This window comes from Nicotiana tabacum, chromosome 4 (assembly GCF_000715075.1).
Source record: "Nicotiana tabacum cultivar K326 chromosome 4, ASM71507v2, whole genome shotgun sequence".
Classification (NCBI taxonomy): domain Eukaryota; kingdom Viridiplantae; phylum Streptophyta; class Magnoliopsida; order Solanales; family Solanaceae; genus Nicotiana; species Nicotiana tabacum.
This window is the reverse complement of record NC_134083.1, coordinates 53,319,658-53,391,746: the sequence shown is the minus strand read 5'-3', so window position 1 is coordinate 53,391,746 and position 72,089 is coordinate 53,319,658. Positions and strand designations below refer to the sequence as shown.

Below are 72,089 nucleotides of genomic sequence, written 5' to 3'. Positions count from 1 at the left end.
AGGGAATTTGATAACTTGATGCAACATGGACAGGACAACATCCATATCATGAATCCACGGTATTCCCAAGATTATATTATAGGCCATGTCCGCGTCTATCACCTGGAACTTTGTATATTTGATGATCCCTTCTGCAAATATGGCAAGTGCAACTTCCTTTTTTGTAACAACGCTTGAATTATGAAAACCCAGACAAAGTACATGCTTTTAGTATGACCTTATCATTAGATTGCATTTCATTTACCGCCCTCAGTAAAATGATGTTCACTGAGCTACCTGGATCAATCAAAACTCATTTTACATTAGTATCATATACAAGTGGAGATATTACCAGTGCATCGTTGTGAGGAATCATTAAGTCGTCCACGTCTTCATCGTCAAACGTTATATTGTCGCAATCCAAGACTTGGGAGACTCGCTTCCTGTGAGTGATAGTAACTTTTGATGTGTCACGACCCCAATTTTTCTCCATAGGATATCGTGACGGCACCTAGTCTCTAAGACTAGGTAAGCCTAACAAACATGCGGAATTAACTGGAACAATAATTTAAAAATCTCAAAACCCAACAACTAATATAAGGAAAAGTCTACACAGCTCAGTATATATACAATAGCCCAAAACCCGGCGAAATACAAGTCACAAGCTCTATGACAGTGTCAAAGTCATCCCTATACAACTGTATCTAGTAAAGAAGGAAAATTATAGAAATGGATAGAAGGTGTACCTTGAAGTCTCCAAATGCAGTATCAGCTCACTAGTGCCAGGACTGATAGGAGGTACTTAGATCTTCACATAAAGATGTGCAGAAGCGTAGCATGAGTACACCACAACGGTACCCAATAAGTGCCAAGCCTAACCTCGGTAGAATAGTGACGAGATCAGCTCAAGGCCCTACTGGAAATAATAATAAACAGGACGAAAGATTTAACAATATAATAATAATGACAATGGAAATGAAACAAGTAAGGAATATGTGAAAATGTAACTACACAGAATAAAGACAAATAATACATCACGGAAGAAACAAGGATTTACATGTTAAGGAAACAAACAACCAAAGACAAGTATAACAATAGAGAAATATCAACAAGGGTCACTATCGATGTACTGCCTCGTAGTCCCAAATCACAAGAATAACTCACAATCTTTCCTTATATCACTGCAAGAGCCTTTACATTTAGTTTTAAAAATCATTTTCCCGAAATAGAATCCCGCGTTTTAGCCCACCTTATCACACCGTATGACTTCTAGTAGTTCCCTTACTAGGCACGCGTATCAAGCTCACCTTATCTCAGTGCATGCGTTTCAACCCAAAATTCATATACCACCGCATGCGTATCAATATCATAACGTATCCAAAATCCCACCTTAAGTGCCCAATATCACAACTTGCTAGAAAAACCAAACAAATACAGTATTTTCACAATAAAGAGCCCATGGAACAACCACAATGTACACAAGAGTCTTAACAATAAAAACCAGAATGAACAACTAAATAGAATGGTATTTCACAACTTAACACTTTGCCTCAATGTGAATCACAGCCTTTATATCTCAATACCAATTTCAACAACAAGATATTCCACGATTTAACAACTTCAAGAAAAGTGTTCAACGGTCAAATAGTGAATACAGAATAAAGGAAACAAGAACTTCAATTACATGTAAGTAAATTAGCATGTAAGAGAATAAGACAAGTAGACATGTGAAAAATAAATTAAAGATGGTGACTATAACATATTAAAGTAACTCAATTACGTCATGAAAGGAACCTACATAGCTAAAACTGAAATTTTTCACATTTAGCCCGTGTACATACTCGTCACCTTGCGTACACGGCTTTCACATATCACAATTATCACAACCAACGCCAATCCTAAGGGATAATTCCCCCACAAAAGGTTAAGCAAGTCACTTACCTCAATCACGCTAAATCAATCCACTAGTAGGCCTTTCTCTCAATTATCCAACTCCGAACAGCTCGAATCTAGCCAAAACAACTTCATACCACAAATATAAACTATAGGAAACTAATTCAAACAATGAAATAACGATTTTGGCAAAGAATTAAAAAGTCAACATGGGCCTAGGCCTCAGAACCCAACCAAAATTATAAAATCTGAACGCCCATTGGATAATGAGTCCAACCATACAAGAATTACTCGAATACGACCTCAAATCGCCTTTCAAAACTCAAAATTTTGTCTAGGAAGTTTCTACCATTTTCCACCAAATTTCCAACTCAAACCACTAATTAAATAATGAAATTATAAATAGATTCATGTAAATTAACCAAAACCGAGTTAGGATTCCTTACCCCAAAGTTTTCCTTGAATAACCCTAGAACTATCGTCTCCCACCGAGCTCTCTAAGTCCAAAAATGAATTATGAATCAAACCCTCAAAATTTCCCCTATTCTGCCCAGCGAATCCGCTTCTGCGAGCCTTCCATTGCATCTGCGATGCCACACCTGCGGAAAAAGCATCGCAGGTGCGGATTCCATTTAAGTCCAGGAGTTTCGCTTCTGTGGACCATGGCTCACACCTGCGAGCCTGCTTCTGCGGAGAAGGAGACCGCACTTGCGGTCCTGCCTAAGACCCCTCCTTTAATTCCGCTTCTGCGGAAGAAATGGTCGCGCCTTCGGAGGCGCACGGCGCCCAGGTGTCCGTACCTGTGAGCCTAGACCTGGGCTTTACTTTTCGCTTCTGCATATCACCTTCTGCACCCGCGATTCCACACCTGCGGTCACTCCCTCCGCAGGTGCGATGACACTAACAGGCCTGGGACTTCAGCAATGAAGTTAAGTCCAAAATTGGTCCGAATTCAATCTTAACCACACTCGGAGCCCCTGGGACACCGTCCGAATCTACCAACAAGTCCCAAAATCATAACGGACCTACTCGAGCCCAATAATCACATAAAACAACATCAATTCTATGAATCACAACCCAATTCATGCCTATGAAACTATGAACTTTCGAATTCTGAAACCAATGCTAATTCATACCAAAACAACTTCGATTGACTTCAAATATTGCACACAAGTCATAAATGACATGACACACCTATTCTAACTTCAAGAATTTGATTCCGACCCCGATATCAACAAAGTCAACTTTCTAACTTTTGCCAATTCACGTCGAAACGACCTACTGACCTCCAAATCGACATCCAGACACGCTCTTAAGTCCAAAATCACCATATGGAGCTATTGGAATCGTTAAAACCCTATTTTGGAGTCATCTTCAATAAAGTCAAACTGCGGTTAACTCTAACAACTTAAAGCTCCAACTTAGGGACTATGTATCCCATTTCACTCCGAAACTCACCCGACACCAAAACCAAACACCCCAGAAAGTCACGTAAGCAAAATGTAGCATAGAGGAGACAATAAATAGGGGATTATGGTTAAAACACTCAAAACGACTGGCCGGTCGTTACATGATATCTTTTTCGTTGCTGTGTTTGTTACTCCATTGACCTCACCTCCTCCGGTTATAACGTTGACTGTTCTCTTTGATGATAGATGTTTTGGGGGGTTCTTGTATGTTCTTCATGTATGATTGTCTCCTTTTCTTACTGAACAGATCAGTAAGATAGCCTTGCTTCAATAAATGGTCGACCTCTCCTTGCAAAAGCCTGCAATCTGCTGTTCTATAGCCATGATCATTATGAAACTCGCACCAAAATCTCGGTTTCTTTTGTTTGGATCTGATCTCTTTTCTTTCGTCCATCGCACCTTATCTCCCATACTTCTTAAAACAACCACCAGTTCGGAGGTGCTAATGTTAAAGCTATAATCCCATATACTTGCTTGTGTACTGGAATCATTGCTACGGGCGTCCTACTCCTTTTTGAACTTAGATGAAGAACTCGCATCTTTTTGTCTTGATCTTGAATCAAATCGTACATTCTCTTGTTTAGAACGAGAGTCTCGCCCTGCGGGTCCCATGTATGGCACTGATAAGTATGGATTTTGACCACTTATTAGCACCTTTCTGCTTCTATTTTGGTTCAAAAGTATTGATTTATGTTCCCAACACTAATGAAAGTGTGAAAATTGCAGGAATGTTGGAAATTTGGGCTCCCATGAAGAAATCCGACTCAAAAAGGAGTGTTCCAACTCATAAGGCGAGAAAGGGCGCAAGGCATAAGAAGTGCGGTCGGCAGAGGTATTTCTACGGCCGAAGAAGATAGTGCGGACCGCAGAACAAGTGAAGAAACCCAGCAGACTTTAAGTTGATATGCGGACCGCACATGAATTGTGCAACCGCAGAACAAGGTCTGCACTGACAAAGAATTCCAAGTTCAAAGAGTGTGCAAATGAGCAAGACTTGAAGCCTTGCCTAATGTGCGGACCACACAAGAATTGTGCAGACACAACAGATGCATTGCAATCGCAGACCAAATTGTGCGGCTGCAAAATTCAAGTCCTTGCAAGCTGAAGCAATCTACGGGCCGCACATGGAATTGTGCGGCCGCAGAACCTCCCGAGGGGCATTTTTGTCAGTGAATTTTGGGCCACTATAAATAGATGGGAATCACACTTTTAGGTCAAATTTTGAAGTTTGAGCAGCTGTAGCCGTTGTATTTTGCTATTTTAGGAAGTTTGTGACTATTTTGGGATTTAGACATCATATTTTGTCATTTTAATCTTAGATTATGAGTTTAATTAGTATTTCTTCTTTGTTTTCTTCATTTCCCACTATGAGTAGCTAGACTCTTACGGGGGTTGTGGCCCAACCCTTGTGTGTAAACCTTATGGGTATTTAATTTAATGCTTGTTTATGATTGGATGTTAATTATTTAGACTTTTTTATGCTTTAATTTTAGAATTAATGGTTGAAAATATTAATTAATGCCTATATGACTTGGTTCTTACTTGAGAAAGAAGTACCTAGTCTAGAAAAACTTGGCTAACAAGGAATTGGGCTAATTAAGGGTTTGATTAGCCTAATTAAAGGGTTTGAACTCGAGATATTGAGAACCCGACTTGAGCTCATATCAAATATTAAGCTTGATACCCATTTGGGCTTGAGAAATCCAAATTGGGCAAAATCACTCTATAACCGAGAGGTATTGAGTGGGTAACTTAGAGCTGAGAGCTATAATACACCCCGATCAATAAAATAAGTGTTAACATATTTAACCCCTAACACCCATATTAAAATCCCTGTGAAAATCGACCCCGACTCTTGTTGGGTACTATTCTTCCAATGACCGTTTTCACTCACTATTAATTGCGGATTGGACGGGAATCAATTTTTGGTGTCTTTACTGGGGAATTAAAACGGTGTTAGCTATATATTTTAGTGTTTTTGGAATATCTTCTTTCCCTTCCGTGTTACTAATTGTGTGAGAAATTATTGGTACAAATATGGTGAACAATGAGCTCGAAAATTTGCCTTTGGGAGAATTGGACGGCAAGGAAGAACAAATAAAGGAGGTACCTCTTGAGCCTCAAACCAATCTGAGAGTCCGGATACCTCATGACAATGTGCCCGTTCCACCTCCACTACGACCGGCTCCAAACCAGATATTGCCCAACGAAGGTTATACTAGTGCAATAATCCCTCCCCGTTTTAGGGTGGGGAACTTCTAAATCACCAATGTGATGCTCACTTTGCTTGAGCAACGGAGTTTTTTTACCGGTGCTCTAACTCAAAATGATTATAAACATTTGAAGGGATTTGTGGATACATGTTGGGGGAGCAATCAAACTAATGTTTTCGAGGATGCATTGAGGCTAAGGCTTTTTCCCTTCTCTCTACGGGGGAAAGCTTTATATTGGTTGGAATGATTTCCGAACCATTCAATTCACACTTGGGATGAGTTGATGGAAAAGTTCATTGCTAAGTTTTTCTCTCCCGGCATATGGCTATAGATCTTGGCATTCAAGCAAGAGCCGAATGAACCACTACACGAAATATAGGAGCAATATAGAACAATGATTAAGGAATGTCCCAACAGCGATATGAGAGAAAACATGATTCAACAAACCTTTTATCGTGGGATTAACACAACCAACCAATGTCTAGTGAATCAACTAGCCAGTGAAAACTTTATGACTATGCCTTATGCGGAGGCGTGTGAAATCTTGGATGAGATGGCGGAAACATCATCGGCTTGGCAATCACGGGCCAATGTTCCACAAGCTGATCCAAAAATGATCCACCTTCACAAAGAATTGCAGGACCATGGGCAAGCCATTGCCGAATTGACCACTACCATGACTCAACTAGCAAAGGCCCAACTAAATCAAGTGCAAGCTCCTAAGCAAGTTAATGTTATGGAGAGAGTGAATATGATGGTAAATGAGAGAAGGACCAAGGGTCCACAAGTGCAAATTCGAGTGGAGAACTATGTGCAAGAAGATGGTTGTTTTGAGTAAGATGATTCTTACAATGAACAAGAGAAGGAAGTGCAATATGTGAACAATTTTCAAGGGCAAAGACACAACTTTCAAGGCCCAAACCAACAACAATGGCTACCAGAAAACAATCATCGCAATTGGAATTCTAACAATCAAGGGAATTGGCATAACAACAACAATCAATGAAATTGGAGTGGAAACAACCAAGGAAATTGGGGAGGAAATAATCAAGGTGGATGGAGTAACAATCAAGGCAACCTGGGGTCGGGTTTTAAAAGGCCCCCGATATACCAACAACTGAGTAACCCACCTCCTTATTCTTCCCATGGTTCAAGTTCTTCAAACAATAAGATGTGACGTATTGAAAGTATGTTCAAGAAAATGATGGAAAAGAATGTTGATTCAGATGCCCAATTTGCCTCACACAACACATCAATCCGTAACCTAGAAGTTCAAATGGGGCAAATCTCTCAAGCTCTAAATTCTCGTTCTAAGGGGGCACTACCAAGTGACACGGTGGTAAATCCAAAGGGCGGTAACAATATGGGGCATGCCATGGTGGTTATCACAAGAAGTGGAAGAGGCGGGAATGCACAAACCTCGAGTGGAAGGCGACTTGTTTATGATGATCAAGTGATGCAAGAAGAAGAGATCCTGAATAATGTTGTTCAAATTAATGAGGAAGTTCCGATTGATATTGATGATAGTGTGGAAGAGACTCAAGAAGAGGTGAACCCATCTAAGGAATACATTATTGACATACCAGAGCCGGTAGTACAAGAGGCTAAGGCACCATTGCCTAAGCCTCCACATCCATACGCGCAATTACTTGCCAAGCAAAATGGTGAGAATCAATTTAAGAAGTTTATTCAAATTATGAAGAGACTTTCAATCAATGTGCCACTGGTCGAAGCTTTGGAACAAATGCTCGGTTATGCAAAGTTTATGAAAGATCTTATGATAAAGAAGCGGTCAATGAATTTTGAGACCATCAAAGTCACTCATAAAGTGAGTGCAATTGTCCATTCAATGGCTCCTAAGTTGGTGTATCCCGGTGCTTTTACAATTCCTTGTACAATTGGAAGTGCCGAGTTTTATAAAGCTTTTTGTGATCTTGGGGAAAGTATAAATTTGATGCCCTATTCGGTTTTCAAGACTTTGGGAATTGTGCAACCAAGACCCACCTCTATGAGATTGCAAATGGCCGATCGTACCATGAAAAGGTCGTTGGGTGTGATTGAAGATGTTTTGCTTTGGGATGATATATTCATTCTTCCAGCGGATTTTGTCATTCTAGATTGTGAAGTTGATTATGAAGTGCCAATTATTCTTGGGAGACCTTTACTTGCTACGGATAAGGCTCTTTGTGATGTTGAAGCCGGAGAACTCACTATCCGAGTTGGTGATGAAAAAGTGGTATTTCATGTGTGTAAATCCATGCGGCAACCAAATAGCAATGAGGTATTTTCTTTTGTGGATTTGGTGACCGATGTCATTGCTGATGATACAAGTGCTACAATCAATGTTGGTGTTATATTGGAGGCCGTCTTGCTCAAGTTTGCTGATGACGGGATGGATGATTTCATAGAATGTGTGAACTCTTTGCAAGGAATGGGATCGTACAACTATGCACCCCAGAAATTGTCCTTGGATTTTGAAAATAGGAAGACTCCTCCTACAAAGACTTCTATTGAAGAGCCACCTATCTTGGAGTTGAAGCCATTGCCTCCAAATCTTTAATATGAATTTATTGGCCTTTGTTCTACTTTACCGATTATTCTTTCCTCTTGTTTGACTAACGTACAGGTAGATTCCACATTGGTGGGTCTACAAAAGAGGAAGAAGGCTATTGGGTGGACCTTGGTAGATATTCTGGGGATAAGCCCTGCCTTTTGCATGCATAAGATCAAGTTGGAGGATGGTGATAAACCATATATTGAATATCAAAGGAGACTCAATGAGGCTATGTAAGAAGTTGTCAAGAAGGAGATTATTAAGTGGTTGGATGTCGGGGTTGTCTACCCCATCTCCAATAGTTCATAGACCTCCGGTTCAATGTGTCCCAAAGAAGGGGGAATGACGGTGGTCACCAATGACAAGAATGAATTGATTCCTACAAAACGGTGACCGGTTGGAGGGTGTGTATGGACTATCACAAGCTAAGTAAAGTAACGAGGAAGAATCACTTACCACTTCCTTTCTTAGATCAAATGCTCGATAGATTAGCCGGTCGTGCTTTCTATTGCATTCTTGATGGGTACTCGGGCTACAACCAAATTCTCATTGCTTTGGAAGATCAAGAGAAAACAACCTTTACATGTCCCTATGGTACCTTTGCTTTCAAGTGTATGCCGTTTGGTTTGTGCAATGCACCAGCGACTTTTCAAAGGTGTATGATGGCTATTTTCACGGACATGGTGGAGGACTACCTTGAAGTTTTCATGGATGAAATATGTGGTTGGAGATTCTTTTGATGATTATCTTGCAAATTTGGTCAAAGTGTTGGCTAGATGTGAAGAAACTAATTTGGTGCTCAATTGGGAGAAATGTCATTTGATGGTCGAGGAAGGTATTGTCCTTGGCCATAAAATTTCAAGGAATGGAATTAAAGTTGACAAGGCAAATATTGAGGTGATTTCTAAGCTTCCACCCATCTTCGGTGAAGGGTGTGCGAAGTTTCTTAGGCCATGCGAGTTTTTACAAGCGCTTCATCAAAGATTTCTCCAAGGTGGTGAACCCATTGTGCAAGATTCTTGAGAAGGATTCCAAGTTTAATTTCAATGATGATTGCATGAGAGATTTTGAATTGTTGAACCTCAAGTTGACAACTACTCCCATCATCACCGCTCCAAATTGGAGTATGCCTTTTGAACTCATGTGTGATGCAAGTGACGTAACGGTTGGGGTTGTTTTGAGGAAATGTATCAACAAGATTTTCATCTGGTCTACTATGCTAGAAAGACCATAAATAGTGCCCAAGTCAACTATAACATTACAGAAAAAGAGCTCCTTGCTATTGAGTTTGCAATTGAGAAGTTCCGCCCGTACTTGATGGATGCAAAAGTTATTGTCTAGACAGATCATGCAGCTCTTCGTTATCTTATGATAAAAAAGGACTCCAAATCTCGGTTGATGAGATGGGTGCTCTTGTTACAAGAATTTGATATTGACATCCAAGATATGAAAGGTAGTGAAAACCAAGTGGCGAACCACTTATCTCGTTTGGAAGAGAAGGGGATACTGCATGATGGCCTTGAAATCAATGACTCCTTCCCCGATGAGCAGCTTTTAGCAATCTCAATGAAAGAGGTGTCATGGTTCGCTGACTTAGAAAATTTTCTTGTGTGTGGAATCATCCCAGATGAGTTATCTTCAAGCCAAAGGAATAAGCTCAAAAGCGATTGTCAAGATTGTTATTGGGATGAACAATACCTTTGCTTGATTTGTAAGGATGGGGTGATTAGGAGATGCGTACTATAAGAATAGCAAGGTGATATTCTTGGGGCTTGTCATTCTTCGCTATATGGTGGTCATCATGGTGGTGCAAGAACGGCGGTCAAAGTGCTTAGTTGCGGTTTCTATTGTCCTACTCTTTACAAGGATGCTAGTGAGTTAGTGAAAAGATGTGATGAATGTCAATGGGCCGGTGGAATCTCAAAGAAAAATGAAATGCCTCTCACCACTATTTTGGAGATTGATATTTTTGATGTGTGGGACGTTGATTTCATAGGCCCTTTTGTGAGTTCTTGTGGAAACACCTACATCTTGGTTGTAGTGGATTATGTGTCCAAATGGGTTGAGGTCATCGCTTTACCCAACAATGAGGCGAGAAGTGCAGTGGCTTTCTTGAAGAAGAATATTTTCACAAGGTTTGGTATGTCACGTGCAATTATAAGTAATGAGGGTCACAGTTTTGCAACAAGGTTTTTGACACTTTACTTAGCAAGTATGGTGTTACTCACAAAGTTATGACTCCCTATCACCCACAAGCTAGTGGGAAAGTGGAAGTCTCCAACCGGGAGATAAAGAGTATCTTGTCTAAAATGGTGAATGATAATCGGACGGATTGGTCCAAGAAGCTTGATGATGCTTTATGGGCTTATCGTAAGACTTACATAACACCTATAGGAATGTCGCCATACCGGTTGGTGTTCGGAAAAGCTTGTCATTTTCCGGTGGAACTAGAACACAAGGCAATGTGGGCTCTAAAGAAGTTGAATCTTGATTGGGATGTAGCCGCTAACTTGAGGGTTACACATTTGAATGAATTGGATGAGTTCTAGTACCATGCTTATGCGAGTTCATCCTTGTACAAAGAAAAGAAGAAATATCTTCATGATAAATACATTTGGAACAAAGAGTTCAAGGTGGGCGATCTTGTATTGTTGTTTAACTCAAGGTTGAGGATGTTTCCCGGGAAGCTAAAATCCAAGTGGAGTGGTCCTTTTGAAATTATTGGTGTGACACCTTTTGGTGCATTAGACTTGAAGAACAAAAACAATAAAGTATTCCAAGTCAATAGTCACTGGGCGAAGTACTACTTGGTCAAGGTTGGAGATAGCCATATGGTGGCAGTCATTCACTTCACTTGAGGGTATTTTGCGTCGTGCCGTGACGTTAAATCAGGCGCTTCTTGGGAGGCAACCCATGTTCTTTCTCTTTTTATTTTTCTTTTGTAGTTAGGTGTTATTTGTGTTCTAACTTGATTTGAAGCTACAGGGATGAGTGTGACTTACAAAAAAAGTGGGCAAAAATATGGCTAAATGTTCAAGATTGTGCGGAGCGCACATTTCTACATGCCACGGCAGAAGAGCATTGCGGCCGCACATTTCTCTTGCGGACCGCACATTTGAAATATCCAAAAAGTGTCAAAATACCGACTCTCAAAAGTTTGAGCTTGTCAGTGCGGAGGTCGATCTGTGACCGCACTTGAAAATGTGCGGACCGCAAATTAGGTTCTGAGAATTTCATGTGCGGCCGCACTCGCCTCTTTTCCCTTCTCAAAACGGTTGATATAAATAGAAGAATAGGGCTCATTGTACACTTTTTCCTCTCTGAACAAAACATTGTTGCTTTGTTGATTTTCTTGGAGATTTCTAATTGTCCTGACACACCACCACCTTGATTATTCACTCATTACACTGACTCTATTTGGTATGCTTCAATCTGATTTTAAATTTTTGTTTTAGTTTAATTTTTAGATTTTTAGTTCTCTTTAGGCCATCTGTTATTATAGTTGAACTATGTATCCATGTGGGGTAGATCTGGACTGGGTATACTTAATACATGCTCTAATGGGTTTGGGGTTAGCGTAATTTCATGTTTTTACCATATTTCCATGACTAGTTGTGCAAGAAATTGAAATACCCTAAGTAGAGAAAAATGGTCTCTTCGTAACTTTTGAAATCTACGGCTTCATTGAATCTGTGCGGTCCGCAGATGTGGAATTGGGGCAACTCAGTGAAGAAGGAATCTATGGCCGCAAGTCAAAATGTGCGGACCGCAGATTTCCCTCTTCGGCCGCAGATCAACCCATTCTCTATCATCAGAGACTCATCATTTTTTAGAGTTAGAAGTGCAGCCGCAAGTTTAAATGTGCGGAATTCACTTCCCTTCTGCGGTCCACAACTGCCATCTGCGGCCGCACATAAAAATGTGCAGCCCACATATCCTTTTTCCTGCATGCACGTGTTATGTTCATAACCCCGTTGTGTCCAATTATTTCTCCCTTACCTACATAAGTCCTGAATGTGTTGAACAATGAATTGCAACTAAAAATCTTCTTTGCTTTGATACAGATAATGGTTCGATCAAGAGGCCGAGGCGACACTTCAAAGGGAAGAGGTGTATCTTCTCGGGGTCAAGGTAGAGGTACCTTGCCACTTGGACAGCACAAGACTATCAGAAAGAAAACCACAACCGGCAGAGGGAGAGGTGCAAACCTCTCCGAATATAGTTCCTATGTCCCATCTTAGGAGGTCTCAGAAGGCAACTCATCCTCTATTTATGAGGAGCAAAGAGCTACACAGTCAAGGCCACATGATAGGTACACGCTCATGGATTAGTCTTGTTCATCTCACATCATCTCCAAGGGATCGGAGAGTGCTCGCCAGGCTTCTGAGCCACCAGCTACATAAGTCCCAAATTCACAAATTATACATGACATCCTCGATGATGGTGGAGGGGGAGATGGCACAGCTATAGGTATGGAGTGATCAAAGAAGAAGGAGGTTTGGAGGATAGATTTGTTAGCTTGGCCGCCTTCACTAGTTTTCGTATGTGGTGGCCAGTGAGGTCGTTGACTCTTGACCGCTAGTTCTTATTGAAAGATTTGGAGACATAAAACCCGACAATATTGAGGCAGTTCAGAGCATGAAAGGGTTGGATGTGGTTCACCGATAGAGTGGAGGATGCCAGAGAGTTCTACGCCAATGTTTCTCATATAAAGAAAGGGACGAAGGTGACCAAAGTGCGCAACCTCAAGGTGAGGTTTGATCAGCATATGCTAAACGCGTACTTAGGCTTCGAGGATGTTGAGCCAAAAGAGTATTTGGAGAAGTGCGCAATGAAGGGGGAAGTCCGACCTTGGCTGGCTGAGATCTTAGGACCACCAGGGCCACCACCACCATGGATTACTGCTAGGGTTCCCATCCACCGGAGCACTTTGAGTTTTGAGGTAAAGGGGTGACAAACCTTTGTCTGCAGTAGATTGGACCCAAGCCATAATTATACTCATTTTCCTATTCTTTGGGCAGTGCTTATGGCTTCCATCATGGTCGGGTACCCAATCAATATGGGTGCCATGATGTCAGCTAATATTTCAGTGATTGCATGGCAGGACAACTCAGACTACCCTTATCCCAACACTATCACAGAGTACCTCATTGATGCAAAGGTAGAGCCGAGAGATTGTAACACAAAGGTGAAGCCAAAGAAGCCATTCACTGGTATTCACTGATGGATGCGAGTAACCCAAAGAAGAAAGTCCAGCCTTCTAACACCACAGGTCAGTCTGATGAGCCAGCAGTGGCAGTTTCTGAGACAGTTGATCTTCCATCCACCTCTGTCGAGCCTTCTCCCAGTGCTGCTGCTATGCCTCCGCCATTATCCTCAGCTCTGACCATATCCTCTAGGGTAGCTCTGAGGCCAGTGCCCATGCCCACAACTCCACTCTATGCTTTGTGAGTCTCAACAACTGGATACAGATAGCTACATCTAAGCTGTCTGACTTGTCTAGTACTGTTGCAGCGCAGTCCACTACTCAGGCACCACAGGCCCCCTCTGACATTGATGAGATGCTCAAGAAGATTCTGTAGAACCAGAAGATGATCATGGATACCTTGGTACAGAACGGGTCAGTTATTGAGGAGTTGGGAAAGGAAGTGAAGAAGATGATGAAGTCCGAGGCAAGCAAGAAATCAGTGGACAAGCTCCAAAAGGAGGTGACTAGACTTACCACAATCGGAGACCTGCCTTTTGATATGCTCCTTGACCCGCACCAGTCCTCCCCAGATCCTTTAGCAACATCTACACCGGTAGCACCAACTAGCCAGTCTGAGGAGCCAGACCTTGCTGCCGACACTGCTGAGATAGTGCGTACGATGTTCGACAACCCAGCCGTGCCTAGATTTGATTATGATGAGATACAGTTGGTTGATCCTGAGGGAGATGATATTGTTGGGGACACTGATATGTCCAAGGATCCTTAGGGAGTTTTCTTCACCCTCTCTTATCTCACTCTTATTTTGCTAAGCATTAGGGACAATGCTTACTTTTATTCGGGGGGGGGGGAGTTTATTTGATACATTGACACATTTTGGATACATTTGGGCTGTAATAATTTGATGATTCTCTTCTCTTTTCTTATTTGTATTTATCTATCTTTAGTAGTTATTGTTCATTAGCTTCTTTATTTTTTCTATGTTAGTTTTTGTTTTGTTAAGTAGCTTTTTTTTTTATTCTTTCGAAGATAATAAGCCTTTAGTTTTCTTAACGCCACGATTCTTTCCAAAGGTAGTTTTTGTTTAAACCGGATGACTCTTCCCAACGATGGATGGCGTGGCAACCTTCTTAAGGGAATGAGTCTGTTTTTGTGTTTAGGTAGTAGTGGTAGTAGTAGTGGTGGTAGTAGTGGTAGTAGTAGTGGTAGTAGTAGTAGTGGTAGTAGTAGTGGTAGTAGTAGTGGTAGTAGTAGTGGTAGTAGTAGTGGTAGTAGTAGTGGTAGTAGTAGTAGTAGTAGTAGTAGTAGTAGTAGTAGTAGTAGTAGTAGTAGTAGTAGTCGGTAGTAGTAGTAGTAGTCGGTAGTAGTAGTAGTAGTAGTAGTAGTAGTAGTAGTAGTAGTAGTAGTAGTAGTAGTAGTAGTAGTAGTAGTAGTAGTAGTAGTAGTAGTAGTAGTAGTAGTAGAGCAGTAATAATAGTAGTAGTAATGAATAAAAAAGCCTAATCAACTCATTCTCGAAGAGTTAATCATGCTTCATTTGATACCAACACACTTAACTACATGCTTATGGTTAGAGACAAGGTTTTTGAAAGAAATAGCTCTAGTTAGTGACTTTGGTTAGAGACGAGGTTTTTGAAAGAAATAGTTCTAGTTAGTGACTTTGTGACTCTTGAGTTGACTTTGGTGATCATCGCGTGGTTTATTGGACCATAGTGATCTTTAAACTTGAATGTGGTCATTGTAGGCTCTCGACGCTATCCTCTTTTATAATCTAGTTGCGTGAGGGTTGAGATGAATTGTTGCTAGTCCAAGTATCTATGTGAATGGTCTAGAACTTGTCCCGAATGTGTTTCAAGGCGAAATCCTAAGTTTTGCTTGGTTAGAGAAGTGATTGTAGGCTTTACTTGGCCCGTTTGGGCTTTCTATTGCCAACCAATGTCGTTACCCCTAGTCAACCCCCTTTGAGCGGCCTTTCTCATTTGATAACCATGTTATAAGCCTTTACCTGTTTTGTCGTGACCCTCTCTTGGCACCCGAACTTTCCTTAACACTCTTGTGAAATAAGTGGCTTAAAGCATAAGTTTGGGGGAGAGATGAGGAATTTGAAAAAGGTATCAAGGTACAAAAAGAGAAAAGAAATGATCTCTATGAAAAGAGAAGGCGAGAAAAGAAATGAACAAAAGGAAAAATGCAAAAAAGAGAATGTGGAGTGCTTAAGGAAATGTGTAACCACTTACCCATATGGTATCCTACCCTAATCCAAAAGCCTTCATTAAAACCCGAAAGAAGTCCTACTTGATTTCGAACCGAGTGAGCTTACATTAGTGGTGATTTACATGAGGGGCAAGCCTTTGGTACTTGAAGCTGTACTTGTGACATTCTCTTGTGAGAGAAGAGTGAACCTTTTATGAATCTTAAGATTGAATTCTAACTTTTAAAGTGAGCTTGGAAAATGGAAGGTAGAGTAGGAAGAGGTTGGAGTCCACCATGACATACATGATAGAACAAGAGTCCTTGGTGAGTAAAGTCAATTCTTGAAGCTCAAATGTCACATTAGAACTATATATGCATAAATATTTGACTTGTCACTTTGTTGATAATGCATGAGTAGTGTGGGCAATTGTTGGTCCCAACTGAGTATGAATGGCTCACCATTGACTCGATAAAATGACCTTTAACTTTGAGGAGGTCAGAACTAATTTGTTTGCTTGAGGACAAGCAAAGACTTAAGTTTGGGGGAGTTGATAAGTGTGGACCTTGACCACTTATTAGCACTTTTTTGCTTCTGTTGTAGTCCAAAAGTATTTATTTATATTCCCAACACTAATGAAAGTGTGCAAATTGCAGGAACGTTGGAAATTTAGGCTCTCATGAAGAAATCTGACTCAAAAGGAGTGTTCTGACTCACAGGGGAAGAAGGGGCACATAACATAAGAAGTGCGGCCCGCATAGGTATTTCTGCGGCCGCAGAACAAGTGAAGAAGCCCAGCAAACTTTAAGTTGATGTGTGGATTGCATATAAATTGTGCGGCCGCTGAACAAGGTCCGTACTGACAAAGAATTCAAAGTTCATAGAGTCGGCAAATGACCAAGACTTGAAGCCTTGCCTGAAGTGCGGACCACATAAGAATTGTGCGATAAACAGAAGATGCATTGCAGCCGCAGACCAAATTGTACGGCTGGAGAATCCAAGTCCTTGCAAGCTGAAGCAATATGCGGACCGCACATGGAATTGTACGGCTGCAGAACCTCCCAAGGGGTATTTTTGTCAGCGAATTTTAGGCCATTATAAATAGACGGGAATCACATTTTTAGTTCAAGTTTTGAAGTTTGAGCAGTTGTAGCCATTGTATTTTGCTATTTTAGGAAGTTTGTGCCTATTTTGGGATTTAGACATCATATTTTATTATTTTAATCTTAGATTATGAATTTAATTAGTATTTCTTCTTTGTTTTCTTCATTTTCCACTATGAGTAGCTAGACTCTTACTAGGGTTGTGACCCAACCCTAGTGTGTAAACCTTATGGGTATTTAATTTAATATTTGTTTATGATTGAGTGTTGATTATTTAGCTTTGTTTATACTTTAATTTTAGAATTAATAGTTGCAAACATTGATTTATCCATATTTGACTTGGTTCTTACTTGAGAAAGAGCTACCTGGTATAGGAAAATTTGGCTAATAAGGAAGTGGGCTAATTAAAGGTTTGATTAGCCTAATCAAAAGTGTTTGAATTAGAGATAGTGAGAACCCGACTTGAGCTCATATCAACTATTTAGCTTGATACCCATTTGAGCTTGAGAAAGCCAAATAGGAAAAAATCACTCTATAACCGAGAGGTATTGAGTGGGTAACTTAGAGTTGAGAACTATAACACACCCCGATCAATAAAATAAGTGTTAACTTATTTAACTCATTAGACGAACACCTAGGTTAAGGTCACATCCCTAGGCTTTTTAACTATTTGAAAAAACAACAAAAATAACCATTCGCTTTCTAGTTTATTCTCTTTAGCTTATAATTGTTAGAGTTAATTTAGAAGTAGAAAACAAACTTCTCTGTTTGTAAGCATAATTTAGTTATTTCATTTGCTCTCATAAGTGTATACCACTAACACCCATGTTAAACTCCATGTGAAAATGAACCCTAACTCTTATTGGGTACTATTCTTCCAACGACCGTTTTCACTCACTATTGAGTGCGGATTGGACTTGGATCAGGCTTGTACTTGTTTTTGCCGGCCCTTCTTTCTAATTTTGAGTGTCTCGAACCTGGGCTTTCTTGAGCCCTTGGCTGTGCGACCGTAACTTCTTCTATCCGCAACTTCATATTGTATCTACTGTACACATCGTTCTAAGTTGTTGCAGGAAATTCTCGCAAAATTTCTTTCAACTTCCTCGTGGCTTCTGATCTTTTCTCGTTCAAGTTGTTCGTGAATGCCATAGCCACCCAGTTTTCAGGTACTCGTGGCAACATCATCCTCTCTCGTTGGAATCTATCTACAAATTCCTTGAGCAATTCTATACTCCCTTGCTTAACCTTGAAGATGTCTTCCATCCGTTTTTCAACTTTTTGGGCCCCCAAATGTGCTTTTATAAATGAATCTGCAAGCTCAACAAAAGAATCAATGGAATTTTAAGGTAAGAGAGAATACCATGTTAACGTTCCTTTTGTGAGTGTTTCGCCAAACTTTTTAACCAAAACTGATTCGATCTCTTGCTTGGTTAAATTATTGCCTTTCATGCCGGTAGTGAATGCGATTACGTGATCCCGAGGGTCAGACGTTCCATCATATTTGGGAATATCAGACATTTTAAACTTTTTGGAAATTGGCAAAGGTGCTGCACTTGGCTTCCAGGGTTATTGTGAATATTTGTCAATATCCATACCTTTGATCACGGGAGGTGGGCCAGGTATTTTCTCTATACGCTCGTTTTGCTCCTTTAGCTATTTCTGCAAAGTTAGCACTAAACTTTGTGAACTAGAACTATTTGGTGTACCTGACCCTCCATCGCGAGATTCATTGGGAATTTATCCACTTCCAAAGTTATCAAGCTCCGAACGCGGGTTCTTCAAAGTTACTGTATTAATTGGTGGAGGAGTTTGCGCTGCGTTGGGTAATCCTCTGACAAAAGCCTGCAGTACACTGTTCACGTGTTCTACAATCAATTGCTTTAGAGCATCCTGCTCCATGGTTTGGTCGCCTCCATATTGGCCATCAGTACGCGAAGCAGACCTTTTAGGTGAACTTTTCCGGGATTGCTGAGGGGATCCCATAGGTGTGTGATGTGGTGGAGTTCCACCTTGTTGGTTCAGCTGATTTTTCTCGTTAGCGGTTGACATATTTGATCGTTAAAAATGAAGTTTGAAAAGTGAACAGATTATCAGATCCCCAGTAACGGAACCAATTTGTTTAACCCAAAAATAGATTTCTCGGTCAAAGTCAATATCAAGAAGAAATCGGATTACTGATAACAATAATTACTTCACTTTTCCAATAATTTGAAGAATAAAGCAAGTAATGAAAATAATTGGCAAAGAAAGAAAATATGAAATAGATTGATAATCACTCCCAAAATTGCGGTTAGAACTTTGTGAATAAAGTAAAGAATGATTGCATAAATTTCAATAATAAATTAGATGTCATTACAAATGAGGTCTAAGTTCTTATATAGGAGTACACAATTATAACGGCTTCCTTACTTAATTCGCGCTCGTTAATGGCATTAATTGCTTTGATTACCCGTTACCATATATAATTGTAACGGAAGTATTTATGACTGAGGATTTCCCGTAACCATAATTATATATCGATTTTTCTTCCTTATTTATGACAAGTTCGTGCATCTTCCCTTCTTAATGGTCTTTATCCATTCCGCTCTTGTTTCTCCTTTTACAGCTATCAGGTCCGGTTCTTTTCTCAGTGTAACCCCGAGGGTGTTCTTCCCATGCCTTCTTGTATTCTTTAACTCGTCTAATTAAGAATGCCGCTTGTCGCTATATTGATGGTCCACGTACCATGCCTCGCCACCTTGATGATAGTCCACATGTCATGCCTTTTTTCCACTTCTCACCTAAAAATTATAAACCATGGCAGGTAGGCTTGGTCATGATGTCATGATCTGAGACAAAAATATATTTATTCAGGAATTTGTCCACGATAAGGTGGGGGAAAAGAAATTTTATCTTTGATTCTTTTAAATAAACAACAGCTTTGTCAATTCGCGTCGCAAAAGATAGTTCGTCCTTATTTGAAGACACTGCGATAGTTTCGGTGAGATAATAAACAATATATCAAGTTATATTTCATGGCGATTATGTCAATCGAAAAGTAATTTAATGACAAATTATATTCTAATTGTTGTAATTTCGTTTTACACCATTTAATAAATCTCACAAACGATTCTCTTTTTATTACTTCTCTTTCCTGATATCTATTTACATGCCCATCCCTCTCGAACAAATTCTTTTGGAAGATAATTCAATTGCCGTTTAACAAAATTGTGGCATTTCTAACGAGGGATTTAACATCTCATGTGCATTAAGAAAATGAAATATCAGTAGATATTAATGTTTTAATGCATGAACAACTATTTCTTTACAAAGATAGATGAATTTACAATAAGAGGATTAAAAAAATTGTGCTCTTTATCGGTAGCTTTAAAGCATGGGGAAAAAAGGCAATGGGACAACCATTAACGTCACAAAGAGACTTCGCATAAGACTTTGAACGCATTATAGTTGCTCATGAACGACACTCATATATATTCAAATTGAATTTGGGATTCACTTTAGATATCTTTTAGTCCTACTTTTTCTTAATCTACACGACTTTAAAGCTAACTGATAAAATATTGAGAAACAGAGAAAAGCTGGGACGAGGAAGACTAATAGGGTATTTGGATTCGCTTATAAAAACTAGCTGTTAAGCCAAAAGTCAAAAGTCAGTTGGTAATACCCAATTTTTGACTTTTGGCTTATTTTTCTACTTTTTATGCCTAAAAGTACTTTTAAACACTCTTTATCATTGTCAAACACCACACAAACTAAAAAAATATTTAAAAGTCAAAAAACACTTAAAATAAGCCAATCCAAACACCCTTGGGCTAAGCCGACAGGAATTTCTATTTTTTTTAATAAAATAAGTGAACGATAATGCGGATACCACGAATTATTTACTTTACGTGTGAATTTATGAAATTTTTTGTAGCCTTAAGTACCTATTAGCAATTGTGCGACTCAGCAAATTTTAAGCTCATCATTTGCTCAACATTTATATTATAGAAATGCACAAAATTATTTTATCAGGCTTGTCGTAATGATTTTCCTATCATGTTAAGTGAACTTAACGGTCTTAACCTGATGATTTAAAAATCAATTCGCAGATAGTGCTAATGCGACCAAATATAGTAGTACTGCTTAGTTGTAATTTGATTTAATGTTATTGAAAAATTAATTCAAAGTTGTAGTAGAAAATTAATTCATGTCTAGTTAGAATTATTTGTAGTCATAATTATATAGGAATAGATTTCATGTTTCTAGTTAAGATAAATTTTGTACTATTATAAATAGGAGTATTACTTGCTCGTTTTAAGTGTAAAGAAGTGTGAAAATTTGAGGAGAACTGCCTAGAGCTTTAATGATTTATAATAAAACTATTTTCCTTCACATGCGCGTTACGTGCTTGCATTAAAGCCATAAACGAGAAATGTCTATTTCTGTGCACTGTCAAATTGTAATAGATGCAAATATTGTGTGTTTGTGGCACAAGGCGCATCTGAAAATAACTGCATGCATACGCGCGTGCCCAAATTTGATGTAACAACATTATCGATCATGTAAAACGTGATGAAATAGTACGTATAATTAAAAAAAAAGACTACTTTTTACTGCTGATAGTGCATAAAAACGATAGAAATCAATTTTAACGCAAAAGAACTTGAATAAAAATTTATTTTATTGCTACCACAATCAATGACGGACAGCTATGTTTTCTGCATTAAGACGACAATTTTCTAGCTAGAAAGCTAATTACTATAACAGGAAAATATGAGCTACGAATAAATGTGTACAAACACATATATAAGGAGTTAGGAAAGAGTAAATCAAAGTAATGAATTCCTAGGCTTCGGCAGTTTGCAGTTTGGGCATATTCTCAACTTTAGCTGCTTCAACTCCACATGTAGAATTATGCAAACACGAAGCCACGTGAATTTTTCCTGAGGAAATTAGGGAACCAAGCTTTACAATGTCAATAATCTGTTCCTCTGTGAGTTCTGGAAGCTTCTGACTATTGTTCTCATCAACGATAATAACGTGGTTTTGTATCTTCTCCGGAAGTTTCTGCTCCTTTAAATTGGCCTTCTCTTTTTTGTTGTATATTATATAGAGCACCATTTGGAAAATTCCTAGGATGAATCCCAATACGTTTGGAATCTACAAAGATAAAGATGGAAGTAAATACACTGAATAGATTCACGATATATTTACTGAACATAGATATAGATAATTAGGAGAGGATTAGATACCTGAAAATATATATATATATATATATATATATATATATATATATATATATATATATATATATATATATATATATATATATATATATATATATATATATATATATAGAACTTACAGCTATGTTAATGTCTTTTACGAGAAGACCATAGAAGAACCACATGACAGCACTTAATGTGAGGAAAACGGATAGGAGGAGTGGCATGTATTCCACACTCTTTGTTTTGATTACTAGTCTCTACATAAAATTAGAAAACAAATAAGCATTATTTTCATGCATGGAAAAACAGGGGAAATAAATGAATTAAGAAGACTATATAAGTTTTGAAATAGGTGAAATATTTGTACGTAAAAACTCACCACAATGCCCAACGGAGCTACAAATACACATAAGGAAAATACAAGGCAAATCCATCCAACCGCTTGACCACGAGCGGCACCTTTGAATAGAAATTGGGTAACAAGGACAATAACGCCAAAGCCACCCACTACTGATAATAAGAGCATCTTCACAGTTTGGACCTGCATTAATTAAATTGTGAAGACCAAAGTAAATTTACTTCCTTTAGGAAAGAAAAACGAATAAAATATAAATCTTTTGTACCAAAAAAAAAAAAGATTTCTTGTGAAAGCGTACCCTGGCTTTCTTTGGTGCGTAGAAAAGATAGAAACCGACGTAGATAGTTTCAATGAAACAACCAAAGGAGTTTATAGTGATGATAAGGGTCGTGTTTGTCTTGAGAAATGCATAATAAATCCAAACCATGGAACTAAAGAGAGCAACCACATATGGAATTGATTGATAGCCTTCAGTTGATTTCTTCTTGTAAATTTTATAAAACGTAGGCCTGCAAGTGTGAAGTTATATATAGTGTTAGATTATAATTAAGCCGATAAGGAAAACAAATTATAACATACTTAAAAAGTATAAGCAAATGGAGACTCACAGTGGAGAAAGGAACACAATGAATGAGACAATGTTACCTGCAAATTGCCAAAAGAAAACAAAGAAAGTAAAGACGAAGAGTTATTTACGCTAGAAAGTAAATAACAAAGAGTGGTGCATGCAAATGATTTAATAAATGTTATGTTAATTATGGAGGAAAAATAGACTTTATTTACCAAGAACACCAAAAGCAAAAGCCCAGTGACCAGAAATAGCAGCCATCTCTTTTTTTGTATGTTTGTAGCCAAAGAATTGCAAATCTCTAGCACTCGTCTCTCACCCACAATGCTAGAGTTGCACAAGTATTACTTGACACTGAAATAAGGAGAGCTTGGTCGACATATTTATATAGGCAGGGGGTGGGAAAGTTGGTGCAACAGAGGAAGAACTTTTGTACTGCAATAAAGTATATTTTATTTGGACAAATATTCAATTCTAAAATGCAAAGGAGCACTCTGAAGAAGGAAGGTGCAATAGCAATATCCCAGGATGCTCTTTTATTATGTCATCCACCAATCCTTAGGGGCACTACGGTTTACAACACATGCTTTGTTTTTGGAGGGGTTTGATTTTAATGAAATTATATACAAAATGAACTCGTATTCAGCTAAAAAACAATTCAGAAATGATGGAAGGACCAATTATTGCCTGCCATTTGGCCTCAATAGCAAAAGGTACTGCTATTGTCTATAGAGGAGATCAATTTGCTACAATGACCGAAGAAATTCAGGTTATGCTTCCCTTTGCTTTAGTAGGTTTATCTTTTCCTAGTGTGTTGTCATTTATTTCTCGATCTCTATAGTTACAAAGAAATAAATGCATTCAATTATTTTGTTTCTTATATATTTGGTCGAACCAAAATAAGTTGAGCCAATAAATAGATAGGGCTATATTTTTTGAATGTTTTGCTTGGGTCACAATGGTCTGGACATGTCAATTTGGACTAAGCAATGCATCAAAATTTAACCCGTCCAATTCAAAAGCTTTTTTCATTTGTTTGTTCTTTTAAACTTTGTTTAATTATCAAATAAAATAATGGAGTAATAATCTTTTCTTTATTTATTATGATTATTTCAAGCAAATCAAGCTCCAACACAATTATTTTCTATGTTTTGATAAGTTTTCTTATGGATCAATTTAGGCTACATATGCAACTGAATTGGCCCAAGCTTTAAATGAGCTGAAGTGAACTATGCCCAAAATGATTCGCCAATCATATGCTTAGCCAACTTGTCCAAGTCCGGACGGATTAGGCAGGGGCGGCGTCAGAAGGTGAACAGTGAGTTCGGTCGAATTCAATAGTTTTGTTCAAATAATATATTTATTTTAAGATTTTCAATAAATATACAGTGGCGGAGCTAGAATTTTCGTTAAAGAGTGTCAAAATATATAAAAGTAAATATATCAGAAAATTAAGGGAAGTCAATACATAATATATATACATATAATTTATTTTTTTACCTAGCTACATAGTGTATTTTTTCCGTGAACCCCTTCCTATAAAATGGCTCCGCCACTGTAAATATGTATAAATATCAAATTTAATACTCAGTCTTTAGCACTTGGAATCATTGTTCGAAAATTTAAAATTCATAAAGTTAAAAAACTTGTCTTCGCCGCTTATTAGGCTGGTTATAATTTCACGAGCAATATTTGACACGGGTACATATACATTACTATGTTTTTCTATGCATGGAAAGGGTCAAATTGTTGAACCAAAAAAGAAAAGCAAAAGGAATGGTTCAAATTGACAGAAATACAGAAATAGAGTTTATTTATTTTGTTACGCTCGATAACTTTTGTTAGTAGGTACTTTATGCTGTTATACAAAAGTTATTATAATAGAGTATAACTTATGCTCATTGATACTGTTTCAATGATTGAACGCCAGATGTTTCATACCATTCCACTTCTCTTACTTTATAATATAAAGTTACTACTTTTCTTGTGTCGAATGCGTGCAAAATCACTCTCAGGGGAATATTAGAACACTTCTTTTACGATCTTCCCACTAAGGACATTGGTACCACTTTGAACGTTCTGGCTTTAATCTTAGTCGTTTAATAATATTATGTGCATACATCGCTTGCCTGATATTGGTTTCATGATAAAAATGAAAAAGACATTAGTTTTATAAAGTAAGATTAAACAATTGAGAGATGGTGAACCATAGGTGCTCTCATTTCTTCTAAATTGAGTGGAAGATTCTAGTTTCGCTACTTATATTAAGAATGGTCCTCCCCACTACACATTAAGGATGCACGTAATGTATCTTTTTTTTACTTAAAGCTTATTTAACTTTTAACAGAAAGTTATATGTCATTTTAAAATCGTGACCAACATCTAGCTCTCTCATTGGATGTATGTCGTCGGCGTTGCCGAGTAATTGAAATTAAAAGTGAATGAGCCTAACACGGTTAAAAAATTTATTTGGTTAATAGACCTAAATAATTTAGTGATAACCACCGTGTTTCCCGTTCCTCTTATGACGAATTACAGATATTATACTGGCTAAAACGTCATGATTTAACATGTAAGTTTGGAATAATATGTTTTAGTCCATTTACATGAGAGTTGAGACCGACCACCTTAATTAATACTTCAATCTAAGGAACAAGTATATAGCCGCAAAATTTGGATCACTCTATGTGTTTCGAAATAAAACCCTCTTTAATTTGCACGCTTAAGAGCATTAGTAAAAGGTATCAAGAATCTACGTTGCCTAGCCAACATGAAGTAAATAGGGTGGGCATCAAGTGTTAAACAAGACGAAAGAAATTGGTTAAACATATTAATTAGCATCTTACGCCTAACTTAATGTGAGTCACAACTTAAGAAATTAATTTGTTATAAAAGAATTGTTACTTAATTTTAGTCTAATGTTACATTTGTTCCAGAAAGAAGTATTATTTGCTTTTTAGTGCATTAAAAAAAATTTAAATTTAATTTAAAAATCATTTAACGTGAACTTTTAATTATAATCTCAATGACATGCTTTTATTGTCATATATATATATATACACACACGGTTAAACATGGCATACAAGTAACTAGTACCAGAGTGAAAAGAAGAAAGAGAAATTCACTTAGAACCAGCCCTTTCTTGGAGGCTTTCTAGCATATGAGACTAATCAACTCAAAGGAAAAAGTTGCAATAAAAAATTTGACGGCTTCCCTTATGTCTTCAAAAGATAATTGAGGGTTCAATTTTTTTATTATAGAAATGGCTGAATCTTTAACTGGTCAAGAGGCTTTTTATGTATGACCTATAGTAAAACTTGCAATAAATTTTTTGACGGTTTCCCTTATGTATTGAAAAGATAATTTAGAGCTCAATTTTTTATTGTAGAAAAAGCTAAATCTCAACTGGTCAGGGACTTTCTATTTATGACCTATAGTTTTGACGGCTTTTATTAGTTTATAGAGATCCACTGTCAAGTATCCTTTTGTTTTGACTGGAATATTCGATTTTTGACTATTTAACGACAAGAGATTTCGTAATTATATAAAGAACTATTCCTACGGAACGTTGGGTTGCCAAAATTTTCTAACGGTTGATTTTGACCGAAAAGGTAAAAATTCAACCACTATAATTCGATGGTGGGGTGTTGGATTTTTATTAAAGCCAAATCAAATTAATTATATCAGTTTGGATTGGTTCGATTTTGTCAGATTTTTCGGATTTTTTGTTACATAAATACTATGTCAATCTTACTTTATTAATTTCTTTATAAGTAAATATATGTTTAATAAAAATTAAAAAATTCACAAACATATGATCTATTAAAATATTCTTATGGGAGAATTTGTTTTAGTAATACATAATAGATATTTTTTTTAGTTATCTAACAATAATTTTTCGTTGATGTACACTTTCAAGGTTAACCGAATTTAATAATTAAATACAAAAATCAATATGATACCTAAATAATTATATGCTCTATTTAATTTTTAATTATCGAAATATCACTTCAAATTCGAAAAAGATATAAAAATATAATAGATCTTGACATATGAATAAGGAAGAACAAAGAGATTGTCGCATTTCAATAACAATTGATAGGAAAGTGATCATACAACACATTATTTAAATTTAATAAAAAAAGGAGCACTTCATATTCTATTAAATATTACATCCCATAAGAGAATCCTAAATATTTCTAGACAATTTTTAAAGAAAATTCTATATAAAGTCTTAAAAGTATATTGTATGGGGTAAAATATGTTCATATTTAATGATCACATGAGAAAGCGACACGTGGAGCCGAAAACAGAAGACAGTTGAACCCGAAGGCAATGATCTCGCTTGTCATCGGAGAGAGTGATATTCATAAAGACAAAATAAATGCATGTCATCCGGTAGCATTCAATGAAGAATATTCTATAGCATTAAGTGCATGATCTGTTACAAAGAATATGGCATTCACTGCCCACTGTTACACATTCTTCAATGGCCCTAATAATTGTCATTAAAGAGGGTTTGATCCTAGGATCTTGTTTCCAAGGTGCGAATATAAATAGTGAACTATATCATCATTATAAGGGGACAAATTTTCTAACAAGCATACACTATATTCTATCAAAAGCTCAAATAATATTTTACTTTCTTGCTTATTTATACTGTCTTACTGCCTCCGGTAGCTCTGCGCCCGGGACTAAGATCTCTGTCGTTTATTTCAATTTCAAGGCTAAGTCTTACATTTTTGTGTAATTCATCTATTACTTTGGATCAAATCGATTCACTTGTCTATAAACCACGTATAAATTCAACTGTACCATTTTATGGGTAAACAGTTTGGCGTCCACCGTGGGGCATAGACAGTCGTGTAATTGAATTGATCCCGGCATCTATTACTAACTTGTTTGATTCTTTGTTCTTAGCAAAAATTATTAAAAATGGCAGATAATAGTGTCAACAACACACACAACGTTGAGGCCTAAGGAAATCAGCCTTAGCATGAAGATTCCATCAGTGATACCTGCAACGAGGGACGAGGCCACGCCAGTTCACGGCGGGTAATATCTACGAAATGTTCGAGAGGCAACTCCTGATGATGTTGAAGACGAGCATGGCGTCGAAACAGTAAGGATCTTGAAGGAGCAACAAGAGGCCACCATTATAGGCCACCTCTCATGGCAGGATCAGGTCATGATGGAATTAAATCAGGCGCTGTCGGGTGCTTCCAACAACGCGAACGGACAAGGTGCAGTTCCTCCTAGTGCTCTCGCGAATCGAACAATGCAGAAGGTTGATAACAACACCCTAAGGGGTGAAGTCGGCTTCGACGGGGCCAGGGGAACAATGGCGGATCTGGTAATAACAACGAGAATGATCCCTTTAAAACCGAAGTCATGCGGTTCATGAGGGAGATAAACTATAAGGACCTGACAAGTCGTTTTGAGCATTTGCATTCCGTTCAGCCGTTTGAATTCTTGAGTAGCTTCATATGATATATTATGACTTGTGTGAATCGTCGGTTTTGGTTTTCAGATTATTCGAAATTGATTTGGAAGAATGATTCTCAACTAGGAAGCTTTAAGTTGGAAGAGTTGACCAAGTTGGACTTTTTAGTACTTGACCTTGGATCGGAGTTTTGATGATTCGGTTAGATCCGGATGATGATTTTAGACTTGAGCGTATGTCTGAATTTGCATTTGGATATTTCTAGAAGGTTTCGACACTATTTGGCGAAAGTTGGAAATTTAAAGTTTGGGAATATTTATAAGTTTGACCGGGAGTTGACTTTGATGATATCGGGTTTGAATTGTGATTTCAGAAATTGGAATAGCTTCTTTATATCATTTGGTACTTGAGTGCAAAATTTGAGTTTATTCCGAGTTGATTTGATAAGGTTCGGCTCGAGTTTTGAGAGTTGAAAGATTCAAAGTTCATTAAGTTCGATTTGAGGTGTGATTCCTTATTTTGATATTGTTATGCGTGATTTGAGGCCTCGAATAAGTTCAAGTTATGTTATGGGACTTGTTGTCATGTTCGAACAGGGTCCCGAGGAGCTCAGGTGAGTTTCGGATAGGTTTGGGTTGTGTTGCGCTCGTTTTTTTATATTTCGACGTCGTTTCTTCAAGCATAAGTGGTACCACATTAAGCAAATGAGCTCCAATTTCTGTTTTGATTGAAGCATTAGATCCTTATTATAATTTTGAAACCATAGCAACTGGAATCATCAAGTTTCGTCATTGTATGAGGAATTTATGGTCATTTTACTAAGAATTGGGTTACCAGATTTTTTTTCATATTAATTACGAATTTGCCACTGAATTCGTACTAAAAAATATGCACTATGTCCAAAAATTAAAACAAACATATCTCCTTCATTATAAGGTCAAATTGAGTGATTCAAAAGCCTAACTTGACTAAAATGTCATAAAGAATCCATTGGAGGTATCAAAAATGAGTTTCGGGATCGTTTGTCCCGAGAAATGAGGCAGAATAGCTGGCAGAAACATATAATATCGAGAGTTTGTTCATTTGGTCATATTTTGAGTTGGGGAGCTCGGATTTGGGCGATTTTGGAGACGATTTTCACCACACGAATTAGGGTAAGCATTATTAGCTCAGTTTTGATTATATTTCATGAATATCTTCTCGTTTTTGGCATTTGGTGGATTAATTCAAAAGAGAAATTGGGAGTTTTTGTCTAAAGCTTCATAGAGTGAAATTTTGAGTTTTGAACATCGATTCGGAGTCAGATTTGAGTGAAACTAGTATGGTTGGACTCGTAATTAATGGATTGTCGGATTTTGTGAGTTTCATCGGGTTCTGAGGTACGGGCCCAGGTTTGACGTTTTGGTTGACTTCAGGATTTTGATTAAAGATTCAACCTTTATCATTTGGAATTATTTTCTTAGGCACTATTTGATGTATTTGAGTTACTTTTGGCTAGTTTTGAGCCGTTCGTAGGTTGATGTGCACGGAATAGAATTTTAGAGTATTGGTTGGCTTGCTCGGTATTGAATTCGGCTTGTTTGAGGTAAGAACTCTATCTAAACTTGGTTGAGATACTAGTTGCCTGAATTATTTGTGATAGCCACGTGCTATGGGTGCGCATATGTGAGGGGTTTGAGCCCATGTGCGAGTACCAGGGTATTTATCCATGCTCGGGGTAGTGCTTAGGCTATGATATGCCTAGAGTTGACTGTTATGCTTTAACCTATAACGATTTTCATATTTGTATCATTGTTGTAAACTATTTGAGCCATGTTTGAGGTGACGAAGAGGCTAATTTCCTGAATAAAACTTGGTAATTGCTCATTCTGTGATAATTTATCGATTTTAGCTACGATAACACACATTGCACATGCCTACACTTTAGCATGTAATTATACCAGTCCATGAGCATAAAATCTGATATTTTATCCATCATATACATGTGTTCTTGTACACTTGCTTCGCTACGATATGATTTGGACTCGTGTGCCTTTGACCACGTCAGGCAGATTAATACTATAGCACGTGAGTTGTCCGTACGGATCCAGACATTGATACTATAGCATGTGAGTTGTCCGTACAGCACGTGATTTGCCCGTGCGGATCCATATATTGATAATATAGCACGTGAGTTGTCCGTGCTGATCCAGATATTGATATTATAGCACGTGAATTGTCCGTGCAACACGTGAGTTGTCCGTGCGGATCCAGATATTGATACTATAGCACGTGAGTTATCCGTGAAGCACGTGAGTTGTCCGTGCGGATCCAGATATTGGTACTATAGCACATGAGTTATCCGTGCAACACGTGAGTTGTCTGTACGGTTGATATTGATGTGAGCTCTGGGAGATCTGGTTACATTTCATGATTTCATACTTATTTATATCATTAAATTAGTGAATTGAATGGAAGAAAATGAGAAATTTTGTAAAAACCTTTCAAAATGTAAAATGAAATTTTGAGGAGCGATCCGATGTCAGAAATCTTTCATCTTTACTTACCAATTGTCGCGCCCCCAAACTGGGATGGGACGTGATTGGCACTCAACCCTTACCACTCGTTGAGTGAACCATGTACTATTTGTATCAAACTTCAAGTTCAATAGCAAAGAATCTAATGTGCTTAAATATTAATTCTAATCAAGTTGTAGTTCTTAAGCTGACTGATAAAAATAATAAATAAAGGATAAATCCCAAACTATTTCAATACTGACCCACTAACAAGTCATGAACCTCTAGAATTTGAAAAATAAAATTTAAAATACACAGCCTACAGGGGCATCCCCGAAAATAAAATAAACGTAAAGAAAAAAAAGATATAAATATTAGTCTGAAAAGGGTTCGCTACCACTGGGGTGAATCAACAGAGTCTATAAACTGAATCTAGAATATCTCCTCTAGCAACGTGCCTCATTACCTGCATCCTCAATATCTTCCACACGAAGTAGCAGGCCCAAACGGGCTAAGTACCACCAAAGGATACCCAGTAAGTCTCATTGGCTACCTCCTAAAAAGGCGGAGTGAGACCTTCTGGAAAATATAAGAAAGAAAAGAGATATAAGGAAAATCATATAAATCATATAAAATTTTACAACCAAGTAATAAGCTAGAAACTGAAACTGTAAGCTAAAGTGTAAGCTGAAACTGAAACTTAACGTAGAAATTGAGCCCATAACTGGCATCTGAAATAGAAATTGAGTTATATATATTTTAAGATGTAACTTTTCAAAGTTAATTGTCACGCATAATGGCCCTGCGTAGGTGAGCATCTGGGAACACGTACGGGGGAGTGTCGGCCTATCTCCCTAACAAACAGTTGGCACCTGCGAGCGTGGGGTAGGTAACCCTGACATCATGGCACTCACGCTGGGGGGAGGTTGGCCACTTCTCCCTACTAAATGTGAATATCACTAATAAAGGCACATAACAATTGGTAATTCACATAAGCATGTATTCATGTCACATATAATATCGTACTGAATAAGAATACGTGAACTGAGTATTGGATCATGAGAAGAAATGACTTAGCTTTATCTAACATATGGAGCACAAGAGTTATAATGGAATTTCCTACTAGGAAAGTAAACCTCAACTCACCTCAAGTCTTAGCTCCAATTCGTCCTTTCAAACTTCGCGGGAGTTCAACAACTCACGATCTACAAATATTTTGGCTAGGATCATCAGAATATACTTAACAAGTTCAATTCACCACCAATTGAACTAATTTCTAAATCATGAATTACTCAATATAATCGACACTTAATGTGAAAAAAATATATTTGTCTGTCAAACTTACTGCTACAATATCCTTAACCACTTGGTATATGGAAAGGAAGAAACATATTGTAGTATCAAAAATATTACATGTCCATACTTAAATAACACCATCCAAAACCTATGACCCTAATAATAATCCAATTACTCTAGCAACATTCAAATCTGATCCTCACTTTACCCTTAAGGCTTTGTTCATTAATAGATGAAAATAATCTCTCCATTATTTTAATATTTCAAATCATGATCCCAATCTCAAAAAATACTTGGCAGCAACTCAAATGGGTTTAGAATTTATCAAATTGCTTTTAATTTACTTCTTGTCATCATTCTAAAGAATTTGATATCCACGTCAATCCTAATAAAATTCAAGGCATACTACAGGGATAAGATTATATATCTACATACCTGATTGTTGGTTGAATTACACAAGAAAATTTTCAAGCTTTCTAGTTCCCTGCTCACACTAATTATGTATCATCAAACTCCTCAAATAATAATAGTCCAAGCAACAGATCAAACAATTGTTCTTCTTTGTTAATCCTTAACGCGGTCGTCAGGCACAAGTAAGTCTTCTGCAACTTTTTTTTTCTCAATTTGATTCCAGAGCTAATGAGGTTTTAAAACAGCTTTCCCTTAAGCCATCCTAAGGTTCTGCAAAGTAGGAAAATATTAAAAAGTGGGGTTGGTCCACTTATTTTCTCCTTTATCTAAAGTGTGGCCCCATATAAATTCTTAATCAAGTAAATGGTATTTACAAGGCTATTGATGGCCTCATATACTATACTATGAGCCACGTTTTGTTTTTTTGAAAAAGTTTATTTATTCTATCCATAAGATCTATTTCCATATTTAAGGATAAATTAGTCCAAAAACAATGACGGGTATTATATTCTCCCCCCCTTTAAATATCGTTCGTCCTCAAACGTGGAACCGTAGTTATTCCTACGGATTGAAATATTTTCTTTGGCATCTTGCATTCTTAGAACCTTAGGGACTCGAATTTTTCATTAACTTTCCAAATTTCTAAAAATTTCGGTAGAGTCTCCATTGTAACTGGAGCTAACTATAAATTTTCAACCTGTCCAACAACCCAATAACAATAACACTTTGCACCTGTAGCCACTGAATCCAATAATATACAACATCAAGGCATATACATATCCCCGCCAAAGCCATTTTACATCATTATAAGCACAAATATCACATAACTTGTCAATCTAAATATTTTAAAGCTTAAAATGAATTATGTACTTGAAATCTCAAACAAATAAGGATATTTTCTTCATGGCTTCCTCGGGCTCCCACGTAGCTTCCTCAGCTAAGTGGTTTCCCCATATTACTTTCACCGAAGCAACGTTTTTGGTTCGAAGTCTACAAACCTGCCTGTCAATTATAGCTACAGGGACCTCCTCATATGTTAGAGTATCATAAATCTCTATATCATGTCTATCAAGTACATTACTCGGGTCGTGAAAGTACTGTTTCAGCATGGACACATGAAAAACAGGATGCACAGAAGATAACTCTGGAGGTAAAGCTAGTCGATACGCCACAAGCCCAATCCTTTTAAGAATTGGATAAGGCCCTATATATCTTGGGCTAAGCTTCCCTTTTTTACCAAACCTCATGATACCCTTCATTGGAGACACCTTTAAAAATACATAGTCACCCTCTTTGAACTCAAGATCGCGACGTCTTATATCTGAGTATGACTTTTGTCGGCTTTGAGCTGTTTTAAGTCGTTCCTGAATAAGTTTCACCTTTTTCAAGGCATCATGTACTATGTTTGGACCAATAAGCTTTGTTTCACCTAACTCAAACCACCCTACAAGCGAAGGACATCACCTCTCATATAGGGCCTCGAATCAAGAATACATGCTCGTAACATATCTTCTAAGGTTCGAATTGTCCTCTCGACCTGCCCGTCCATTTGAGGGTGAAGAGTTGTACTTAGATTAACTCGGGTACTGAGACCTTCCTGAAAACTCTATCAGAACTGGGCAATAAACTGTGCACCCCTGTCAGAAATAACAGACATGGGAGTACCACGCAACCGAACAATCTCCTTTATGTATAATGTTGCATACTGAGGTGTTGTGTAGGTTGTTTTGATTGGCAAAAAGTGAGCTGACTTAGTGAATCGGTCCACTATGACCCAAATTGAGTCATGTTTCTTAAAAGTTCGCGGCAAGCCCACCACAATTTCCATACTTATTCTCTCCCATTTCCATTCTGGTATTTCAATGACTTGAGCTAAGTCACCTGACCTCTAGTGTTCAGCTTTTACTTGCTGATAGATAAGGCACCATGATACATAATCTGTAATATCTCGCTTCATATTATTCCACCAATAAATATCCCTCAAATCAGGATACATTTTAGTAAAACCTGGATATATTGAATAGCTGGAGCTATGAGCTTCTACCATAATTGCCCTTCGAAGATCTTCTACATTTGGCACGCATAAGCAGCCATCAAGTCTTATCACACCATGCTCATCAAGTGCAAAATTCTTAATCTTGCCACTGAGGACACCTCCCTTGAGCTTAAGCAAGCTAGGGTCATCAAATAGTTTGGCTTTAACTCGCTCTACTAAAGTAGACTTAGCACCCATACTTGCTATCAACCCTCCATCACACTTCTCATCGAGACGAACCCCTTGGCTAACTATTTGCTGGGATTCCTTAACTATTGGAGGTTCGACCACACACAACCTGGTCAAACTCCCCATGGATCTTCTGCTCAGAGCATCAGCAACTACATTCGCTTTGCCGGGATGGTAAAAGATATTACAATCATAATCTTTAAGCAACTCTAACCACCTGCGTTGTCTCGGATTCAACTCTTTCTACTTAAATATATACTGCAAACTTTTGTGATCTGTATATATGTCACATTGCTCTCCATAAAGGTAGTGACGCCATATTTTTAGACCAAAAATAATTGCTGCTAGCTCAAGATCGTGGGTAGGGTAATTTCTCTCATAATTCTTTAACTGTTTAGAAGCATAAGAAATTACCTTGTCATTCTGCATAAGAACACATCCTAATCCTACTCTTGAAGCATCACAATAGATCACAAACTTACCTGTAGGGGTAGGTAGAGTCAGGATTGGGGCTGTAGTCAACCTGTTCTTGAGTTCTTGAAAACTTTTCTCACAAGCTTCAAACCATTGAAACTTCACATTTTTCTGAGTTAACTTTGTCAACGGGGAAGCTACTGAAGAGAACCCTTCTACAAAATGGCAGAAGTAATCTGCCAACCCTAGAAAACTGTGAATCTCTGTAGGGGTCGTCGGCCTAGGCCAACTCTTAACTTCTTCTATTTTCTGTGGGTCTGCTCTAATGCCTTCTTTCGAGACCACGTGTCCCAAAAATGTAACTGTATCGAGCCAAAATTCACATTTGAAAAATTTGGCATAAAGCTGACGGTCCTTGAGTATTTGAAGAACTGTTCTCAAATGATTCTCATGCTCTTTCTAGCTACGGGAATATACCAAAATGTCATCGATAAATACTATGACAAAGGTATCTAAGAAAGGCTTGAAAACTCTATTCATTTAGTCCATAAAAGATGCTAGTGGATTGGTCAACCCAAAGGATATCACTAAAAATTCATAGTGACCGTATCGAGTCCTGAAAGCTATTTTAGGGATGTCTTCTTCTTTGATTTTTAACTGATGGTATCCCGATCTCAAATCTATTTTTGAGACATACATGGCACCCAACAACTGATCAAATAAGTCATCTATCCTGGCAAGTGGATATTTATTTTTGATAGTAACCTTATTCAGCTGGCGGTAATCTATACACATCTGTAAGGAACCATCTTTTTTCTTCATGAACAATACTGGAGCACCCCAAGGTAAAACACTAGGTCAAATAAAACCCTTATAACTGCTTCTTGAGTTCATTTAGCTCAGATTGAGCCATTCTATAAGGAGGAATCGAGATTGGTTGAGTTCCTAGCAATGTGTCTATGCCAAACTCAATCTCCCTATCTGGGGGTATCCCTAGGAGATCATCCGGGAACACATCTGAAAACTCTTTCACAATCGATACTGATTCAAGCACTGGGGAGCCAACTTTCATATCCCTCACATGTGCTAGATACGCCAAACACCCACTGATCACTAGTTTTCTAGCCTTAAGGTAAGAAATAAACTTACTCACAAACGTACCCACTTCACCTCTAATTATAATTGAATTTTCCCCAATAAATGAGAATTTAACCGTCTTCGCATGGCAATCAACTGTAGCATGATAAGAAGATAACCAGTTCATGGCAGCTATGATGTCAAAGTCTATCATATCTAGCAAGTTCAAATCGGCTAATGTTTCTCGGCCCTGAATTGTGATGATGTAGTTTCTGAATATATACTCAACTTTAACAGATTCTCCTATAGGTGTGGAAACCTCAAACGGAACCCCTAATTTTTTTTGGTGCTTTTCCAAACTCGACACAAAAATAAGGAGACACATAGGAGAAAGTTGAACTAGGATCAACTAATACATAAGCAAGGCGACAACAAACCGAGAGAATACATGTAATAACTCTGTTAGACGCCTCAGCATTCTGCTTGTCTAGAACTGCATAGAATCTGGCCGGTCCGTCTCCTCCCTGAGCTCCACCTCTATTGGTACCACGACCAGTCTGAGTATTAGATGCTTGAACCGGAGGAGGTGCAACTATAGAATTACCCATGGATGTTGCATGTCTAGTTGGAGTTTTCCCCAGAGCTTGTCCAAGCAGTGGACAGTCTCTCTTAATATGACCCAGATCATGGCATTGGAAACAATCTTTCTGACCCAAAAGGCATTTTCATGTATGTCTTTTGCTGCACAAAGGACATATAGGATAGGAGAACCGAGGTTGGCCTTGACTAGTTGAACTTTGCCCATGAGGGGCCTGAGCCTTACTCTGCTGGCCATGTCTGAGTGGCGATGGATAAGGAGACGAGTGAGCCATTAATTGAATGCGAACTGAATGATTCATGTTCTTACCCCCAACTGAAAATCCACTATAAATACCCGTTGTTCTAGCCTTCTTGCTATTATCTCTAGCTTCCCTGGCGATTTTATCAAAAGCCTCCTTACGCGTAGCGATATTGACAACCTGAAGATAAGTCTTGTCATCCTGATGTGAAGTCATATCTTTTATCATATAAGGATTCAAGCCTTCAATGAACCTTCTCACTTTTTCTCTCTCTGTCAGTATCAAATTAGGTGCATACTCTGTCAATTTTGTAAATTCCATCTCATATTCAGTAACTGACAGGGTATGTTCGAACTGATGTCAGATCTCATCCATCCGACTACTAGGCAAAAACTTGGCCTGAAAGCTTCTTTGAACTGGGGCCAAGTAAGTTGAGGTAATGTAAAATCTATGGCCTTCTTGTAACCTCTCCACCATTGTCCTGTTGCACCCTTCAATCGAAACCCAATCAACTCTATGGCTTGTGTTTCAAGACAACCCAAAGAAACAAATATTTCCTCTATCTCTTCCAAAAATAACATTGGTTCATTTGGTTTATCTGTACCATTATAAGTAGGAGGGTTTAATCTCAGAAAGGCACGTGGATTAATTTTTCATGTTGGTAACTGCACTGTCTAGGCAATATTTGAAGGGACAACTGGTGGTGGTACCTCGATTAGAGCTTGAAAATCATCTCATATAACCTCTTCATCTGAATAATGAGGGTCCTGAGGAGGAGCATGAACACGTGCAGCCCGACCACCACCTGGAGGGGCTAGGGACTCCAGAAAGTACAAAATTATGTCAATTCAATTATCCCGCTGATGTGGTGGTACCCGATCATTAACAACATGCTGAGGTGGAGTTTGTGCCTGTATAGTGGCCCTACCACGAGCATGATTACCTCTGGCATTTGCACCTCTACCCCTAGCATTTTGACCTCTACCTCTACCTCTGCCACGTCCTTTAACTGCAGATGGTGCTATTGGTGCGGCTTGCACCTCTGATGCTGCTTCTTGATGATTAGCAGCTAGTATCTTAATATTGTTAGCAGCAGAGGATGACGTTGATCTTTTTCTAACCATCTTGTTTGCGCTAAAACGAGAGATAAATGGGTGTTAGAATTTTGAAACATTTAGCTCTAACGCACGATATAAGAATCAAAGGAGAAAACAAAATTCCTAACATGTCCTGCAACCTCTCAAATATAAGTATGGTGCACAACATACGCATATTTGAGACTCTGCTAGACACGACTCATGACTCCCTAGAACTCCGTAAACCTGGTCGCTCTGATACCAACTTGTCACGCCCCCAAATTGGGATTGGACGTGATTGGCGCTCAACCCTTACCACTTGTTGAGTGAACCCTGTACTATTTGTATCAAACTTCAAGTTCAATAGCAAAGAATCTAATGTGCTTAAATATTAATTCTAATCAAGTTACAGTTCTTAAGCTAACTGATAAAAATAATAAATAAAGGATAAATCCCAAACTACTTTAATACTAACCCACTAAGAAGTCATGAGCCTCTAGAATTTGAAAACAAAATTTAAAATACATAGCCTACGGGGGCATCCCCGGAACTAAAATAAACGTAAAGAAAAAAAAAGATATAAATAATAGTCTGAAAAGGGTTCGCTACCGATGTGGTGAATCAACAGAGTCTATAAACTAAATCTAGAATATCTCCTCTAGCCACATGCCTCGTTACCTGCGTCCTCAATACCTGCCACACGACGTAGCTGGCCCAAACGGGCTAAGTACCACCAAAGGATACCCAGTAAGTCTCATAGGCTACCTCCTAAAAAGACGGAGCGAGACCTTCTGGAAAATATAAGAAAGAAAAGGGATATACGAAAAATCATATAGATCATATAAAATTTTACAACCAAGTAATTAGCTAGAAACTGAAACTGTAAGCTGAAACTGAAACGTAACGTAGAAATTGAGCCCATAACTGATATCTAAAACAGAAACTGAGTTATATATATTTTAAGACGTAACTTTGCAAAGTTAATTGTTATGCATAATAGCCCTGCGTACGTGAGCATCTGGGAACATGTACGGGGGAGTATCGGCCTATCTCCCCAACAAACATTTGGCACCTTCGAGCGTGGGGTAGGTAACCTTGGCATCATGGCACTCACGCTGGGGGAGGTTGGCCATTTCTCCCTACTGAATGTGAATATCACAAATAAGGGCACATAATAATTGGTAATACACATAAGCATGTATCCATGTCACATATAATGTCGTACTGAATAAGAATAAATGAACTGAGTATTGGATCACGAGAAGACATGACTTAGCTTTATCTAACATATGAGCACAAGAGTTATAATGGAATTTCCTACTAGGAAAGTAAACCTCAACTCACCTCAAGTCTTAGCTTCAATTCATCCTTTCAAACTTCGCGGGAGTTCAACAACTCACGATCTACAAATATTTTGGCAAGGATCATCAGGACATACTTAACAAGTACAATTCACCACCAATTGAACTAATTTCTAAATCATGAATTACTCAATATAATTCAATTGTCGTTTAACAAAATTGTGGCGTTTCTAGCAAGAGATTTAACATCTCATGTGCATTAAGAAAATGAAAAATCAGTAGATATTAATGTTTTAATGCATGGACAACTATTTCTTTACAAAGATAGATGAATTTACAATAAAAGGATTAAAAAAAATTGTTCTCTTTATCGGTAGCTTTAAAGCATGGGGAAAAAAGCCAATGGGACAACCATTAACGTCACAACGAGACTTCGCATAAGACTTTGAACGCATTATTGTTGCTCATGAACGACACTCATATATATTCAAATTGAATTTGGGATTCACTTTAGATATCTTTTAGTCCTACTTTTTCTTAATCTACACGACTTTAAAGCTAACTGATAAAATATTGAGAAACAGAGAAAAGCTGGGACGAGGAAGACTAGCTAAGCCGACAGGAATTTCTATCTTTTTAATAAAATAAGTGAACGATAATGCGGATACCTGGAATTATTTACTTTACGTGTGAATTTAGGAAAAATTTGGTAGCCTCAAGTACCTATTAGCTTGTGCGACTCAGCAAATTTTAAGCTCATCATTTGCTCAACACTTTTTTTATATATTATATTATAGAAATGCACAAAATTATTTTATCAGACTTGTCATAATGATATTCCTATAATTCGTGGTAAGTGAACTTAACCTGACATGTAAACATCAATTAGCAGATAGTGCTAATGCTACCGAATATAGTAGTACTACTTAGTTGAAATGAATTCTATGCCGTTGGAAACTAATTCAAAGTTATAGTAGGAAATTAAAATTATTTTGGATTTGATATTTACAAGTTATTTAATTAATGTCTAGTTAGGATTTGTAGTCATAATTATAAGAATATGTTTTAATGTTTCTAGTTAAAATAGATTTCGTACTACTGTAAATATGGGTATTACTAGCTCATTTTAAGTGTAAATAAATGTGGAGATTTATAATAAAACTATTTTCCTTCACATGCGCGTTACGTGCTTGCATTAAAGCCATAAACGAGAAGTGGCTATTTCTGTGCACCGTCAAATTGTAATAGATGAAAATAACTGCATGCATACGCGCGCGCCCAAATTTGATGTAACAACATTATCGATCATGTAAAACGTGATGAAATAGTACGTCTAATTAAAAAAAAGGACTACTTTTTACTGCTGAATGCTGATAGTGCATAAAAACCATAGAAATCAATTTTAACGCAAATGAACTTGAACAAAAATTTATTTTATTGCTACCACAATCAATGACGGACAGCTGTTTTCTGATTAAGACGACAATTTTCTAGCTAGAAAGCTAATAACTATAACAGGAAAATATGAGCTAAGAATTAATGTGTACAAACACATAAGGAGTTAGGAAAGAGAATCAAAGTAATGAATTCCTAGGCTTCGGCAGTTTGCAGTTTGGGCATATTCTCAACTTTAGCTGCTTCAACTCCACATGTAGAATTATGCAAACACGAAGCCACGTGAATTTTTCCTGAGGAAATTAGGGAACCAAGCTTTACAATGTCAATAATCTGTTCCTCTGTGAGTTCTGGAAGCTTCTGATTATTGTTCTCATCTACGATAATGACATGGTTTTGTATCTTCGCCGGTAGTTTCTGCTCCTTTAAAATGGCCTTCTCCTTTTTGTTGTATATTACGTAGAGCACTATTTGGAGAATTCCTAGGATGAATCCCAATACGTTTGGAATCTGCAATGACAAAGGTGGAAGTAAATACACGATAAGATTCAAGATACATATATATTAAGGTATCCCAATACGTTTGGAATCTGCAATGACAAAGGTGGAAGTAAATACACGATAAGATTCAAGATACATATATATTAAGGTAACATAAACACATGCAAGTATGAAGTATATATAGAAATTAAGGAAAAAACTGCAATAGAAATTAAGTATATATACTGAAAATATATAGAACTTACAGCTATGTTAATGTCTTTTACGAGAAGGCCATAGAAGAACCACATTACAGCACTTAAGGTGAGAAAAACTGATAGGAGAAGTGGCATGTATTCCACACTCTTTGTTTTTATAACTTGTCTCTGCATAAGATGAGAAAAATAGTTAAGCATTATCTTCATCTTCATGCATGGGAAAACAGGGGAAATAAATGAAGATGACTAAATTCTCAAAATTTGAATTTTTTGCACGTAATTAAAAGCTCACCACAATGCCTAAGGGTGCTACAAACACACACAAGGAAAACACAAGGCAAATCCATCCAACCGCTTGGCCCCGAGCGGCACCTTTGAATAGAAATTGGGTAACAAGAACAATAGCACCAAAGCCACCCACTACTGATAATACGAGCATCTTCACAGTTTGAACCTGCATTAATTAAATTTTGAAGATCAAAGTTACATTCTTGCTATAGGAAAGAAAACGAATAAAATATAAATCTTCTGTAGAAAAAAAATGATCGATTTCTTGTAAAAGCATACCCTGGCTTTCTTTGGTGCGTAGAAAAGATAGAAACTGACGTAGATAGTTTCAATGAAACAACCAAAGGAGTTTATAGTGATGATAAGGGTCGTGTTTGTCTTGAGAAATGCATAATAAATCCAAAGCATGGAACTAAAGAGAGCAACCACATATGGAATTGATTGATAGCCTTCAGTTGATTTCTTCTTGTAAATTTTATAAAACGTAGGCCTGCAAGTGTGAAGTTATATATAGTGTTAGATTATAATTAAGCGAATAAGGGAAAAAAAATAATAACATACTTAAAAAGTATAAGCAAATAGAGACTCACAGCGGAGAAAGGAACACAATGAATGAGACGATGTTGCCTGCAAATTGCCAAAAGGAAAAAAAGAAAGAAAAGATGAAGAGTTATTTACTCTAGAAAGTAAATAACAAAGGGTGGTGCATGCTAATGATTTAATAAATGTTATGTTACTTTAGAAAAACAGGTTTGTATTTACCAAGGACACCAAAAGCAAAAGCCCAGTGACCAGAAATACCCGCCATCTCTTTTTTGTATGTTTCTAGCCAAAGAATTGCAAATTTCTAGTACTCTGTCTCTCACCCACAATGCTAGAGTTGCACAAGTACTACTTGACACTGAAATAAGGAGAGCTTGGCCGACATATTTATATAGTCAGGGGGTGGAAAGTGGGTGCAACAGAGGAAGAACTTTTGTACTACAATAAGGTATATTTTATTTGAACAAATTTTCTATTCTAAAATGCAAAAGAGCACTCTGAATAAGGAAGGTGCAATAGCAATATCCCAGGATGCTCTTTTATTATGTCATCCACCAATCCTTAGGGGCACTACGGCTTACAACTCATGCTTTTTTTTTTGGAGGGGTTTGATTTTAATGATTTTATATACAAAATGAACTCCTAATCAGCTAAAAAACAATTCAGAAATGATGGAAGGACCAATTATGGCTTGCCATTCGGCCTCAATAATGTAGGGGCTATCCAGTTCTGGCTTTTGGGTACTGCTATTGTCTATAGAGGAGATCAATTTGCTACAATGACCGAAGAAATTCAGGATATACTTCCCTTTGCTTTGCTTTAGTAGGTTTATCTTTTACTAGTGGGTTGTCATTAATTTATCAATCTCTAATTCTCTATAGTTATAAAGAAATAAATGCATTTAACTTCTTTTTCTTAAATCTTTGAGCGGGTCAAAATAAATTGAGTCAATAAATGAATAGGGCTATAATCCGCCGAATGTTTTGCTTGGGACACAATGGACATGTGAATTTGGACTAAGCGACGGGTCATAATTTAATCTGTCCAATTCAAAAGTTTTTTTATTTGTTTGTTCTTTTAACCTTTGTTTAGTTATCAAATCAAACTAATGAAGTAATAATCTTTTCTTTATTTATTGTGATTATTTCAAGCAAATCAAGCTCAAATAATTATTTTCTCTGTTTTTTGATAAGTTTTCTTGTGGTTCAATTTGAGTTACATATGCAACTCAAATTGGCCCAAGCTTTAGATCAGCTGAATTGAACTATGCCCAAAATCATTCGTCAATAAACATATGCCTAGCCAACTTGTCCAAGTCTGGACGGATTAAGCACGAGCCAAATTTGACACGGATACATAATATACATTGGGTTTTTCTATGCATGGAAAGGGTCAAATTGTTGAACCAAAAAAGAAAAGCAAAAGGAATGGTTCAAGTTGACAGAATACGAAAATAGAGTCTATTAATTTTGTTACGCTCGATAACTTTGTTGGTAGGTACTTTATGCTGTTATACAAAAGTTATTAATATAACATATACTCATTGGCACTGTTTCAATGATTGAACGTCAGATGTTTCATACCATCCTTCTTCTCTTATTTTATAATCATATTATAATATAAAGTTACTTCTTTTCTTGGATGTGTTGAATGAGCGCAAAATCACTCTCAGGGGAATTAGAACACTTCTTTTACAAAGGACATTGGTACCACTTTGAACGTTCTTGCTTTAATCTTAGTCGTTTAATAATATATGTGCACACATCCGCTTGCCTCATATTGGTTTCATGATAAAAATGAAAAAGACGTTAGTTTTATAAAGTAAGATTAAACAATTGAAAGATGGAGAGCCAAAGGTGCATCTCATTTCTTCTAAATGGAGTGGGGTTAATTTCACCATGATCATCCAACTTATCATTTATTTCACAAAAGTCATTTATTTATTTTTCATCACTTAAAAGTCACTCAACTTTACCTTTGTAACTTAAAAGTCATTCTAGTTCAAAACTTATAAAATATCCAATAAAATATATAACATGACAGTATATTTAATTAAAAAATCTAACAATAATGCCACATAAGCTTAAATAGACCATATCTAAGTTAGACCCATTTCTTCCTCAGCTCGATTTCGGTCGGTTTTTTGAATATTAGTTTTAATTTATTTATATGAAAAACCGACCGATTTCGGTCGATTTCTTAAAAAATAAATTTTGCGGGATTCTAAAATAGTTTCCCGCAGTTTGCGCCAAAAAAAACCGACCAAAGTCGGTCGGTTTGGTAAAAGAAAATTAAAAAATAAAATATTTTGGAAAACCGACCGACTTCAATCTCAAGAACAACAAGCTAATAAGAACTTATTCTCACAAATTACTATTCCATTAAAGTCAAAATATTAGTAAGAAACACCCACAATAATTGCATAGTAGAAGTTCACTACTAAAAATTCGGCCAAAATAGACTGCGGCCAACCGACCGACTTCGGTCGGTCAAAACACCGACCGAAAAATCTATCGAAGTCGGTCGATTTTCTCAAATATTTTTTTTTAATTTTTTTTTACGAAACCGACCGACTTTGGTCTGTTTTTTTAGCGCAAAAATGAGGAAAACTATTTTAGAATCCCGCAAAATTTATTTTTTAAGAAACCGACCGAAATCAGTCGGTTTTTCATATAAAATAAATTAAAACTAATATTCAAAAAATCGACCGAAATCGGGCTGAGTAAGAAATGGGTCTAACTTAGATATGGTTTATTTAAGCTTATGTAGCATTATTGTTAGATTTTTTAATTAAATATAATGCCATGTCATATTTTTTATTGGATATTTTATAGGTTTTGAAATAGAATGACTTTTAAGTTACAAAGTTAAAGTTGAGGGACTTTTAAGTGATGAAAAATAGATAAGTGACTTTTGTGAAATAAATGATAAGTTGGATGACATTCAGTGAAATTAACCCTAAAGGAAGACTCTAATTTCTCTACTTATATTAAGACTAGTCCTCCCCACGTAAAAATTGCAAAGGGCACCCTATTTGGTCGCTCCTTTTTAACTTATACCCGTTTTATTTTTTCGTTTGCATCCGTACCCATTTTTTGTTAAAAACGTTTTAAAAAGATGATTTTGCCCTTCTTTAATAAAAGACTATTGACAAACTGCAGGACAAAAATTTAAGCATTTATACTGAAGTTTCGGATAAAACTCAGGACAAAACTATAGAGTGCGTTACAAAACTTCAGCATGTTTTGGTATGAAGTTTAGCAAATGAACTAAATAACTTCAACATGCGTTAGCAAAAACTCTTTAGAAAATTACATATTGCAAGACAAAAACTTAAGCATGTTTAGTCTGAAGTTTAGCAAATGAACTAAAAAAGTTCAGCATGTTTAGTCTGAAGTTTTAGCAAATGAACTAAAAAACTTAAGCATGTTTAGTCTGAAGTTTTAGCAAATGAACTAAATAACTTAAGCATGTTTAGTCTGAAGTTTTAGCAAATAAACTAAATAACTTCAGCATGTTTTGTCTGAAATTTTAGCAAATGAACTAAATAACTTCAGCATGTTTAGTCTGAAGTTTTTGCAAATGAACTAAATAACTTCAGCATGTTTAGTTTGAAGTTTTAGCAAATGAACTAAATAACTTCAGCATGTTTAGACAGAAGTTTCAGATAAAATTCATGATAAAACTGTAGACTGCATGACAAATAACTTCAGCATGCATTAGCATGAAGTTTTAGCTTCAACATGAAACAACTTCATGCTGCATTAGCATGAAGTTTTAGCTTCAAGGGGAAACAACTTCATGCAAGTGTGATTCTGAAAATAAATCTGAACAAGTTTCTGATTTTTTTATAAAGTTGCTGAGAGGAGAGGATGAGATCGTTTTATATCTTTTGTCAGGAGTGTAATTGTCATATTATTACGGATTTTTTGTGAGATGGCTACCAAATCAATAATTTTAAAAAATAGGATACAAATTAAAAGGTGACACAAATATAAGGTGCGACTGCAAATCCCCTCCCCGCTGAACATTAAGGATGCATGTACTGTATCTTTTTTCTACTTAAAGCTTATTTAACTTTTAACAGAAAGTTATATGTCATTTTAAAATCGTGACCAATTACTTCTAGCTCTCTCATTGGATGTATGTCGTCGGCGTTGCCGAGTAATTGAAATTAAAAGTGAATGAGCCTAACACGGTTAAAAATTTATTTGGTTAATAGACCTAAATAATTTGCTTGTATTAACACCGTGTTTCCCGTTCTTCTCGTGACGAATTATATGTCACGTCCCAAACTACATCCCAGACGTGATTGACACCCAGTTAACATTACCCGTCAGGCAAATTATACTTTTTTAGCTTATCCATTAATTTACAGTATTTAATTAATCACAAGAGTGTCTAAATAATCTGACAACTAAATTACAAAATATATATTAATATCTTGAAATATTATAATGAAATTCTAACCCAAATTCCACACTAGACCATGCAACATCTAATAGAATTGCAAGAGACATCATACGAATGAATAATAAAGACTCTTTTGGCGGCCTCCACGAACAATGCGGCGGCTCACCTCAACAACCGAATCAACTCTAGTGAACTCGTCAGCTACTAGCTCCGTCTTCACCAATAGTATCTGCATAGACATGTAGGTAAGGAGCGAGTTATATGTAAATATAACCCAGTAAGATCCTCGACCCGCCACTATGAATACCTCTAGAATAAGTGTTAGAAAATACAAACACACAACGAGCACAGAAATAATATGCACAAAAATCTTTCACCATATAATTACTCTATAATGCCCAACCAATTATTCAACAACAACACTATGTATATCTCAACACAATCTACACTAAGGACTTGTCATTAACAGCAGTGCAGGAAATTAACCAAACACCCCGACGAGTCCACGACAGCATACACAATGCCTCAAATCTATCACAGCAGCATACACAATGCCCCAAATATATTATGGTGGCATACACAATTTCCCAAATCTATCACAGCGGTATACATGATGCCCCAAATCTATTACGGCGGCATACACAATGCCCCAGATATATTACGGCAACGAAGAAATAATTTCGCTCCAACGCCATAGCACGAGGCTACGCCACATCACACTACACCAATAATCACTTATTAAATTTTCAATTTTTTACAAAATAATATATATTTGCGGCTGGTCAAAGACCACCGATTTTGCCAAGCGCACGCTCGTCCCAACACATGGACCAGGCAGACAAAATATTTTTCAAAACGGGTTTTGAAAAATCAAGTATCAAAGTTTAAAGTCCCACTTACCTCGCAAATGACAAATTTTCCGACCTTGCAATATTTAGATCACCAATCAAACGGCCTTCGATGGCCTCAATGTACGTAAAATATTAATGAATGATATCAATTATGCTAGTCGAGGTTATCTCATAATTGTTATATATACCAAAGTCAGTAAGTGATATGCTAACAATTCAACTAATCCCTTGAACACTCACATATGTAAAACTCAGTAAACTTGAAAGTTCCTAAGCATAATGGACTCAATGACTCGTTAATACAGCTGTAGCTATACATGAGTTGAATTATCCAATTCTAATCACATGAATGTGTAATGTAGATCCCACGATTTCCCTGTGCAAATTATTTGACTTCAAAATGCAATGTTACAAAGCTTTGTCCATAATATTATGTCTTCCATTACTACTCAATCATCATGGCTCCTAAATTATTAGCAGTGGCCGAAACCAGTAAGGAAAATATTTTTCCATAGCATAGTACCCTTCAACTTATAATTAATTCAATTCCTCAATCATCGTCTGTCATCACCTCATTATACTTTTATATCATCTTTGCCCACTATTTCTATCCCTAAGGGGTCGTTTGGTAGGGTGTATAAGAATAGTGCGGAATAAGGTGTATTAGTAATGCATGGATTAGTAATGCATGGGTTAGTAATGCAAGCATTAGTTATGCAAATATTATTTCTTATCTATTGTTTGGTGTGGTGTATTAAAATTATAATACATTGCATAATTTTTAAGAAAAATAGTTGCTTACAAAAATACCCTCCATATTCTCTAGCTTTAAGGGACTTTAAGGACAATTTTTTCTTTAACCAACCTAATACATGCATTAGTGTGAGCACGTGATTTTTGCCCGACTAAAATATTCCTATAGAAATTCACAAATAGATTTTTTTTTTTCTTAATTGTTTTTAGTTTTATAGAATTTGTAGGAATTTCGGTTTAAAAGCTGCTTGCATTTAGTTGCATATTTAACATTCTAAAATCATAAAAAAAATACCAAAATGTCTAAAGTATTTCTTGCATAACATTTTAGGTCTAGTTGCATTTAGGATTTAATTGCATGAGTTAACTGCATTATTAAACAAAAATCACGAAAATATGAGTCGTTTTTACATTTTTAGGCTTTAAATTGCAAATTAGTAATTCTTCTTTTATTAGTCTAAATTAATTAATTATGATAAAATAGATAACTAGGTTTATTTCTACAAATTAGCTTGATTTAATACTTAATTTAGGTTTTAATTAATTAGAATTTAAAATCAAGAAAAAGAAAAGAAAAGAAAGAAATTCTGTTTGGTCTCAAACTTGGGCCAAAACAATGTCTGGCCCAAACGATCGCCCCAAGTCCGCTAAGCCCAACCCCTCACCTGGCCCAGCCTCGTCACTTAACCAAAACGATGTCGTTTCGTTAACAGGCGATCTCAGCCGTTGATCTCCTTTGATCTAACGGCCCGTAACTCCCTCCCCCTAACCCTTATATCTGTCAGATCCACCTCCCAAAACCCTTCAGACCCCCCTCATTTTCCTCTCCCTCTCCTTCACTCACCAAACCCTAGCCGCCCCCAAACCCCTCGTCTCTCTCTCTCAAACTCACTCCAAACCCTAGCTGCCCAGAATCCCCACGCCGACGGCACCACTCCGAATCCTCTCAAACTCGCACCCTATGACCCTCATACCCTCCTAATCCCTAATCCCCCATCAATTTCATCAAAAACCCCACCAAAATTAGCGAATCTTAGATCTAAAAATTCCAGAAAAACCCTAGTCTGGTTTATTTCTAAATAACTTTGGTGTTTCTGTTTATTTTAGTTCAAGGCTTACATGCATCGAGTAATCTTGTTGAGAGCATCTATTCTAGGCTAGTCTCGACCCGTTTCGAAGTTACCGGAGTCCGGTCCTTTCATCGATTCGCGGCTAGAGTTCATCGTTCCTGTTGCCCGTCGGGTTATTTCGTTTACTCATTTCTTTAGCGTTAAATTAGTATTCTTTTTTCCTCATTTGTTCCGGCTCTGTGTTTTTCTTGTTTGTTTTTGTTTTGTTGTTTTTCCTTCTTTTTCTTTTTTCCCGATTGGTTGATTAAGCTTCGTCGTTAATTGCATGTTCAATTTGTTCAACTAATAAACTAATTTAGATTAATTAAAGGTTAAATATTTAGTCAAATCTCTGATTTTATTTGAAATATGGCATTTGTTGTTTCATTTCTTTTGTGGGCTGGTTTCTTTAATGTCGGATCTGGGCTTGGTTTTGGGCCATTTGGGTCCAAGCCTAAGCAGATAGTCTGTTTCTAGAAGGGACAGCTGGCATTTTTCAGTTGGAAAAAGATTCCCTCCCCTCGTCTATTTTTCCTGAATTCACGCTGACATATTCCTTCCCCCCAACAGACCTTCTCTGATTTTAGATAGCCTATATATACACCCTTCACACAGAAACGAAGGGTGGGATTTTAGACTGAGTTTTATTCCTCTCAAATACAATCGGGAATAGACAGATTTTAGGGAGAGTTCTTTGAAATTGAATCTTCTTCTCATTTTCTGAGATGGATTTCTTCTAGAGAGTACTGGAAATTCCCAGACTTAAGGCTGTTTTTCTCTGGTTTGCTGCTGCTGTTGACTAGCTGTGTTTGAGGCTTAGCTTTAAGGCTAGGATTGTTGCTTGGTTTTCTTGGTTGCTACTCAGTTCTGCTGGTTGTTTATTTCTCTCTTGGCCTTTATTTGGCTCTTCAGCTGGTCTATCTGTTGTTAGGTATTTATCACAATTCTATACATTGGTTATGCTTCAAAAGGGATTGCTAATTTTCTCTTTGTTGACTTATCACTGTGTTTTCGATGTATTGACTTAAATCCTAATGTATTTAAATAGTTTCTTATTGCTGATATTTTTTTTTAAGGGCAGATTTAGTTCGTTCATAGTGACATGTTGCGTGTTTCAGCCTTGTATGTCTGGCTTGTTAGTTCTAAATGTTGTTTAAGTTGTTTTGCTTGGATTGACCATTTGTATTGCTTTTTCTTTTCTTCCTATTGCTGTTAATATACATTCTCAAGAAAAAATGACTTTGTTTGGATGAGACTGCCAGCAGTACCTTAGTCAAACCTGAACATATGGGCCATTTGATTCGCCAAACAGTTTATGAAGAATAGCCCAATGGCTATATCTTTGTAAGTTTGGGAGAGTAATTGGAAGCAGAAGTCCTCAAGTAGGAAGCTCAGGGTCACGTTAGGCATTATGTTGTGTAATAAAGGGCTTCATAAGCAAAGTACCCTTGATAGCAATAGTTAAGTCTTCTGTAACGTTAAGTTTGAGGGTTGTCTGCTGATAAATGATTTGTACAAGATTTGTTTTGAAAAGGTTTGTAATAATTCATGAATTCAGCTACTGTAATCAGTAGCTATGGAGTAGGTTATCTTTGTAAATTTAACCTCTAATTTAGCTTTACACATGGTTTCAAAATTTAGGTGAATGATGTTCTTCTCCGGATTTCGTCTTAACAGGGACTTCATAAATGGGCCAGACTTGTAACTTGGGCCAGTTGGGAGTCCTTTGAGCGAGTCTGGACCTTAGGCCGTTGGGCCTGGGGTATGGAGCCCAGTAATAGGGCTTGATCGTGTATTTGTTCAGAGCTGGTGTAGCCGAAGTGTTATTATACTAGTGTTGCAAATTCAGAATGTACTTGTGCTGTAAATTAGAATCAAGTTCGATCATTCTCTTGGTTGGCTGTCGATTATCTCATAAATTAAATTGAGTTGATAACATGTTAGTTTATAATTCTATATAATGTTTGCTTCTGGAAATTAAATGTCATTTTGAATAGTCTAAGACCCTCAGGAAAGAATGATCTGGCTCCTACAGTATATCTCCATAACGTTTGTACCTCACATGCAATCTCGAACTTTAGGATAATCAAACCATGAATATGCGTAGTTTTGCTTTAGGCGCGATTAATAATAAATCATCGTGACTATGGGTACGGTTCCCGTGACATAGTTATGATACGTAATCCCAATCCGAGTGTACGTTTCACGTAACTCGACCACAATTTCAAACAATAATAAAAACAAGCATGTCGTAAATCGCGGGTACATTTCATGTGGCGCGGTTTGCAACGTGTGCCAAAATGACAAGTATACGACATCGTGACTTGTTTCCAAAAATAATTCCATAAACAATTGAAAGTGGTTAGAAGATAAACAATGTACCGTAAGTTTCAAATATGTAATAAATCATATAATTAGGCCAAATTATTAATAGTTGAGCGACCGTGCTAAAACCTCGGAACTCCGGAGTGCCTCACACCTTCTCCTGGGTTAACAGAATTCCTTACCCAGTTTTCTGTGTTCGCGGACCATAGATAGAGACAAATTTCCTCGATTTGGGATTTAAAATAAACCGGTGACTTGGGACACCATAAATTATTCCAAGTGGCGACTCTGATAAATAAATAACCCATTTCGATTAATGTCACTTAAATTGGAAAAACTCCCCTAATATCCCGTTCGGGAAAAAAAGGAGGTGTGACAATTAGTAGCCTTGGTATTACTAATGCCATGGTTTTCTATGCATTACTTATACATAGGATAATACCAAATATGATGTATAACTAATACACATGTTGAAAAAATATACCAAGCAAGGTATTAGTAATGCATAGAGATAATGCTTGCATTATTTTTTCTAATACCTCCAACAAAATCACCCCTAAGTGATACAAATTCGTTACTGAAGCAGTATAGTTTTTTTCTCCAAATTCCTACAATCTTTAACAACTATCAATCATTATCTCCTGATTAGAAGTCATTCATGACCTAATTATTACTCCCCTCTTTGCTACCCAAATCATTGGGTAATTACTATTTCTCCTAAATTAGAAGGAGCAGACACCGAAAATTACCAACCTAGTCTTACATAGCAGTAGCTTCCAACGTCTCACATATTGTATTTGATTTCACCACTAATTAATTATTGCCAAATTATTTATCCCACGATTATGGGTCTAATCATTATTCTATATTCCGTATTTATCATTATTAATTGACCAAAATAAATGGAAAAGTCATAGCAAAGGTTAGATAATACCTGAAGCCTATTCTTCTTAATTTCGCAAGCACCAAAGTTAGGCAGTAAAAGCCTATTTTTCTTGTTCTCTAGCCGCCGTCAATTTTTTGCTCCTACCCAGTTGCGTGTTTTCTTCTTTACTAGTTAAGGACACTAATTGAAAGTTTGAAACTTATAAGCCTAGGTCAATCCCACGTTATCGGCTAGTAAATGGTGGGCTAGGCTTTACAAATAATTCATCAAAGTCACTTACCTCAAATTTTCAAATTTACCCGCTAGCTACTTATTTAATACACTAACTTATACATTATAATAAATTCTTTTCTACTAGCTTAGGCCTAATAACTATAAAAAAATTAATTTTTCAATCCCACAATTAATAAGTATATCAAAATATTTTGGGTTTATAGATATTATACTGACTAAAACGTCATGATCTAACATGAAGTAGATTGGAATAATATGTTTCGGTCAATTTACATGAGACCGACCAACCTTAGTTAATACATCAATCTAAGTAACAAGTATATACCCGCAAAATTTGTACCCTCTATGAGGTCGTTTGGTAGCTGGTTAGAAGAAAAATTATTCATGTATTGAGAGCAACATAGTTTATACAATATTTGGTAGCCATTAATTATTTTGTACAAAATTTATCATAACTAATACCATATTTGGTTGTCATTTTACAATTCTACATAAATAATACATGTTTAAGTTATGAGTCAATATGTGTATTATTTTATGCGGTGTAGAAGATGGAATAACTAATACATGTATTAGTAATACAATAATAAAATATTAAAATGACAAATTTACCCTATCACTTTACACAAAGGCTTCCTTTGATAGATTGATCTGTATTAAACCCTTTGGAAAGCAAGCATGGAGATACTGATGCCTCACTGTTAGACTCTTACTCTTCACAATTTATTAGAGACAAAATCGGTAAATAAGTATTTTACTTAAAAATTTATATAATGTATATCAATTTTTAATACAACAAACCAAATATTCAAAAATAATAATAATTTATAAGTAATTAATTCATGTATAACTAATACTTACATAACTAATCCCTACATTACTTATTTCTCTGTAACTATCGGCGAAATAGAACCCTTTTTTAATTTGCACGCTTAAGAAGCATTAGTTAAAAGGCATCAAGAATCTAGGTTACACCCTAGCCAACATGAAGTAAATAGGGTAGGCATCAAGATTCAAGAGTTAAACAAGACGAAAGAAATTGGTTAAACATATTAATTAGCATCTTACAACTAATTTAATGCGAGTCACAACTTAAAAAATTAATTTGTTATAATTTTTTTGTGTTAATTTTAGTTTAATATTACATTTGTTCCAGAAAGAATGTATTATTTACTTATTAGTCCATTAGAAAAAGAATAGCTTTCTAAATTTAATTTTAAAACAATTGAATGTGAACTTTCAATTATATCTTCGATTAGAGGGCGGATCCAGGATTTAGATTCCGTGTGTTCAACTTTTAAACTTTTTAGAATTGTACCCGTTGTATTTTTAAAGTTATGGGTTCAGACCGTATACCACTTGTTGTAATTTTAATGATTTTTTACACATAAATTTATGTTCTGCGACGAAAGTACTAAGTTCAGATAAACCCGACGGCCATACTCTACATCCGCCCCTATCTTCGATGCAGACTTTTATAGACACACAAATTTAACGACATACAAGTAAATAGTACCAAAGTGAAAAGAAGAAAGTGAATCTCACTAAGGACCAGCCCTTTCTTGGAGGCTTTCTAGCATTTGAGATCAATCAACTCAATGGAAAAAATTGTAATAAGAAATTTGACGGCTCCCCTTATGTTTTGAAAAGATAATTTAGGGCTCCATTTATTTTATTATAGAAAAGGCTGAATCTTTAACTGGTCAAGAGGCTTTCTATTTATGACCTATAGTTAAAATTGCAATAAAAAATCTGACGGTTTCCGCGTTGTGTTTAGAGAATATAATTTAGGGCTCAATTTTTTATTATTGTAGAAAAGGCTGAATCTTCAACTGGTCAGAGACTTTCTATTTACGACTTATAGTTTTGACGTCTTTTATTAGTTTATGTACATACACTGCAATGCAAAAGTTTTCTTTTGGCCCTTGATATCTAAGTAAAGTGTACGTCCGCTGTCAAGTATCCTTTTGTTTTGACTGGAATATTCGATTTTTGACTATTGTACAACACGAGATTTCGTAATTTTATAAGGAACTATTCGTACGGAACGTTGGGTTGCCAAATTTTTCTAAACTGTTGATTTTGACTGAAAAGGTTAAACTTCAACTACTCAAATTCGATGGTGCATCACTCAGCATCGGAGATTCGACAAAGCTTCGGGTGGTCGAGTGTTTTAGTTAGGGTAGCACAAATCGAACCGAATAATCGTACCAAATCAAAAGTCAAATTAAATCGATAAAAGAACACGATTAAGTTTGGTTTGATTAAGTTTGACATTAAGTAAAAAAATTCGAACCAAACCGATATATAAATTTAAATTTTTATATATACATTTAAGACTTAATATAGAATTTTCTTTAGAAAAATATCTAAAAATATTTGGGATCTCTTATGGGATGTAATATTTAAATTGAATATAAAGTGTTCCATTTTTATTTACTTTAAATATTGGATTGTGTCTTCACTTTCTTATCAAATGTTATTGAAATGCGTCAATCTCTTTGTTCTTCCATGTAAATTCTTAAAAGAAAATTCGAATCTGAAATAGTATTTTCATAATATAAATTTAAATAGAACATATCATTATTTAGGTATCATATTGATTTTTTATGTTTATTATAAAATTCAGTTAATTTTGAAAGCGTACATCAACAAAAAATTATTTAATAAATCATATGTTTGTTTATTTTTAAAATTTTTACTAAACATATATTTACTTATCAAAACTTCAACAAAATAATATTGAACTAATATTCATGTAACAAAAAAATCCCGAAAAATCCGAAAAAATCGAACCAATCTAAATCGATATAGATGGTTTGGTTTGGTTTTGATAAAAATCGAACTAACCCAGCCCATATACACACATAATTTTAGTATTAAAAAGATACTACTTTTTTTATATTTAAAACAAAAGAGTACTAATTAAAAAATCATTTACAACTTGTTTGGATGGTTGTTACCTGTCGTATTATAAGATATTGTTACTTTAAATATAATATTTATTTTCATTATTAATTCGTCATTACGTAACGACGAAAATTGTCACTTTATGGAATGACCGATTTGGTGTGGTCGCGTCGTTTCTTATTTTTTTCTCTCATCTTGCCCTTTTTTATTATTAAAGAAAATTATATTTTATTTTTTATCCTACTTTTTTATATATAATAAGATTACCTCTTACCTTACTTTTTCTTTATAATATTGCAAGTTTATTCTTCATATTGTTAGAACGACGGGAAACAATACAATATATCCAAATATTATATAAATCAAGATGATAAATTATAATACAATAATACTACGATACATTATGAAACGATACATAACAACCATCCAAACAAGCTGTTACATAGATACATCCTCTAGCTTTATTTAGAGAAAAAAACAATTTTGCCTCTAACTGTTCGAGGGAAGACATATCCATTTTATATATTTATTGTTTTTGCTTCAAAAGACTATATCAATAATAAAAGTAGCATATTTATATTATTTGGCACTTTTCTAGTATGCTTTGTCCCTTGTTAGTCATGAACATAGTGTTTCATTGAAAGGGGAATATTCTTTTTTGGCTGAGAAGGGAAATATTATAGGAGTATATATTTAAGCATCATTACAAAGGAGGATATTCAAAATGATAACTCCTTTTGTTCCATTTTATATTCATTCTTTCATTTTTACCTGTTAAAAAAAATGATACATTAAATATTTGAAATAACTTAACTATAAACTTTCATTTTACATAAATGACAAATTTTTATTGTCACATAAATATTATGGTATCTTTGAGATCACAAGTTCCAAAATGTCTTCTATAGTTTAGGAAATATCAATTGTTTTCTTATGCAAAAGTCGACAATATTACTTCTTTAACAAGACTCCGACACAAACAGCCTCAATTTTAGTACTATTTATATCTATAAGAGAAAGTTTAAAATTATTTATATGAAAATTGAAAACCTAACCAGATACGCTTAAGTTTAAACTTGTATCGTATAATTAACTTTTGTTTTAAAATTAAAAAATACTTAATAACTACTCTCTCCGTTTCAATTTATGTGGACCTGTTTGACTGGGCACGGAGTTTAAGAAAAAATGAAAACTTTTAGAATTTGTGTTCCTAAACAAGTCAGAAAGGTGTTCAGAGTATTTGTGTGGTTATAAAAGTTTCTCATTAAGGGTAGAATTGAATGTTTAAGCTACATTGTTTTCAAATTTAAAAATGGGTCATTCTTTTTTAAACGGACCAAAAAGAAAATAGGTTCACATAAACTGGAACGGAGGAAGTATATAACTATACATGTGCATCAATCATCTTTTTGCTAATAAGGATACATATATATTAAAGTTTAAACAGTAATATTATTACAAAGTGGAACCATTTGTGGTACAGTAACGTGTGAATGGTCCTTATTGAAAGCAACTAAAATAAAGGGTGGGGGAGACATAAAATATATTGGACTCCACTGCAATTGTCCTTTAGAAAGAGTTAAGAGCATGCCATGTTTCGCCAGATCCAGTATAAGTCCGGTGTGGACAGTTGATCAAGAAGGAGGTGAGGTATAAAGATTGTATGTCGATGTAGCGGAGAAGCCTTTATGGGAAAAACCCAGGATAGTGTATCGTTACGGTTAAGGGATTGGTGAAAGTATGTATTATTGATTAGGCGGAGGATGTTGCAGGGCAATTAAAATGAGATTGGAGAGATATTCCATTGGCCTTGGGCGAGAAGAGTATTAATTGTGAGGGTAGATTCTGAATAAGTTAGTGGACCTTGGGTAAGACTTCGGAGAGAACAGTGGTTTGGTAGCCAAATGTCAATCCATACATTGATGAGTGATCCATTACCTCCCTGCCATTTGATAGCTCGTGTGGAGAGGGAGTAGCCTTTAATTGGGGATTTTCATATGAAGGAAGCGTCGATTTTGGATGTAAGAGTGTTATGGTGTACTGGTTGGTGCTGATATTTGGCTCTAAGGATCTATGCCCAGAGGGTGTATAAAGTTTGGCGAAAGCGCCAAGCTAGTCCTGCAAGGAGTACCATATTTTTGCCTATAGTTTTTTGAATACCCAGGCCGCCTTGTTGTTTTGGCAGGGAAACTTGATTCCATTTGACTAAATATAGGCGTTGCTTTTCGGTAGTAGTACCCCAGAGGAAGTTCCGTTGTATTTGATCTATATGGTTGATAATATTTTGAGGTAGAAGATTATTTTGCATAAACATAAGTTGGAATTAGGCTAAAATAGATTGTATAAGTGTTGTGCGACCTAGCAGGTTGAGAAATTTTATTTTCCAGTCTTGGAGGTGATTGCGTATTTGGTCAAGGAGGTATTGGTAATTTGCACTCTTTGGTTGGTGTGAGGTAATGGGTAAACCTAGATATTTACCCATAGTGGAGGTTGCACGTATGCCAAAGATAGCAGAGATATATTGGCGAGTATTGCGCGAGGTATTGGGTAAGAAGATAATTTTTGATTTAACATAAGTAATTTTTTGGCAAGCTAGAATACCAAAGCGTTGGAGGATGTAGTGAATGGTAGATGCATTATGGACATCCGCTTTAGCAAAAAGAATTAAATCATCGGCAAACATGAGATGAGAGATTGTAGGACCATTGCGAGAGATCTTAATGGGGTCCCACTTCTTGGTGTCGGTGGCATGTAAGATAATTCGAGTAAGTGTTTCCATACATATAATGAAGATATAGGGAGATAGGGGGTCACCATGTCGGATACCTCTTGTTGGGGAGAAGAAAGGTATTGGTTTGCCGTTAACGATAATGGAGATGGAAGATGTAGAAATGCAGTTCAGAATGAGTCTAATTAAGGAGGGTGAAAAATTAAGGCTAGTGAAGGAAGAGTGGACGAAGGACCATTCGATGCGATCAAAGGCTTTCTCAAGGTCAATTTTGATCAACATATGACTCGTAGTGCCTTTTTGTTTGTTGAAGGGGTGTACTGATTCTTGCAAAATGATTGTATTTCAAATGGCGCGTCGCTCGGGAATGAAACTAATATGGTATGGGATAATTAAAGTGGAGGGGTATGGGCAAATATGGTTGACAATAATTTTAATAATTATTTTGTAGATGGTGTTGCAGAGGCTGATAGGGATTGGGTAATGCATTTTGGTTTTTTACCTCTGGAATTAAGGAAACATAGGTTTGGTTAAGTTTTTTTTTTTTGGGAGGAGGGGAGAGGGGTAATAGGGAGGTGTAAAATATATCTGTGCAAAATCTGATGATTGCTTCTTTGGTTTCAAGCCAGTATTTTTGGAAGAAAATCGGATGAAAACCGTCTAGGCCTGGTGCCTTAAGTGGTTTTAAGGAGTAGAGCGCTTGTAGGATTTCAGCTCCAGCTAAAGGCCGATTGATGAGGAAAGAAGCTTCTAGGGAAAGGGCCTGCGGTGCATGAACCGCTGTTTGTTTTAGAGTTAGAAAAAGTTTAATGGTGTATGAAAGTGAGTGATGATGAGGGTTGTTATTTGGACAAGATTCAGGACCCAATTACCCACCATATCGTGGAGATATGAGTTTTCCTACGACGGTGGACTGTACTAAAATAAAAATATTTTGTATTGGCATCACCTCCGTGAAGGCTTTGGATGCGCGATTTAAGTTTCCAAGAGTCTTCTTTATTTTTTAGAAGGATATTAAATAGATAAATGACTGTATGTTCTAAGTGTAAATGGTAGTTAGTCTTAGAGTATGGGTTCATTTTTTGAATTCCATCAATTCTTGATTGGAGGATGTTCATTTGATGAAAGATATTCCCAAAGTAAGAGTGTTTCCAACTTTTAATCAGTTTAGTAAAATGGGCATAGGTAGGTAAATAATCAATGGTAGTGGATCAAATATTGTGTCCGATACATTAAAAATCAGGATGGGTGAGCCACGTGGTCTCAAATTTAAAGCCCGTAATGCTTCGTGAGGTTGCACGTGCAAGATTAGTAGAAGGGGAAGTGGTCAGAGTGTGTGCGTGGTAGGAGTAATACAGATGAATCTTGGAAGAGTCATAGCCAATCAGAGTTAGCTAAAAATCTATCAAGCCTCTCTAGAATAAGTCTGTGTTGTAACTTGCATTTATTAGTCCATGTGAAACGTGAACCACTGTAACCTGTCATGCATACCTATACGTTGTAAGCATTCCAGAAAAGCATTTATTCTGGTGTTATTGACTTGGTTGCCTTCAAACTTTTCGGATCCAGTGGTTACTTCATTAAAATTACCACAAAGTACCCAAGGGCCAGTAACAGTGTTATGAAAATGTTTAAGATTATCCCATAGACGAAGTCTATTTGTTAAAGATGTACTCGCATATACAATATAAAAAATCCACATAGGAGAGGACAAACATACTTTGATGGTTGTATGCATTTCTTGATCTGTAACAACAAGTGGGTCAACGTCTACCTCATCTCCCTTCCACATAACTACTATGCCGCCTGAAAAACCTTGTGCCCTTACCTGTAGAAGACTAGTGAAGCCAAGTGTCCATGAGAGGTTCATGTTCATATAAGCGTGTTTCTTTGAGCGCCAAGACAGTAGGGTTATTCCATTATAGTATGACGTTGATGTTACGCTTAAAAGTGGGATTTTTGGCTCCCCTGCAATTTCATAAGAGAAATGTCATTTTATTGTATGGTCGAATTCGCTCCGGGAGCTAGGGATATCGTAAGATGTGTGGTCATGAGGGGAAGGTTCTCCTCGTGGTCATGTTTAGTTGAGCTGTAGGCTAGAGCAGGATGTTTTCCTCCCCCCCTGGTGGTAGCGTCTGTATATTGTTCAGGAATATAACTACAGATTGCTCCGGGATAGTCATCGGGAGAGCTCGTATATTCAGTGAGACTTCGTTGACTTCATGGATGCCTTACACAAAGATCTTTTCTCTTGATTTTTGATTTTCTAATATAGTGAGAGTTAGAGGTCTTCAACTGATATGATTCTGTTTGTTTCTCGTGGGTGTTTGGTAGCGGGGTATCTGTCATGCCCCGAATGCGGGGAGCGCGACCGGCGCTCAACCGAGATAACCCGATCAAGCAAGCCTACTAGATACTTTCTACCCGCACTTACCCAAGAATAAAGTGAAGACATATTTCATTAGACCATGAGAAGATCATATGAGAGACACTAATTCATTACCATTAGTTACATCATTTATAAGTCTCCAAAATATTACATTACATATTCATAGTTTAGAAGTGGAACATGTGATACAAATACAACATTCTAGTTTGACTTTTTCAACATGAATATATAACTCACACTATGTCTACGGAGCCTCTAACGGATATAAAAGAGTACTGTGATAGTTCCGGCAATAAGGCTCTGGCTATACCTCAAAACACTATACATAGATGACAAAAGATACAAGACCCCAAGAAGTAGCGGGGCTCATCAAGTCAGTTGAGGAGAGGGTGTACTGCTATCAATGATCAACGCCGCCTGTTGTGAAACCAACTGTATCCATTAAAGATGCATCGCCCCCGACAAAAGGGACGTTAGTACATATGGAATAGTACTAGTATGTAAGGCTAAACACCCTCTCTCAATAGAACGAGTAAAAGTATAATGAGAAACAATTATAGGATCAAAATGAAAGCCTCAAATAATACCAATGCATCAAGTTAGGAGCAAGATAAGTTTCCAAGTAAACTTTAATGTTTTAGGTTGGGAGATCTTTAGTACCGATATACCACCGTTACTTTAGCACGATGTCTGATCACGGTCCGATCGGCTAGGCCATCTCATCCAATGACAATCACAATCACCACTATATGCGGGCATGGCATCTAATCTCGACCCGATCGGCTAGGCCGTCTTACCACAATGCCGTATGGATCGACATCACCCTTCACTAGCAATTATCTCGTCCCAATTAAGGGAAATAATCTCAGCACATCAATCTCATCCTATTTAAGGGGAATATTCTCAACATATCAGTACAGGGATTTACCCCTCAATCACTCCTATACCGGCACGTGTAGTTTCGGAGTTAGGCCATTTCAACCTACCCTTCCTCGGTGACTAACGATACTCCCAAAATTTTTATTATAAAAAAGGATTTTCAGCTCAATTCATAGCCTTTTACACCTTTCATTTCATTGGCACTAGTGGCCACAAATGCAATATCATTCTTTGCACGTCGGCCATATTTCATATTTCATGCTCACCCCTTCACTTTCAAATATGATCATGGGTTATCAACACCAAGGCATCTCTAATCACGATTTTTAGTACATATATGAGAAAATAAGAGTCTTAGGCGCATTGAGTTTTCTTCCACAATTTGGCATAATAACTTGCAATTGAAACATCATTGAATTCATAATATTTTGATACATAACCCATACTTTGAACACATTCCCTAAGGATAACATAATATGATAAGAGCATTCAGAACATATTTTGAACATATATCTTTCGACGCAAAGTTTATTCGAAATAGTTAAATTTATATGGAATAACTCGGAACATGAGACATAAGAGCTCGAGCCAATCATAATTACAACTTACGAGGACATCATGGATTCGATTCTACAAGAGGAGTTTATCCAACATACCTCGCTTTGAGCTTTCCTTAAATTACTGCAATATTCCAGAAATCCTAGCAACTTTGATCTATTTATAGACATGATAAATTTGAATCATAATTAGTAGGATAATCATAGGTTCAGCTCACTTAACTATTTTATCAAGCATTAGGTGTGTATTATGATTTCATGGTTCTCCTATGGTGGATTCCTTCATCCCACAATCCAATATTTACCCATTTGAGCTCAACAACCTTCCCACAAACTTTGATGGTACATGCATGCATAAATAACACTCTTATACCTAAGAATCACAGTCCCAATTACCCATCTCCTACCCCAAATTCGAAATGGAAAGCTAGAGGTAGAACCTTACCTCTTGGATGAAGACCTTGTGAGTTTTCCTTGTTAAATTTCAAAGCTTGGGCAATGATTGATGAACAAAACACTTGGGGATTCCTCCTCTCTCTATAGAACACTCTATTCTCTCTAAAATGGCAGTTTAGACCAGCCAAAACAACCCTAAGGTGAATTTTATAAAAATGGGATCGAGTGAAATTTTCCCAAACTTAAACTTACGAAACCGAGTTTGCGGTCGTATACCGAACTGCAAAATAATTATGCGGCACGCAAAAGGGATCACAAAAATGGTCCCAAAAATTGGGTAGGTCTGGACAGGTCAGCGGCCGTTATGCGGCTCGCAGAACGGTTATGCTGTTGTATAATGCATCGCGAAATCTCCCTCCGAAAATCTTCATGAATGTTCTGTGACGGATTATGGAGCCCATGAAATGATTATGCGGCCGCATACTCGACCTCAAATGATCTTCAAAAATTGGCTCAAGTTTTGTTGCAGTCTGCGGCTAATCTGCGGTCCATGAAAAGGTTAAGCGGTCGCATAGTGGACCGCAGAAATGCCATGTTCTGCAAAATATTTCCTTCATTTCCCCGATGTACTGTACAACCTAAAATGTTTGTACTCCTCAAATATATTAGCCTACCTCGGCACCACAAAATCTCGAGTTTTAGTAAACCTTTACGGGGCCTTACATCCTCCCTCACTTAAGATCATTCGTCCTCGAATGAGGGTCAAAGTTCACCATTAGCATCCAATGTGACTCAACTGTTACTTCACACACCAACAGTTCCAAATTTTGACTAACTCCCAAATATTTCAAAAGTTTCACTAGAGATTCCCTTATAACTAGGCTACCTGCATGTGAGAGAATCCTAGAACCAATCCTAATAGCATATACATAACCCAACGACGTAAAATAACCTGAAAACAACACCAACCGTGGCCTCATAAGCAATATATTTCTAGAAAGGAACACCCTTAACATCAATTATACAAGTGGTACCTAATTCATAGAAGGTAATCTCTTAACATTTTCATAGAACACAACTACTTAACTACATAGCTATTCAAACAAATGAGGGTACTTCTTCTTCATCTCTTCCTCGGCCTCCTAGGTGGCCTCTTCAACCTGCTAGTTTCGCCATAGCACTTTCACGGAGGCAATCTCTTTCTTTCTCAGCTTTCGGACCTGCCTATCAAGAATGGCAATTGGAATCTCCTCATTAGTCAATTTCTCATTAACCTCAATAGTCGCAATTGGAACAATGAGTGCCGAGTCTCCAACTACCTTCTTCAACATAGACACATGAAGCACCGGGTGTACTAAGGAATATTTGGAGGTAACCCAAGCCTGTAAGCCACCTGACCAATCCTCTGAATGATTCTATATGGTCCAACATACTTTAGACTCAATTTCCCTTTCTTACCAAACCACATTATACCCTTCATGGAGGAAACCTTTAAGAATACCCAGTTATCCTCTTTGAATTCCAAATCCTTGCGACGCACATTCGAATAGGACTTCTGACTACTATGAGTAGTTTTCAACCATTCCGTAATGATCTTAACCTTCTCCATAGCCTGATGCACGAGGTCTAGCCCTATTAACTATGCTTTCACTATCTCAAACCATACAATGGGAGATCTATATCTCCTACCATATAAAGCCCCAAACAGTGACATCTGAATGCTAACATGGTAACTGTTGTTGTAGGCAAATTCTATGAGTGGCAAATTATTATCCCAGCTACCCTTGAAGTCAAGAACACAAGCGTGCAACATATACTCAAGTGTTTGAATAGTCTTCTCTGCTGCCCGTAGGTCTGTGGATGAAAGGATGTACTAAGATTTACCTGAGTACCCAAACCTTGCTGAAATTTCCTCCAAAAGTTAGCTGTGAATTGTGCCCCTCGATCTGAGATGATAGAATCCGGAGTGCCATGCAACCTGACTGTTTCCTTGATATACAACTAAGTATACTGTTCCACTGTGTCGGTAGCCTTAATAGGTAAGAAGTGTGCTAATTTCCTTCTTCAATCCACAATCACCCAAATCAAGTCGAACTTGCGAGGAGTGCGAGGGAGTCCTACCACAAAGTCCGTATTGATCATATCCCACTTCCACATTAGAAGTTTTATGTTTTGTGCCAACCAACCGGGCCTTTGGTGTTCGGCCTTCACTTACTGACAATTTAGACATCTTGCCACAAAGTCTGCTACATTCCTCTTCATATCATTTCATAAGTAGACTTCCTTAAGATCATGATACATCTTTGTAGAGCCCGAGTGCATGGAATACCTAGAATTGTGAGCCTCCGTCATGATTCTTTCCCGGAGACCATCTTCATTTGGAACACATAATCTCCCTTGGTACCTTAGTGTACCATCATCCATGCCAAGAGAAAAAGCCATGGCCTTATGTTTATGAATCCCCTCCTTAAACTATACCAATAACATATTATCATATTGCTTCTCCTTGACTTTCACAACAAGCGATGATTCAGCCCTATTTTGTACAATCACCCCTCTTTCACTAGAATCTGCAAGACGAACTCCCAAACTAGCTAACCGATGAACCTCCTTGGCTAGTGGCCTTTTATATGCCTCCAAATGAGCCAAACTACCAATAGATTTCCGGCTAAGATCATCCGCCACAATATTAGCCTTCCTTGGATGATATACAATGTCAATGCCGTAGTCACTGAGTAACTCAAGCCATCTCTCTGCCTCAGGTTCAATTTCTTTTGTTTGAAAATATATTGAAGGCTCTTATGGTCCGTGAATATATCCACATGGACCCCATATAAGCAATGACGCCAAATCTTCAATGCAAATACCACCGCCGCAAGTTCTAAGTCATGTGTTGGATAGTTCCTCTCATAATTCTTGAGTTGCCTAGAAGCATAAGTGATTACCTTGCCATGTTGCATTAATACACACCCAAGTCTGATCCTTGAAGCATCACAATACACCACAAATCCATCTGTACGCTCTGGTAGGGTCAACACCATCACCGTAGTCAATCTTGATTTCAACTCTTGGAAGCTCTTTTCATAAGCGTCTAACCATTGGAACTTAACAGCCTTTTGCGTTAATTTAGTCAACGGAGAGGAAAGAGTAGAGAACCCCTCCACAAACTTCCTGTAATGCGCAGCTAAGCCTAAGAAACTACGAATCTCTATTAGAGTTGTAGGTCTAGGACAATTCTTCATTGCTGCAACCTTCTGAGGGTCAACCTTAATTCCTTCTTTGGAGACAACATAACCCAAGAATGTGACGGATTCAAGACAAAATTCACACTTCGAAAACTTCGTATACAACTTATGCTGATACAGAGTCTGCGGAACTGCCCTTAGATGATCGGCATGGTCCTCTCAAATTCGTGAATATACAAGAATATCATCGATGAACACTATCACAAAGGAGTAAAGGAAAGGCTTGAAGACACGATTCATAAGATCCATGAAAGCTCCCGGGGCATTTGTTAGCCCAAAAGACATCACCAGAAACTCAAAGTGCCCATACCAGGTCCTGAAAGTTGTTTTCGGAATATCCTGCTCCCTGATCTTCAATCGGTGATACCCGAATCTTAAATCAATTTTGTAGAAATAACCCATTAGGTGAACACCATGAAATTTGTCAAACAAGTAATCTATCCTTGGCAGTGGGTACTTATTCTTGATCGTGACCTTGTTGAGCTGCCGATAGTCAATGCACATTTTCCATGACTGATCAACGTCCAATCCACACTCAACAGTGAGTGGAAATGGCCATTGGAAGAATAGTATCCAACAAGAGTCGGGGTCGATTTCCATAGGGAGTTACTATGGGTGTTAGAAGTATACACTTGATGAAAGCGTATGGAATGACTTAATCGCACTTATATAAAACCCATCTCGTATATATAAATAAAACTACAATATAATAGTTCTGATTACATCATTCTCGTGACGTTAACTACCCAACTGATCAGTGATAACTGCCTGACCGACCGTAGCGCGGTGGTAAATGCATGACTGCCCGACCTGCCGTAGCTCGGTGGTAAATGTGTAACTGCCCAACCGGCCGTAGCTCGATGGTAAATGCATGACTGCCCAACCGGCCATAGCCCGGTGGTAAATATGTATGCATGTCTGCCCAACCGGCCGTAGCACGGTGGTAAATGTACGAAGATGCATGTATCACTATATTATAAACATTAACATTATGTTTACGTATCGTTACTTGGATCATGCCAAAAGAAAGAAGGATTAGCCTTAACATACCTTTAATGTCAACTTCCTTACTTGTATTTGTGAACAATCTCCTCAATCTTGTATGCCAAAACTAGTCTTCTTCCACCTTACTTCATTACGAAGAAATCTCCAAATTTTTATCATCTTGAGGAAACGATATGGAAATACACATCTATGTTCTTCACGGTTTGCTTTAATGCAAAGAGATATATCTACCTTTGTAGCTCAAATTTCTCAAGGGCCATTTCTAATCTTGTTGAGAAGAAGAAAATAAATGTATTTTTCTTGTTAAAAACGTTGCTTGTGATATATATGTCATAAGTGTATCAAAAAGTGAATGAGTGGATAGTGGGGTCCACCTTATTTGCCACCATTTTGAAATATTGTGACATGTGGTATAGATGTCACTATCTAACACATATTAGTTACACATCATTTTGGAATGGGGGGAGGGGGGCTGCCACGTTAGGCCTTATAGGCCTTATCCAAACTTTTAATTAATCTCCCACTAAAATCATTAATTATCCAATTATTCACATAATTAAGAATTATCTCAAATTACTTAAAATACTACTCACTTTTAATACACTTTATATATCTTACTATAATATACTTTACTATCATGGTCGTGTGGCATATTGTATAGCACTAATCCATAAATACGAGATATTATAGCTTGGATCGTATTTTATCACAAAATGTCAAACTTCGGAGATACTCAATTTCTTCGATTCGTTAACCCTCTGACCTTTATAACATTTACTTATCACTTGTTACAAATAGCGTAAATGCTTATAACCTCCAAAATAATCTCATTCCCGAGTCTACGTCGATTAACTTACGAAAAAACTTTAACGTACGAAATACGGGATGTAACATCCTTCCCCCCTTAGAAACATTCGCCCTCGAATGTTTAAACTTGAAATATGTACATAACATACTCATCAATTATAAATGTATATATCACCCCGGGCTATACTTATACTCCAATGAAACAAATATTAGGCTCTCACGGGGTCAGGACGTCGTCCCTCCATAAAACTACTTCTTAATCCATTCGTCGCCTACGATTATGTTAATCTATCTTCTAGGCACTGACAGCTACTAGTTGTAATCTTAATAACCGGGTTAACAACTTTCTATTCCATTATACTAACTTTCCCAAAATCTTGCGCACTATATGATGTTTCCTCCCTTGGGCGTTAGAGCTATCAGAGTACTAACTTCTTAATGTCCTAGGTTACTCCCCTTTCCTCCCTTGGTCCACTATCACCGGGTTCTTACTTTTCTTTCTAGCTAGCCTTGGTTTCCCCAACCCTTCAGACGTAATGCCAACTCACTCTTATATTAATCATATTAACTGGGCAATTTGCGTTAATAAGATCGAACATTACGCATAGTCACAGTACCTGACACATCATTCGGTGTAGCCTCTGGTTCTTGATGACCTGCCAAAGCATATATGCGGTTCTGACTCCCGCCGAAGCTAGATGCTCCACCCCTGCCTCTACCTCTACTAGTTGATGCCTGAGGGCCTCGCTCTAGAGGGCGTACTGAAGAGGAGGAGACTGTTATAGATCTGGTGTGTTGAACCATCCTGCTTCTGTCCTTCATAGGACAATCCCTCATGTAATGACTAGGGTCTCCACAGGTATACCATACGTTAGATCCCAGACGACATTGTCCATAATGAGCTCTACCGTATTGACTGCATCGCGGAGGAGGCGCCCTCATCTGTGCTGAATCCCTCTGATTCTGAAAACCCAAAATTCTCGAGCCCTGACCTGATTCAAAATAGACAGATCCCTAGTAATGCGGCCTCTGCAACTGTCGGACACTATCAATAGGATATGGTGGTATAGGATCGCCCGGAAAATCCTCAGGTTGTCTAGCAGACCTAGCCTTCTTATGCTGACCCTCATCACGATTCTCATATTTGATCTTCCAAATTCTGATCATAAGCCTGGATGCGGGAAATATCCATACTATCGAGCAGAGCGGCCGTGAAACACTCATTAATCAGGTGCGGCCCAAGTCCTACAACAAACCGATGCACTCGGTCACTCATCTCAGCCACAATAGAGGGGGCATACCTCGCCAAGGAATCAAACTGGAGACTATACTGCCGCACACTTATATTCCCTTGTTTAAGAGCCAAGAACCTGTCTACCCTTGCCCGACGAATCCCTGCTGGCAAGTAATGATGCAAGAAAGCTCCCGAGAACTCTTCCCATACCGTTGGAGGTGCATTTGTCCCTCTAGACAATTCCCAAGTTTCATACCACTGAACCGCAACTTCCCGCAATCGGTAAGAGGCCAACTCTACTGACTCAGTGTCTAATATATGCATCACCCTCTAAGTCTTCTGCATCCTATCAATAAAGTTTTGTGGGTCCTCATCCTTGTTGGAACCGGTAAACACTGGAGGGTCCAGGTTGATCAAGTCTCGAACTCTCGCGCTAGTAACCCTGTCAATATAACCAATACCTGTACCTACATGGCGCTGAGCCTGAGCGGCTACCAATCTAGTCAACAATCGTACTGTACTTCGTATATCCATATCCTCATCATGAATAATAAGTGGAGGTACTGGGTTCCTCCTCATCTCCTCGGGTACTGGCGAAATCGGAGAACTATGCGAGGGTGTCATATTTCCCATCGGGGCCTCACTCTGGCCTTCACTAGACATTGGTACTCTACTCATGCCTTCATCTGCCACTGCTTTACCTTTCTGACTAGCTGTAGCTTTCCTGGTCATAGGCATCGCTATATATATAAAAAAAGTCAAAGGTCAAGGGCTTTATTCCCTACGACTCTGCACTATTTCATGATCTAATATCAAGAAGGAAGGGTAACCGATCCCTAAATGCCCTGTAGTTTCCTGTTTATACAACGTGGTGCACAACACATTTATAAACAAGACTCTACTAGACACGACTTGTAGACAACCCTAGGATAGATCCGCTCTGATACCAAGTTTGTCATGACCCAAATCGGAGGGCCACGAATGGCACCCGGTGCCTACTCAATCGAGCGCCACGTACCTTATCCTTCTTTTACTATAAGACTCATCACGGCTCATGATAGGCCACATCTATATATATAATTAACAATATTAGAACTTACCTCACGTAACTAATTCAAAAAGATTTATATAGATACATAGGGGATGACAAGGCCGTTGACATGTCATACCTAAAACTATACATAGAACACTGTCTACAAAACCTCTAAGAAAACATGACCATAATATATAAGTCGGGACAGGGTTCCCGACATCCTCATAAAACAAAATAACATATATAGAACGTGAATCGGCAATACTCCAAGAAGAAGTGGAGCTCACCAACCAAAAGCTGATATCTGGAGGCAGTCTATAGTAGAGGGTCCTCACCTCGCCTATCTACACCTGTGTGGCATGAAACACAGCGCCCCAGGAAAAGGGATGTCAGTACGAAGAATGTACCGAGTATGTAAGGCAGAAATAAAATGTAATAATAAGATACTATCTCGGGGAGGGATAAGAGTCAACTTATAAATTATGACTTGCTGCTGAGGGCCATAACATATAGAATAAAACCCATCTCGTATATATAAATAAAACTACAATATAATAGTTCTGATTACATCATTATTGTGACGTTAACTACCCAACTGATCAATGGTAACTGACTGACCGGCCGTAGCACGGTGGTAAATGTATGACTGTCTGACAATCCGTAGCTCGGTGGTAAATGTATAACTGCCCAACCAGTCGTAGCTCGGTGGTAAATGTATGACTGCCTGACCGGCCGTAGCTCGGTGGTAAATGTGTATGCATGTCTGTCCAACCGGCCGTAGCATGGAGGTAAATGCATGAAGATGCATGTATCACTATATTATAAACATTAACATTACATTTACATATCGTTACTTGGATCATGCCAAAAGAAAGAAGGGTTAGCCTTAACATGCATTTACTGTCAACTTCCTTCTTGTATATGTGAACAATCTCTTCAATCTTGTATGCAAAAACTAGTCTTCTTCCACCTTACTTCATTATGAAGAAATCTCCAAATTTTTATCATCTTGAGGAAACCGATATGGAAATACACATCTATGTTCTTCACGGTTTTCTTTAATGCAAAGAGATATATCTACCTTTGTAGCTCAAATTTCTCAAGGGCCGTTTCTAATCTTGTCGAGAAGAAGCAAACAAATGTATTTTTCTTGTTAAAAACGCTGCTTGTGATATATATGTCATAAGTGTATCAAAAAGTGAATGAGTGGATAGTGGGGTCCACCTCATTTGCCACCATTTTGAAATATTGTGACATGTGGTATAGATGTCACTATCTAACACATATTAGTCACACATTATTTTGGAATGGGGGGGGGGGGTTGCTACGTTAGGCCTTGTAGGCCTTATCCAAACTTTTAATTAATCTCCCACTAAAATTATTAATTACCCAATTATCCACATAATTAAGAATTATCTCAAATTACTTAAAATACTACTCACTTTTAACACACTTTATATATCTTACTATAATATACTTTACTATCATGGTCGTGTGGTATATTGTATAGCACTAATCCATAAATACGGGTATTGTAGCTTGGATCGTATTTTATCACAAAATGTCAAACTTCGGCGATACTCAGTTTCTTCGATTCGTTAACCCTCTGACCTTTATAACACTTGCTTATCACTTGTTACAAATATCGTAAATGCTTATAACCTCCAGAATAATCTCATTCTTGAGTCTACGTCGATTTACTTACGATGAAACTTTAACGTACGAAATGCGGGATGTAACAATATAGTTCTAATGTGACATTTGAGCTTCAAGAATTGACTTTACTCATCTAGGACTCTTATTCTATCATGTAGGTTATGGTGGACTCCAAACTCTTCCTACTCTACTTGCCATTTGCCAAGCTCACTTAAGAAATTAGCATTCAATCTTAAGATTCATGAAAGGTTAACTCGTCTCTCACAAGAGAATGTCACAAGTACAGCTTCAAGTACCCTAGACTTGCCCCTCATGTAGATCACCACTAATGTAAGCTTACTCGGTTTGAAATCAAGTAGGACTTCTTTCGGGTTGTAATGAAGGCTTTTGGATTAAGGTAGGATACCATATGGGTAAATGCTTACACCTTTCCTT

The 72,089-nt window shown here is 37.2% G+C and overlaps 3 protein-coding genes across 3 annotated transcripts; all 3 read right to left on the bottom strand.

The window, feature by feature from the left end:
• Positions 1-21,253: 21,253 nt before the first annotated feature.
• Positions 21,254-23,113, bottom strand: LOC107788217 (bidirectional sugar transporter SWEET12-like). The gene is made up of 6 exons (XM_075251861.1): positions 22,960-23,113; positions 22,785-22,821; positions 22,475-22,685; positions 22,198-22,359; positions 21,956-22,075; positions 21,254-21,750 (listed from the first exon to the last, which is right to left on the bottom strand). The coding sequence occupies exons 1-6, from the start codon at positions 23,003-23,005 to the stop codon at positions 21,436-21,438; spliced, it is 891 nt and encodes a 296-aa protein (XP_075107962.1). The 5' UTR covers positions 23,006-23,113; the 3' UTR covers positions 21,254-21,435.
• Positions 23,114-33,267: 10,154 nt separating this feature from the next.
• On the bottom strand, positions 33,268-34,739 carry LOC107788214 (uncharacterized). The gene is made up of 2 exons (XM_075250815.1): positions 34,296-34,739; positions 33,268-33,753 (listed from the first exon to the last, which is right to left on the bottom strand). Exons 1-2 carry the CDS (start codon positions 34,737-34,739, stop codon positions 33,268-33,270), a joined length of 930 nt encoding a protein of 309 aa, XP_075106916.1.
• Positions 34,740-40,737: 5,998 nt separating this feature from the next.
• LOC107788218 (bidirectional sugar transporter SWEET12-like) lies at positions 40,738-42,618 on the bottom strand. Its single transcript, XM_016609892.2, has 6 exons — positions 42,464-42,618; positions 42,292-42,328; positions 41,981-42,191; positions 41,706-41,867; positions 41,462-41,581; positions 40,738-41,225 (listed from the first exon to the last, which is right to left on the bottom strand). Exons 1-6 carry the CDS (start codon positions 42,507-42,509, stop codon positions 40,911-40,913), a joined length of 891 nt encoding a protein of 296 aa, XP_016465378.1. The 5' UTR covers positions 42,510-42,618; the 3' UTR covers positions 40,738-40,910.
• Positions 42,619-72,089: the final 29,471 nt, after the last annotated feature.

Excerpts from the sequence above, each read along its gene's own strand:
- LOC107788217 (XM_075251861.1), bottom strand. The coding sequence starts at position 23,005 with ATGGCTGCTATTTCTGGTCACTGGGCTTTTGCTTTTGGTGTTCTTG. Across the intron at positions 22,076-22,197 it reads TAGCTCCGTTGGGCATTGTG|AGACTAGTAATCAAAACAAA; the intron begins GTGAGTTTTTAC and ends AATTTTATGTAG. Across the intron at positions 21,751-21,955 it reads TAAAAGACATTAACATAGCT|ATTCCAAACGTATTGGGATT; the intron begins GTAAGTTCTATA and ends TTATCTTTGTAG.
- LOC107788214 (XM_075250815.1), bottom strand. The coding sequence starts at position 34,739 with ATGGGGAGTTTGACCAGGTTGTGTGTGGTCGAACCTCCAATAGTTAAG. Across the intron at positions 33,754-34,295 it reads GGTGCCTTATCTATCAGCAA|GAACGACTTAAAACAGCTCA; the intron begins GTAAAAGCTGAA and ends AAACTTATTCAG.
- LOC107788218 (XM_016609892.2), bottom strand. The coding sequence starts at position 42,509 with ATGGCGGGTATTTCTGGTCACTGGGCTTTTGCTTTTGGTGTCCTTG. Across the intron at positions 42,192-42,291 it reads ATTGTGTTCCTTTCTCCGCT|GCCTACGTTTTATAAAATTT; the intron begins GTGAGTCTCTAT and ends TCACACTTGCAG. Across the intron at positions 41,226-41,461 it reads TAAAAGACATTAACATAGCT|ATTCCAAACGTATTGGGATT; the intron begins GTAAGTTCTATA and ends TTGTCATTGCAG.